The sequence below is a fragment of the Silurus aristotelis genome, assembly GCF_946808225.1.
Source record: "Silurus aristotelis genome assembly, chromosome: 15".
Classification (NCBI taxonomy): Eukaryota; Metazoa; Chordata; class Actinopteri; order Siluriformes; family Siluridae; genus Silurus; species Silurus aristotelis.
In genome coordinates this window covers 5,553,515-5,623,101 of record NC_139588.1, presented here as the reverse complement: position 1 = coordinate 5,623,101, position 69,587 = coordinate 5,553,515, and the positions used below count along the sequence as shown (strand labels likewise).

The 69,587-nt window shown below is 40.0% G+C and overlaps 2 protein-coding genes across 3 annotated transcripts; both read left to right on the top strand.

The window, feature by feature from the left end:
• The first annotated feature begins 9,215 nt into the window (after positions 1 to 9,215).
• emilin1a (elastin microfibril interfacer 1a) lies at positions 9,216 to 31,884 on the top strand. Of its 2 annotated transcripts, XM_083561781.1 has the most exons (8): positions 9,216 to 9,670; positions 20,695 to 20,814; positions 23,839 to 24,026; positions 25,991 to 28,075; positions 28,972 to 29,088; positions 29,180 to 29,197; positions 30,259 to 30,393; positions 30,529 to 31,884. In XM_083561781.1, the coding sequence occupies exons 1-8, from the start codon at positions 9,549 to 9,551 to the stop codon at positions 30,858 to 30,860; spliced, it is 3,117 nt and encodes a 1,038-aa protein (XP_083417907.1). In that variant the 5' UTR covers positions 9,216 to 9,548; the 3' UTR covers positions 30,861 to 31,884. The 2 variants fall into 2 exon arrangements, with proteins under 2 accessions (XP_083417907.1, XP_083417908.1); XM_083561782.1 differs by lacking the exon at positions 20,695 to 20,814.
• Positions 31,885 to 37,248: 5,364 nt separating this feature from the next.
• Positions 37,249 to 58,775, top strand: ankef1a (ankyrin repeat and EF-hand domain containing 1a). The gene is made up of 10 exons (XM_083563425.1): positions 37,249 to 37,369; positions 39,999 to 40,253; positions 41,088 to 41,287; positions 46,996 to 47,145; positions 49,467 to 49,590; positions 51,523 to 52,354; positions 53,478 to 53,704; positions 54,185 to 54,342; positions 56,235 to 56,378; positions 57,068 to 58,775. The coding sequence occupies exons 2-10, from the start codon at positions 40,007 to 40,009 to the stop codon at positions 57,224 to 57,226; spliced, it is 2,241 nt and encodes a 746-aa protein (XP_083419551.1). The 5' UTR covers positions 37,249 to 37,369; positions 39,999 to 40,006; the 3' UTR covers positions 57,227 to 58,775.
• Positions 58,776 to 69,587: the final 10,812 nt, after the last annotated feature.

Below are 69,587 nucleotides of genomic sequence, written 5' to 3'. Positions count from 1 at the left end.
GGTTTGGGGAAGAACCACATAAGGCCAGGTGTCCCAATACCTTTGCCAATGTTGTGTGTATTGGTATGGTTCACCAAATATCTTTCCGTGGTTTTTGTTCTCTTCGATTATATTCGCTTGCTCTTTAATTATTAAAAAATTATCCTGAGCTGCATTTGCTTCCACTTCAATGCATGGCACTACTGACATTAAAAATATCAAAGGATTTAGTATCTTTAAGCAAAGAATTCAATCAGTTTTCCTGACATGTAACCGCAACATTTCCACAATTAAGGCAGCAGAGCAAATATTAGCTCTGTCAACTCATCTGTCTTGCCGGAGAGCGAATTGTTTGAGCTTTTTTAACCAGTGTGGGCTATTGGTTATTGCCCACACAAGCTATTGCCCCAGTTTCTTAAAAGCATTTTAGGTTAAGTTAATTAAGATAGTCAACCTTGTATGAGGCAGAAAACTAAATAAAAAGAAACTCAAGAAATAATAAACCAAAGTCATAAAGTTCACTAATCAATTAAAAAGAATAAGTTTAATACAATGCTCACATATAACAAATTGCCAACCTGAATCTAATGCCAATTTTAATTAAACTGTCAAATTTTTATCTACATACTTAACACAATTCAACTGGTTTGTGATCGGAAAATTATAGAATAAATCAATACAAGACAAGGGAAAACAACATCATAAATAATAATATTTCAATCAAATGTACCTTCTATCAATTTATTCCTTTTTTAGAGAAATAAAGATAGCAATTTGTTTCCTAAAAGAATCTAAATGAAGCCTGACTGAAAAACCCCATCCTACACATTTAGCACTATAGTAAAAATCGAGGATTTGCATTTGGACTAATTGTGGCAGACCATCCCTAGGAGTGTTTGTGTGTCTGTTTGTGAGGGGGGGGGGTTTACAGAGGAAGGCAGCTGTCACTGCATTTGATCGAGCATATTTATGTAAACGTAAGGACCTTGTGTGTGGTCATGCAGACGCAGAGTCTGAAAACGTCGTGTGGGGCGGTGCACTGTAGTTTAATGACCCACGTTAAACCTGACTGAGCTTTATTGCTCTACTACAGCTCCTGTTAAGTCTGGCCTTTTTTTCTCTTAATAGCACCACTGCTGTGATCTCATTAAATTCGATGGAAGTGAAACAGCTTGCCAGTGTTCCGCTGTGACATGCATTCTGTGGGTGTCTGGACGTGCAAAATAATGGTCGCTTAACAGACAAAACATCTTTGCATGCTTTTCAATTGAAAAAGACATGATTAGGTGCATCTCATAGTTAATAGTTGGAGTTTGGGAGTAATGTGGTGCATAGATATATGGTTACTGAAGAGGTCAAAGATCATCTACAGGATGTTAGAGTACAGTGTGTCTCAGGATCTGGGTTTGAAAAAAGGTTTTTCAATGTGTCCTCTGTGTAAAATATAAGATTTAGCTTTGCTTGGTTGAAAACTGGAATTTAAATGTCCTTACTTAAATGAAATGATAAACTCAGGATCATAATGTTTTAGAACCATAGTCAGTGTGGCAATGCTTTATACAAAAATATACGGCAATAGTGATATTTATTGTTGGAATATATTCTAGTACAAAATATATATCCGAGTCTTGAACAGAGCAGACTGAGTCGGTTTGATGTTGTGGTTTGATGTTACAGACAAATATTTGCATGATATTTCCTTTATTAAAAAGATTAAAGAGATTTCACTTCAGCCTGGGACTTGAGGTCAAGTTATACTGGCTAGAAAAGCACCGAAGGAGGATATACACACACACATTCCACACTTTTCTTATCTCTTGTCAGCTCTGCTTAGCTGCTAATCTCAAACAAATCCAACTTGATGTCCATCCAGAAATCACTGACCTGACTTTTTTCCCGGAATTCCAAATGCCTCCTAAATTAACTGCGAGATCCTGGTGAATTTATTTATTTTATTTTATTTTATTTTTGTTAGAAACTATTTCGGTCACACTTTCGCAATCAGAGATGTCAAGTGAGTAGAGACAACTGGCTGAAGCAGACCATGATATGTCAGTTCTGGTGTACTGTAAGATAAATAATGTATATAAATACTCAAACGCCTGCTGTGTCAACAAGTGTTACTCTGCATGAATGTTAAAGTTGCTGTTCGGGACAATAACACTGAGTTCCTTGATTCCACACTCTTTAGTGCCGTGTGAGACACACTGTATATGAGAACTGTATTTAAGGAAGATTACTACATATGCAAGAATAGTCCTGTCCTTCATCAAGAGGGTAAAAGATTTGTTTCAATTCAGTTCATTTCATTTTTATTTGCATAGCTCTTTTAACAATGGACACTGTTTTAAAGCAGCTTTATACATATAAAGTGGAAAGGCTGCAATATCTACAAATGTTCCCCTGTTTTCAATTACCCCTGAGGTGATTCAAGACTCTACTAAACAATTGCATTCTTGTAACCTATTTTGTCACCTATCAGTTGTTTGGTTACAAGCAATATAGCAGTTGTTGAGAAAAAAAAATTAAATAAAAAAAAAAAAAAAAAAATATATATATATATATATATATATATATATATATATATATATATATATATATATATATATATATATATATATATAGAGAGAGAGAGAGAGAGAGAGAGAGAGAGAGAGAAAGACAGACAGACAGACAGACAAAGAGAGATGTGGACACTAAAGTGGACAGTAAATCATATTATTGAAACAATTGTAAATTGGACTATAATTATTGGATATTTGGTATCACCCAGATGAGGGTAGGTTCCTTCTAAGTCTGGTTCCTCTCAAAGTTTCTTCCTTGTACCATCTGGGTGAGTTTTACTTGCCACTGTCACCACCAAAACTTATAGGGACTAGTTATTTAGTTATATTAGTTATTTTGAATTTAATTATAATCTATTTATTTCTGTAAAGCTCTTTTGGGACATTGTCAATTGTTAAAAGCTCTAAAATAGTATTAATAAACTAACAAAAAGAAACAATTATATGTAAAATATAATATAATGCAATGATATGATAATATAATATATACACTAGAGCAGGAAAAATTTACTAAACAGCAGCATTAGGAGGACACACTTCAAAATCTCTGCCAAGCAGTCACTACAAAATCCAAAATGTAAACACTAAAAAATATCCTGATCACCGTAAAGTAGTGTAAACACATCACAAATAAAAAAAAGATCTAACAAAAAATGTGTCATTAATGGCTTATGAAATGCAACACAAGAATTCATGAATGATCAAATCAAGACAACTGCAATCAAAAAGTTCACCACTTTTAGTGTGGGATATTTTCCAGATGGTTAGAATCTTTAAACAAGGAATTTAAGCCCAACAGCTATAGGTCTATATGTGGTGAATATCACCCTGGAAAAAATGTCCTGTCCTGTTCTAAATTCAATGAAGGTTATGTATGTAACCCTAGTTCCCTGAGGGAACAAGACGCTGCATCAGAACGCTTTTGGAATGCGGCTGCGTTGTCCATGCTCTGAAAAAATGTGTGTAATCAGTCCAAAGTTGGAGGCAGGCTGTCACTGGTGGGGTGACATCATGACCAGGAAGTATAAAACGCACATGAAGTGAAGATGAAGGAGTGAAGGAGGTGTGGCATAGAGATGCAGCATCTCGTTCCCTCAGGGAACTACTGTTATATACGTAACCTAATTATGTTTCCCATATAGGAACTCGAGCTGCATCGGAACGCTGTGAAAACAAGAGTCTAATGCCGCAACAGTCCCTGACTAGTGTGAATGAGCACAGCTAGGTCGAAGGACAGAGGTGCCAGGAGTGGTGCAGAGGTCAAGGTTGTAAAACCTGACAAAGGTCAGCGGGGTGGACCAGCCTGCAGGATCGCAGAGGTCATAGAGGGACACATTTCAGAGGACCAAGCCTTAGAGGCTGCCACACTCGAGTGCAGGTTGACCCCGAATAGTGCGGGGAGACCAGAGGACTCGTAGGAGGACGCAATAGTGTTGATAATCCATCTGCTGAGGGTCTGCTCATGAGCAGAAAGCGTAGCAGATAAACAATTGTTCCAACTTTCTTCAAGGACTTGTCTTGTGGACACAGCAGTCCAGCGCTTGGACCGTGGACAGCCTGTTCAATTTCTCGTGGTTTGGAGTCTGCAATGGAGGAGGATTGAATGCCCAGAGCCTAACAGGTCGTGGGACGATGAGGGCACCTTGGGGGTGTAACCCGCTCTAGGGTGCAGGAAGGCAATGGCCATGGCTGGAGTGAACTCCAGAAAGAAGGGGGCCACAGAGAGGGCCTGTAGATTCAATTCAATTCAATTCATTTTTATTTGTATAGCGCTTTTAACAATGAACATTGTCTCAAAGCAGCTTTACACAGATAATGCGGTGATTAAAAATGAATATGTTCTTTATGAGTAAGTTTGTCCCTGATGAGCAAGCCGGTGGCGACTGGCGACTGTGGCAAGGAAAAACTCCCCGAGATGGCATAAGGAAGAAACCTTGAGAGGAACCAGACTCAAGAGGGAACCCATCCTCATCTGGGTTACACCGAATGTCCATTTGTGGCGGGTATACAATGTTGCGGGGTGCAGTGATGATGATCAAAAGCGAAGTGTATTTCTGAGTCAGTGTAGGAGACTGTTGACATCAGTGTAGGAGACTGTTGACATCCAATCCAGGCAGGCCTGGATGAAGTGGGAAGATCCACGGGGGGGAGAGGGGCAGGAACAGTGGTCACTGGAGCCTCAGGAGCATGTTTAACTCGACCGAGAGAGAGAGAGAGAGAGAGAGAGAGAGAGAGAGAGAGAGAGAGAGAGAGAGAGAGAGAGAGAGAGAGAAGAGGTGACAGGAAGAGAAGGATATGGATTATTAAGTGTACCTATTGTTGCATGAGAGTTAAAGTCACTGTGCAGTTTGGACTCCGGCAAGACTCGCTATGGCAGCATAACTAAAAGGGAGAACCAGAAGGCAACACAGACATGAGGGATCTCTGGGATAAGAGACGGCCCACCACACCACCATCAACAAACCTGAGTGAACACGTGAATGTGAGGGGACGACAGCGTACAAATATCCCAGTTCACCAAACACTCTATATCAATGTTCCCTCCAGATCTGAGCCTTTACCTGAGAAAAAATCTACTGATTAAAGGCTTGACTGAATAAATATGTTTTCAACCTCGACTTGAACACTGAGACTGTGTCTGAGTCCCGAACACTGATAGGAAGGCTGTTCCATAACTGCGGGGCTTTATAAGAGAAAGATCTGCCCCCTGCTGTAATCTTCATTATTGGAGGAACCAACAGATAGCCTGCACCTTTTGATCTAAGTAGGCGTGGAGGATCATACTGGTACAGAAGTTCACTCAGATACGGTGGTGCGAGACCATTAAGTGCTTTATATGTCAGTAGTAAAATTTTATAATCAATGCGAGATTTGATTGGGAGCCAGTGTAGACTGATTAATACAGGGGTGATGTGGTCATATTTCCTAGATCTAGTGAGGACTCTTGCTGCTGCATTCTGAACTAACTGAAGCTTATTTATGCACCTACTCGCACACCCAGACAGTAAAGCGTTACAGTAGTCTAATCTAGAAGTAACAAAAGCATGAACTAGTTTTTCTGCATCCTGTAACGACATCATATTTCTAATTTTAGCAATATTTCTAAGGTGAAAGAAGGCGATCCTGGTAAAATTATTCACGTGAGCCTCAAAGGAAAGACTCGAGTCAATAATCACACCAAGGTCTTTGACAGCCGTACACGCTGAAACAGAAACACCATCCAGAGATGTTAGGTAATCGGAAAGTTTGCTTCTAGCTGCATGTGGTCCTAGTAAAAGTACTTCCGTCTTATCTGAGTTTAGCAGAAGAAAGTTATCGAGCATCCACTGTCTAATGTCCTTTACACATTTTTTAACATTGTTAAGCTGATCTCTCTCATCTGGCTTTGCTGAAATATATAGCTGTGTATCATCAGCATAGCAATGGAATCTAATACCATGTTTATGAATAATTTCTCCAAGAGGCAGCATATATAAAGAGAAAAGCAGAGGGCCTAAGACAGATCCTTGAGGAACACCAAACTTTACCTCAGAGAGTGTGGAGAACTCACCATTAACATCAACAAACTGATAGCGATCAGTCAAATAAGACCTGAGCCAAGAGAGAGCCGTTCCCTTTATTCCAACAACGTTCTCAAGTCTAGCAAGTAGTATAGTGTGATCAATGGTGTCAAAAGCTGCACTAAGGTCGAGCAAAACAAGTAAGGAGACAAAACCCTGATCAGAGGCCAATAACAGGTCATTTACCACCTTAACTAGCGCCGTCTCTGTGCTATGATGAGGCCGAAATCCTGACTGATACATTTCAAAAATATTATTCATAAGTAGGTGTGAGCATAACTGCTGTGCTACAACCTTTTCCAAAATTTTGGCTATGAAGGGGAGATTTGATATTGGTCTGTAGTTGGACAGCTGACATGGGTCAAGGTCAGGTTTCTTAATTAGGGGGTGGATAACTGCCAGTTTGAAGGATTTTGGTACAAAACCAGTGCTAATGGAAGAGTTTATTATTTTTAAAACAGGTTCAATTACCTCTGGAATGATCTGTTTAAAGAAACTTGTAGGCAAGGGATCGAGAATGCAGGTTGATGATTTTGATGAGGAAATTAATGAAATTAAGTCATTCTCGTGAATAGGAGTAAAACTATTGAGATCACCTACTCTTCTCAGAAAGCAGGTAGCCAGCAAGAATGCAGTCTTAATGGACAAGTTCCTCCATGAAATCTTGGCCAACGGCTTGAAGGGGGGGCTCAGACAAAGCCTCCAGCACAATGGCTAGGTTCCGCCCAGGCACTCTTGGTCACACCAGAGGCCTGAGCCTCCGGATGCTGCCGAGAAAACATGTCAGGTACGGGTCTCTGCCCAGTGAATGCCCCGACATGGGGGCGTAATACGCCGAAAGTTTTCTAACTGTTCCTGCAGGATACCAGGTCTACCAGGAGCAGACAGACTCATCCCTGTGAACTCTCTCTAGATCCCAAAGATGAACAGGTCCAAACCTCTTCCAGATCTGCTCCAATACATGAGGGTGGAGGGACACAGGTCTGGAACCTTGCTTCGACAGGGTGTCCGCTGCTTTGTTCAACCGGCCTGGGATGTAAGCTGCTCTCAGGATGTAAGGAGCTTCCCCTGGGCCCACAGGAGGATCTGCCAGACCCCTCTGGTGGTTGATATATGAGACCATTGAGGTGTTGTACGAGGTGCTGTCCAGGCTTTGAACCTGAGCGCCGTGCCGAATCTCTGTCATAGGAAGTGCGCGTCGCAGCACTCCATTTCTGAAGCTCCCAATGGGAGGTGCTGGTTTGGGGTTGGGGCCTGACCTGCTGCGGCATGCGCCTTACCCACTATCCATGATGTAGTACGCAGGGGCTTGATTTGTAATGTCGGGTAGGGCCTCTTCAACTCGAGGCATGGCTCCATAACCGTGATCCCTAAGTCCCAAGATGTTGGAATATAACACTGTCTTGGAACTAAAGTGGCGGGCCGAGAAAGGCTTCGCCCAGGACCTGGACACCTCGGTGGGTCAGGCGAAAAAGGTAAACCCCGATGTGGAGGTTGTGATGCCGGAAGCAGCTTATTGGCCAGAAAAGCTTCTCCACGGCACGCTCACTCTATGAGCTTCTTGACTTCGGGCTCGCTAAGCCTCAGCAAAAGCGGGACCAGAACCGCAAGAAGTAACCCTCCTCAAAGGGACCCTCCTCAAAGGGACCCTCCTCAAAGAGTGCCCATTGGGAGCAGAGCGATCCCATAGACATGTGAGCACAGTGCTTAGCGACTCAGCTTGTTTCGCTTCCAGCAAGCCACACAGAGGCTGTGGGTATCCCCCTGTGATATACCGGGGGTAGGGAGGAACACACAGCCGGAAAGTGCACTTAACATTCTTAGATGCCTTCATATTGACAAACGATAGACAAACAATTTGACACAAATACACACAGAGCGCTTCATGAACAAACAGAAGCTGGCGCCGGCTTCACTCCATGTGCTTTCTATAGCTTCCTGTTCGTGACGTCACCCCGCCTTCCATTGGACAGATTACACATGATTCAGAGTGTGGACAATGCGGAAGCGTACCCAAAGCGTTGCAACACAGTTTGAGTTCCTAAAAGGGAACACTGGATTTTTGCAAAAGCCTATACTTTTCTCAAAATCCTCAGTTCATCTCTCAAAAGAAAGTATTTGTGTCAATGAACAGGTTATTCACATCGGAATGAAATTCCCTTCGTAGTTGTTCACAAACAAGATCATCAAAATGTTTATTCATGTTGTCAGTATGATGGGGCACTGTTTCAGGATTTCTTGATATAAATCTTACTTTGGATTACAGTGACTGACAATGCACAAAAAATAACTTCCTTCTGTTTGCCATCCATGAGTTTCAGCAGCACAAATTAATTTACTTAATTGCATATTTGATTAAATAATTTATTTATTTTATATTTATTATCATACTGTGCTATACACGTGGCTGTTCGTTTCTTGGTTGTTCCTCCATTTTTAGAATTTATAATTCTTTGTTTTGCTCTGTCTGTATACACTCTCCAAGATGTTTTGGGGGTTTAAGACTATTCAGGTGAAACTAGAATAATATATATTTTAATCATCATTACATAAACAACTGATAATGTAGAAAACAGCAGACAATTGTACACAATTGATTAAATGAATGTACAGAATTATTCACAATTTTATCATAGAAAAAATAAATGTTCTTATGATGAGCACAAGTGACTAAATTATGTGGAGGCTGAACAAGTAGTTTTGAGAATTTTATTTCCGATTTGACAAATGCTTAAAAACAACTGAGAAAAACTGTATTATAGTTTATTATTATTTCTGACTGACTGACTGACTTATAGTTGGGGCATAGAGTTAAAGAGAGAGGCACAGAAAAAGACAGAAAGAGAGAGAGTTGGGATAAAGATGAAGTTATAGAGGTGGGAGGAGAGAGAGAGAGAGAGAGGGGGGGGAGAGAGAGAGAGAGAGAGAGAGAGAGAGAGAGAGAGAGAGAGAGAGAGAGAGAAAGAAAGAAAGTTGGGAAAGAGATGAAGTTATAGAGGTGGGAGGAGAGAGAGAGAGAGAGAGAGAGAGAGAGAGAGAGAGAGAGAGAGAGAGAGAGAAAGAAAGTTGGGAAAGAAATGAAGTTATAGAGGTGGGACAGAGAGAGAGAGAGAGAGAGAGAGAGAGAGAGAGCAGTTTCTGTGCGCCACTGAACACTCAATATCATTGTATCTGCACATGTCTTAGGACGGAGTGGATAACCATGTGGATGCTGAAGTGATCCTCAGCTTTGGTTCACCAGATTCTTACGGAATGACCTTAAAGCTGTGGTTTTGAGATTTCTTCTCGGGGGGATTAGAGAGAGCCACTCGCGGATCATCCCGTTCCTGCGCGCAAATCGGTCTTTTTTTTTTTTTTTACTTTTTTTTTTACCTTTTTTGAAACCTTCTTTTGTCATATTGAATCGGATGTACCTCTGTTGAAAAGAGATCTTTTACTCCTGTAAATGATGGCGCGCTCTTTTCTTCTGACTTTCTTTGCGCTGCTGCTGCACCAATGCGTGTGTGTAGCGGGATCTCACACAGCACCCACACACACTCAGCACACGGGCGCAGTCAGCAGACACAGGTGAGGACACCTTCAACCCTAGACCCCCAAACCCTGAACCCTGAACCCTGTAAAAAATATAGAGGGAATTCTGGTAAAAAAAAAAAAAAGGGACCCAAAATGATTTGTTTCATGCATGAGTTCATTCTTGAGAATGTACTACGTATGTGACGTCATATTTGTGGGCGTGACTTACTTCATTCCAATACTAGGATCAGAAAAATCAATGAGAAGTATAAATGATCATCTAGGTCTAGTTTATGAACTTTATTTGTTGCTTATGTGGCCATGAGATCTTTTTTCTTCAGTCCCACTACTTGGGGATGTATTCTGCCTACCATCCTAATGCATTACACTAAAACGTATTTTAGAATCAAATTGTGAAATGAAGAACGACAGGGAGGAACATTAGGAACGATACGAAAGAGGGAAGTGAGTGAGAAAGAGAACTTGAATGAGGAGAGGATGAGTGCCAACGTGGAAAAGTATGGCCAGAAGAAAGACAGGGGAGTAGGTCATTCAAGGTTAATACAAGTTTATATACGCCTGTATTGCATTAAAAAAAACTTTTATATTGATGTATATTGCAAAATAAAATTTGTATGAAGGGTTTTGTTTATCCTTTGAAGGATTGTAGGGTAAATGTTAGTTAATGTGAATCTCACACAAGCCCAATTCCAAAAAGTTGTGTAAAATGTAAATATAAACAGATTTGCAAATCTCATAAATCCATATTTTATTCAGAATAGAACATTGAAAACATATTAAACGTTCAAATTGTGGAACTGTAACATTTTAAGGAAAAAATTAGGGAATTTCGAATTTAATGGCTGCAACACGTCTCAAAAAAGTTGGGACGGGGCAACAAAAGTCTGGAAAAAACAAGTGTTATTAAATTAAACCGTTTCGAATTCAATTCACTAAATTTACAAAACATTTGAAGACATGATGCTAATGTAAACATGGCCCTGTCCCAACTTTTTTTGAGACCTGTTGCAGGCATCAAATTCAATATCATATTATATATCTTAAGATTGTATATATTCTTAGTTTAAACATTTGCGCTCTCTCTCTCTCTCTCTCTCTTTCTCTCTCTCTCTCTCTCTCTCTCTCTCTATATATATATATATATATATATATATATATATATATATATATATGTATATATATATATATATATATATATATATATATATATATATATATATATATATATATATATATATATATGTTATGGTAAATGAAATATGTAAAATTTCTGACTCAATGAGTCATGGCAGCAGCTGAAGAGGGATGCGGCTAAAGCTATGGAAAAGGCATATGAGGAGCTGTATGAGATGTTGGACACTAAGGAAGGAGTTAAGGATTTATACTGATTGTCCAGGCAGAGGGACCGACCTGGGAAAGATGTGCTGCAAGTTAGAGCAATAAAGAATGATGATGGAGATGTGAGGGAAGCTGATGAATGTGGGGAAATTTATGAGTGAGAAAGTTGGATGGTGTGGAGATGGTGAAGCAGGAAGTAGATAGGATTAGTAAGAAGAAAGTAAAAGCAGTGATTAAGATAATGAAGAGTGGAAAGTCGGTTGGACGAGATGACATACCGGTAGAAGCGTGGAAGTCAGGTGTGTCAGAGAGTTATGTGAGGGTGGTGCAGGACATGTATGAGGAGAGTGTGACAGCAGTGAAGTGTGCAGTAGGAACAACAGACTGGTTCAAGGTGGAGGTTGGACTGCATCAAGGATCGGCTCTGAGCTCTTTTCTGTTTGCAGTGGTGATGAACAGGTTGACGGACGAGGTCAGACAGGAGTCTCTGTGGACTATGATGTTTGCGGATGATATTGTGATTTGTAGTGAGAGTAAGGAGCAGGTTGAGAAGAGTCTGGAGATGTGGAGGTACGTGCTGGAGAAAAGGAGAATGAAAGTGAGTAGGAGTTTAGGGAAAGTTTATAGGACTGTGGTGAGACCTGCAATGTTGTATGCTTTAGAGACAGTGGCATTAAAAAAAAGACAGGAGGTGGAGCTGGAGGTGGCAGAGCTGAGGATATTAAGATTTTCATTGAGAGTGATGGCGATGGACAGGATTAGAAACAAGTTAATTAGAGGGACAGCGCATGTAGGACGTTTTGGGGACAAAGTGAGAGAGGCCCGATTGAGATGGTTTGGACATGTGCAAAGGAGGAGAACTATTTTAATAAAATAGTTTAAAAACACACCAGAGTGAGTGACTCAAAAATACTCTAATTAAATGAAAATGATTCATTTGTGCTGATCAGTTTTGCAGAATTAGCTCAGGACTGTTGTTCTATGCCCTTCTACTGTTTAAATAAGTAATAAAAACCTTTTTTTGAAATTGTCTGTGAAATAAAATTTCATTCCAAAGTATAGTAATGACAGCAACTTCGGCAAATCTTATTTTCTTAAAATCTGGCGTTTTATTTTGTATATAAAATATATGAGCTACAATGAGCAAAAAAAGGAACATAGATTTTGTTTTTGTACAATCAACATGTTTTCCCTTAGACATTTATATCGTTTATCATGATGGTTGGAAAAAATGATTACAATTCTTCATGTTATTGTCAAGAATTTAACAAACAACATTTGGCAGACACCCTTATTCAGAGTAACTTACACTTATCTCATTTTTTTTAACAATTGAGCAGTTAAGAGTTAAAGTCCTGGCTCAGGGACCCAGCAGTGTCAGCTTGGTGGTGCTGGTATTTGAGTTCAAGACCTTCTGATCAGAAGTCCAATGTCTTAACCACTGTGCTTCCACTTCCCAGTATAAAGACAGAGACTCTATACAGACTCTATACTCTAATTTCTTTTAAAACTATTCTTTATTAACTTTAACTAGTGTGTGAATACTGAAGAATATCTGCACGTTTTGAATTGTTCTGAAAATACCCATCTAATACCAACAACCATGCCATGGTTAAAGGCACAGAGATCACTCTTTTTTCCATTCTGATTTTTGATGCAAACATTAAATTAAACTCCAACCCACATCTGTATCAGTTAATGCATTGTGCTGCTGCCGATTGGCTGGTTGGATAACTGCATGGATGCACAGGTGCACCATTAAAAATCTTAATTCATATGTAATGGTTATGGTAGTGTACTCCGAATTGGAAGGTTCACAAGTTAAAATCCCAGCCCCACCAAGATGCCACTGCTGGGCCCTTGAGCAAGGCCCTTACCCATTACCTGCTCAGTTGTAACTTTCTGTATAAGGGAACCTAACAAAAGTCATAAATGTAAATGTATGTAGCAAGACGTCTGTCTATTTGGTTTGTGACTTGAAAATCCATATCAAGTCCCTAATGTCTGCTCAGAATTCACTAAATGGGTTTAAATAGTCTGGTTAGTGAACAGACTGGTTACTGAATAGTGTTTTTAGCTGTACACTCTGCCCAGCCAAATAAGCTTGACATCTGTAGCAAAAACATAAAAAGTTATCAGAGTTTCCATCAACTTGACAGAGCTGCTTGTAAAACCTGCCCTTTTTTGGCTTTGGTCGCCTCAAAGAGCACAGTGTACAGAGGAATTACTGTCTGAGTCCTTAGCTGCAACCATGGGCTGATCTTTTTATAGAAAGAATGCCACTTCAGACTGTTTGTTGGATAACACTTTTATTTTAACAGATTTGTGAAATATGACATGGCTAACAGTAGAGTTAGCTCCTAACACCGTTGTCTCTCCATCTCTCTTTTGGTATTTTAAGTGCTTAGGACTGGGTTTGGCCTTCCAATGGATGTAAAGTGCCTGTCTAAAACAAGAACTTATGTAAGATAGAGGACAGGAGAGAAGATGTTATCTGTGACTGCCTCACCCCCACAGTCAAAAATGGAGGTGGAAGCTTAATAATTTGGGGTTGTTTTAGAGCTGGGAAGGTTGGAGAATGATTCCAGGTAAAAAGAAAACATGGCTACCATTCATACCATCATACTTCAACACTGTGCAATTACTTCTGTACTCCATCTTATTGGATGACTTCTCCATACAAGATAACGACCCAAACCGTACACACAGAAAAATTAAGGTACAGGAATGTACCTTAAAGACCTACAAAAATGCTTTGTTGCTCCAGCAGTACAGCAATGTACCTCTGAATATTGTTACATTTTTGCACCTTCTTGTTTGTATCTCTAAAAGACCATTGATGCACCCCTAGTGATATACTGTATATTACATATATTATTATTATGATATATTATTATGTTATATGCTATTTTAATATAATATATTAAATTTTTAGGACAAATCAGTTCAGCAGAATGAGTAAAATGCAATGGAAAATTTTCAGGATGTAATTTTAAAGCATACCAGTACACAAAGGTACATCTTTATCACTATGGGTGCATAAATGTTCTTTTAGAGGTACAAACAAAAAAGTACAAAAATGTACCACTGTTCGGAGGTACATTGTTGTACCCTGCCCTGTGTACGTCCAAGCTCTATATGCATTTATATAAACACATAGTAAACATTTGCCTGAAGTGTTATCTATCATGGAATGACCTTCCCAGTCACCTACATCTCATGCCTAAATCCTATTGAGCTGCTTTTGGATGAACCAGATCACAAGGTCAAAAAGAAATCTTTAACTAGTAAAGAACAAGCGAGTTTTAAAAGGAAGTATTTCAGCTGAATGTTTGGAGAAACAAACGGTCACGTAACCAGGAGTGTGTAAAGCTGTTATTCACATGCATGTGTCTCTTTGAAGCCATAAAAGACCTTCTATAGGTACTGTATAGCATGTTTATATTTTGTAAATTTGAATGGTTTTAATTCAACTTCTTTGGCAGAATAACATCTGGTGAGAAGTAAGATTTTCAACTAGGTTGTGCCAGTCATAGTGTTTATTCAATCTTTAGTCTGTAGATGTAGACAGTATTTTGTACCAACTAGCTCTTTGCTACTTAATAGTCCAGTGATTTTCAAATTCTTTTAGGCATACATTACTACTACAGTCTCTAACCCTCTTTAAGACTTTTTAAAGATTTGTTTGATGTTTGCCAGGAGCAAGGTTTATCTGAAACTTCACAGGGAAATGGACTGACAGCACTTAAGATAAGAACACATGGTTTTAAACTTGAACAAATTCATTCCTGACTGTCGTGTAAAACATTGATTTGGTGGTAAAGCTCTGGCAAAGTAAAGCTGATAACAACAACTCAGAAGGGGTCTTTCTCAGAAGGGGTCGTTACTAATAATACAATACTGCGGGGGGTATGTGGCAAGAAGCTTTCCTTGTGAAACTTAAGGAGTGTTCGACATTTAGTTGCAATTGGCCATGGTCAGACTTCAGTTTAACTAGTTCCATGGTCAGAAGCTTTCCCTGTGGTAGCATGTGATTGCTTAACATGCAAAAACGGGAGCGTTTCTACAAACCAGATTCAGACAAAGCATAAAAAAAAAGATGGAATTACGTTTTGGAAGTTTGTCCTTGTGCAACGTTATCAATAATGACCTTCTGGCCCATTTGCCTTCAAGTAAACAATGCTTTCATTTTTCATACCCTGTCCCACATCCCCAAGTGAAATCAGTGGAACCCGTTAGTGGTGGGGACACCCCTCAAAGATATAGAGGCATATCACATCTGCCAACCACACAAAAAACCATGAATAAACTAGACTGCGGAGAACTGTCTCACCGCAGTGTCCCACTGTTCGGAAACAGTTTATAATTAGCTCCATAGCTAATGAATCATCTGTGCCAAAACTGGAAGATTTTACCAAAATATTTTTGGTAAATTTTGCATTTAACAAATGAACACATTACCACTATATTTAATCCTTTTCAGCAGACAGTCAAGACATCCAAAGCTACTTATAAATGTTCACTACATTTTTTATAGAGCACATTTAACAATAGACATTGTCTCAAAGCAGCTTTATACAGATAAATTAGTTATAAATATGTATAAACAAGTGCTTTAAAGTCTTTATGAATAAATATATTCTAAAATACCTAATAAGTGCTCATTTAAGATTTTTTTGGCAGAAGTAAGTTTTTTCGTTATCATTTAAAGGCTGTTAGGTATGCAGCTACTTGGGCATCATGGGGATGTTCATCCCACTAGCAAGCTCCCAGAGCAGAACTTCATTGTACCTTGGAAGATGGTGGGATCAGTCGATTAGTGATAGAGAATAACCTTGATTACTTAGTTAATACCCCTTGCTCCAGGATATGAAAAAAAAAACTTCTAAAGGAAGCTTGCCTTATAAGTAATGATTTTAGGATGCACTTATTTGACACTGATTTATTTCTAAGGAGTAAAAAAAATCTGACCCCAAACCAGTAAAACCCTACACAAAGCCTAAGCTGCTTTTTTACAGACTTAATTTCAAGAGTGATTTTAATAGTGAGGTTTTGTGCATCGATGGCCCTAAAGGGTAGAGGCACTGGTCTGATTTGTTCTTTCAAAGAACCTGTCAGTGTCTTGCCCAGTAGGGTGGGAGAGGCGAAATCAGACATGAGACCATCAAAGAGTTCTTAAGTGTGACCTGTATGCCTTTTGTTGACCTCCAGACCTTTGCTTTTTTCCAAACTACACAAATGAAAAAATAACATTTTTGACAGGCCTTTGAAGACTTTGTATACTTAATCAGCAAGCTCATTGTGGCAAATGAACAGATCACAGAGGTTCCAGCTTTTGAATAGTTGTTGATGTGGTTGAGTTAACCTATGTTTATTCAAATTTTTGCTTTGGTGCACAAGTCTGTCTGCCATCACTTTTTATTTAGCTTGTATTTAGTTCCTAAAATGTGTGTGTGTGTGTGTGTGTGTGTGTGTGTGTGTGTGTGTGTGTGTGTGTGTGTGTGCGTGCCATGCAATGGACTGCTGTACCCCCTGGGGTGATTTCACATGGGGTGCCACAGGCTTGATGAATTTAAAGACTAAGGAATCACTCAGGCAAGCCAATGACTGATGTTGAAAACTCTTACAAAGGGAATCACTCATATTTTATAACACATATAATCATTCAACTGTTACTCTTCATCTAGTGAAGATCTTTTTGGTCTTATTCTAAGAATAAAATACTAAGCAAGAGCAGATTGTGTAAGATTATTATGATTGTTTTAACATTTTCTATTAATTTCTTTTTCTTACTTAGTTAAAAGTCAGAGACATCATTTGATGCCTTGTATTTTTTTTTTAAAGAATTTTAGCTGTAATAACTAGTTTTTAGTTTGCCTATGAAAATGCTCAATAATCAGACTTGTTTTATGTCAACAACAACTAATTTATTTACAACCTAATACCAAATTAAAACACTCTGCTTTATTAAGTCACCACACTCTTTCCAAACATTATCCAGAATGCTTATAAATTTTTGGAACATTGTTCTTTATACAAACTACTTATAGATTTTTACTTGATGGCTCTGTAGTTTGATTTCAGTTTCTCATGGTGAATATATTTCAGTGGTCAGTATTGTAAAAAATACATTGAATAATGTTTAATGTTGCAATAAGTTGTTTGTTGTTGTGCATCCTTACTACTATGTTTTACACGACAGTCTACATTTCAACAAATAATTGGTGGCAATGCTTAAGAATGTGTGATCTGGATTTTATTAGTATTCTTGTTTTTAATTTAAATGCTTCGTGGTATGTTATATGATATAAAATATGAAAACAATTGTTAAATTAAGGTACATTTTATTGTTTAATTGCTCTGTTTTATTTTCACACAAATTTTAAAAAGCTAACTTTTTAAAAGAAATAAAAATAAGCTTATTTTAAGTTAATTAGTCTAAATCGAATGCTTGGAATAAATTTTTTATGCCTTTTTTTTAAGACATTTTGCTCTTTTATAAAGCTCAATTATGTTTTCTTATTTTAAGAAATCTTACCAAGTGTAGCCTTCTAGGCTTCTACAAGGAAAAGCTTGAGGCCTTGGCACAAGATCCTCGTAAGCTCCACAATATATTTTCTTCACTACTCAACCCCTTCTGCCACACCTGCTCCGTCCTCCCTGACTGCTAATGACTTTGCCTCCTTCTATTATAAAAAGATTAAGGAAATCTGCCAGACCTTCACTTTCGCCCTAACTCTGACTAAACAACACATCCAGGAATCCACTACTCCTTTGTTGTCAAGCTTTTCAATCTTAACAGAAGATGAGATACTGCACGTCATCCAATCTTGCAATCCCACCACCTGTCCTCTGGATCCATTCCCTTCAACTATGCTTCAGACCATTACACAAGATCTCCTGCCCTTTATCTCCACATTCATCAATGGGTCCTTAACATCTGGCAATGTGCCTACTACCTTCAAACAAGCAATGGTCATTCCTTTCTTAAAGAAACCTGCTCTAGACCCATCAGACATCAACAACTACAACTGCTTGACAGACATATCTTCATGGATGAGTGCTCATCAAATAAAACTCAACCCCAGCAAAACAGAACTGCTGTCATCCCAGGTGATTCATCTCCAGGTCAAGATCTCTGAATAACTCTTCATGACTCTCTGCTCTCCCCTTCAGCCACTGCTAGTAATCTTAGGTTAACTATGGACAATCAACTGTCCTTCTTCTCACATTTCGCTAATGTTGCTCGTTCCTGTCGATTTCTTCTCTACAACATCCGAAGGATTCAATCATTTCTGTCCACACAGGCTGCCCAGGTGCTTGTTCAGTCTCTTGTCATTTCAAGACTGAACTACTGCAACTCTCTGCTGGCAGGTCTTTCTCTGAACCCTTTAATCCACTGCAAATCATCCAAAACGCAGCTGCACTACTTGTGTTTAATTAATTTAAGTTCTCCCACACCACCCCACTGCTGTGCTCTCTTCACTGGCTTCCAGTAGCTGCATGTATCAGATTCAAAACACTGATGCTTGCCTAAAAGGCCAAAAATGGACCCTCAGAGACCTCATCACACCTCGCACTGCACCACGCTGTCTGAGATCCTCCAGCACTGCTCGACTGGTACCACCTTCTCTCAGAATGAGAGGTAAGTATACTTCAAGGCTCTTCTCTGTTCTGGCACCGAGGTGGTGGAATGAACTTCCCCTAGATGTCCGTACAACAGAGTCTTCAGGTGACGGTTGAAGACCTACCTCTTCCTGAAACACTTAAATAAGCACTTTCCAAGTTTGCTTTGTAGAATTTAAGAGTATATTTATATTAAGTTTGTAATCTAGCGTACCAGTGGAGATTTATTAATAGATAGAGACTCAAAGGACTTTTGTACGTCGCTCTGGACAAAGGCATCTGCTAAATGCAGCAAATGTAAATGTGTAATTATCTTACTGCACTGGCAGATCATTTGACTTGTTTTTAGTCTGTATCTTTTCAAAAATGCATTTATTTATTAGACTTATTTTTTGAGTGTTATAAAAAATAAATGTTTAATGGAGGGTAAATGGGTAGGTAGGTGGTAGATCAGTGGTTAATGTACAGTATTTGGATCAGATGGTCATGAGTTCAAATTCCAGCACAACTAGCAGCCACTTCTGGGTCCTTGATCAAGGCCTTTAACCCTCAACTGCTCAGTTTTAAGTGGCTCTGGTTAAAAGCATCTGCCAAATGCAATAAATGTAAATAGTGATCTAAAAAAGCAGACTAAATAAGTTAAGTTTACCAGGATGGGCGCATTTCTGAACCTGAACACACAATTGTGCTGATTAAGGTATAAAGTTGTTGGCAAGTCTCAAACTATGACAGAGCATAAATGTTTTTGCTTTGTGATTGCCAGAGAGATTTCCTGCTTGGAATAAGAGTGTTTAGTCATTGTTGAAGGGAAAGGGAGGGGGTTGGTGATCAATAATAGAAAACATATTAATAGATTCTGTAGGTCATGCCAAGAACAGATTTGGTGGGCAGAGGCTCAAGTGGAAAAAAGGGAATAGCACCATTACTATTTTTTTGCACCCAAAAGCAGTCATACACACACCCACACACACACACACACACACACACACACACACACACACACACACACACACACACACACACACACACACACACAAGGCACATGTACAGTGAGACACAGATGTTTCGACTTTACTGTTGAAGGCATTGCCAAATCTTTTTCCAGTGCACAGCCCCCAAGGTGTGACATGTTGTGTGGCCTGAGTTGTGGGTTATTTGTGTTAGTGTGTGAAGCCTTTCCTGTTACCATGAACCAGTCTGGTCATTCTTCTCTGTAAATTCTCTTTGGTATTTGTCCCTTCTGTTGTATTTTGCACGAATCACATTTATAGTACACCAATTTCTTAAAATTGGGAAACCATTCTGATGCTAAATGGGAACATAACCCAAAGCTCTTGAGATGTAAGCATGTGATTTTATACATTTGTGATGTTTCAGCATGTTTGATGATGACCGAGCAAAATTTATATATTATGTGGTGACTAACCCTGTGCCTTTTATAAAGAAATCAGCTAGTAAGATTTTTTGTGTACTAAATATTTTGCATTATTTAACAACAATAAACATACTCTTTTGTGTGTGTTTGTGTGTGTGTGTGTGTGTGTGTGTGTGTGTGTGTGTGTGTGTGTGTGTGTGTATACATGAAAGAGAGATTATAGTAAACATTACAGCCTTACCTCATTCTTAATCTGTATATGTTAATATGTAACATTCTTAATGTGTAACATTGTGAATATGTAATAGTTATGCATCACTCAAGCAGATCCTACATGGCCTTTGGCACACCTTGTTGTCTTAATAAATATAATAATTGTTATATATGTTGACTAGAGGCACTTGTCATTGTCCTGAGAGAATAAAGGCTCAAGCCTTTCCCCCAGGGGTGATCAATGCTTATGCCTGCTGGGTGTCTTAAAAACACTTTGAGCTTTTTTGTCAGGCATCTCTAATCAGAGGCGAAAGGAAACTGGATGTTGATTACCCTGAACTTATAGATGGGTGTGTGTGTATTTGTGTGTATATACATACATATATATATATATATATATATATATATATATATATATATATATATATATATATATATATATATATATATATATATATATATATATTCAACAGTAACTTTTTTATTTTGCCATGTCTATTGACAGGAACTGGTGTGCTTATGTGGTAATGAAAACCGTTAGCTGTGTTATGGAGGATGGAGTGGAGACCTTTGTAAAGCCTGAATACCAGCATTGTGGTTGGGGCCAGTGCACTCGTGTTGTGGTGTAAGTATATTGCTCTGTTTGTCAGAAATATAGATCCAGTCTACACGGGCATTAATAGTGTCTGTCAAAAGTTGGGAAACACCTATTTTTTATGGATTTTGAGAGACAAATGTATGTTCTTTTTGTTTCTATGCAACAAACTAGTTCATTTAATAGTATGCAGATTTACTTTGACCAAACAAATATATAAGTGTGCAGATGTTACACTTCATTTTCATTGAAAAATCCTCCCTTAGCATGAATAACAGCTTTTCACACTCTTGGCATTTTGGTTTCTTCAAACTTTTAGCCAAAATACTTTGCTGTGCCTCTTGTAAAACTCGCCAAAGCTGTTCTTCTCTTGTTCAAGATTTATTTCTGACCTTGTGATCCAGTTCATCCCAGAGCAGTTCAATAGATTTAGGTGCAGCGACTGGACAGGCCATTCCATTGTAGATAACAGAGCTTGGACATATGCTTTCGCCCATTGTATGGTCAAGTTGTTTTAAATAAGCTGCAGTTCAGATGAAACTGAAGTATGGAATGATAGCCATATTGGTTCAGTATTCCTTTCACCAGTTAACTTACATCTTTATAATACATAGCTATGTTCTCCAAATGTAAACTGGTTCTAATGAAGTGAAAGTTTCACCCAAAACCTACTGTTATCGCCCAAGGTGACAGTTTGCTAAAATAACTACTAGCAAATTACAAAGTTTGTTGCATAGAAACAACAGGAACATGCATTTGTCTCTAACAATAAAAGACTAGGTGTTTTTAATGTACAGCACAGTACAGTATTTCTCTCTATTGGTCACATAGCACATAAAAACATAGCACATAGCACATAGTCACATTGCCTTGAAAAAAGGTAACATTTTCACTGAAGTCAGCTCTCAATTAATTTTTTTCTATTCATTCTAAATTAGGGACGCTCAAATGTTCAGGCTCAAATTTGACTCATTTCCTGTGCCATAGCACTTGCTTTTTCTTTTCACGACTCGTAAAACTATTGTGAATATTCTAAAGGCAGAGTAGATCCCTCTATCCACCTCTATGTGTTTAAATATGATGTGAAATAAAAAATACATTAAATATTAGAATAATATTCTAATGACAGGGGTCCGAAAACCAGTCAGTATCTGGTGTGGCCACCATTTGCCTCAAGCAACACATCTCCTTTGTATAGAGTTGATCAGGTTGTTGATTGTGGCCTGTGGAATGTTGGTCCAATCCTCTTCAATTGCTGTGTGAAGTTGCTGGATATTGGCAGTAACTGGAACACGCTGTCGTATACGCCGATGAGGACGACGAACATGCAGATGAGCTTCCCTGAGACGGCTTTTGACAGTTTATGCAAACCCATTGTTGTTGTGTTCACAATCACCTGCTTGTGTATATGATCACCATATATGCTATATGTTTGTAAGTGTAAGTATGTAGTATTGGGCCATATGTGGTTCTACCCCATTCACTTGAACTAGATCTGTTCCAGCGTGACAATGCCCTGTGCACAAAGAGATATGCTTTACTTTGGTTGGAGTAGAAGATCTTCTGCTATAGAGTTCAGACCTAAACCCTAATGAACACCTTTGGGATGAAATGGAATGCTGACTACACCCCAGACCTCACCTACATCAGTACCTAGCTTTACTAACGCCCTGGTAGCTGAATAAGCACAAATCGCCACAAGCATATTTTTAAATCTAGTAGAAATCTTCCCAGAAGCATGAAGCTCATATATCACCGAATAGAGACTAAATGTGGAATGGGATGTTACAAAAAACCACAACATACCATTCTTATAGATAGGTGTCCACAAATGTTTGTCCAGATAGTATATTGTACTTTCAACCTGGTTATGATTCACCAGTGCAAAATGCGAATACTTGGAATGTTTTCCCTGGTCTTAAGATTTTGTTCAGGAGTGTATATACTGTATACGTGGAAAACCTACTTACAGTGCTACTTACAGAGTTGTCCTGTAGCCACTCCTTATCTTGGCTGTGTTCAGAGTCATTGTCGAAACCCCAGTCTGAGGTCCAGAGCGCTCTAGAGTAGGTTTTCCTAAGGGATGTCTCTATACATTGCTGCATTTATCTTTCCCTCAATCCTGACTAATCTCCTAGTTCCTGCCTCTGAAAAACATGGATGATGTTGGCCAGGTGATGAGTGGTGCCTGGTTTCTTCCAGACATGATGTTTGGCATTTCATTCCAAAAAGTTAAATCTTTGTTTTTCATGGTTTGAGAGTCCTTCAGGTGCCTTTTTAGCAAACTCCAGTTGGGCCTTTTACTGAGGAGTGGCTTCTGTCTGGCCACTCTATAATGCAGGCCTGATTGGTGGAGTGCTGCAGGGATGATTGTTCTGGAGTGACCATTGGGTTCTTGGTCACCTCCCTGACTAGGGCCCTTCTCCCCCAATCGTTCAGTAACCCTGGTTCTAAACTTCTTCCATTTACAGATGATAGAGGTACTGTGCTCTTTGCGACCTTCAATGCTGCAGAAATTTTTCTGTGCTCTTCCCCAGATCTGTGCCTCGATACAATCCTGTCTCGGAGGTCTACAGAGAATTGCATGTATTTTATGGCTTGTTATGGCTATGTTAACTGTGGGACCATATAAAACACTCCAATCAAGTGGACCTCAATCAAGTTATAGAAACATGTTAAGGATGATCAGTGGAAACAGGATGCACCAAAGCTCAATTTTGAAGTGTCATGGCAAATGCTGTGAATACTTATGTACATGTCATTTTTAGTTTTTTTATTTGTTATAACTTTGCAAAGATTGCAAAAAAACTTCTTTTACATTGTCATTATGGGGTATTGTTTGTAGAATTTTGAGGAAAATAATGAATTTAATCCATTTAAGGATAACGCTTAACAACAAAATGTTGAAAAAGTGAAGCTCTCTGAATACATTCCAGATGCACTGTATGCAAAATATGTACAATATTGCAAAATATGTTGACAACTGTGGTCTTTCAAAGCATTTGTAATTATTTTAGAATATGTTTTTATAATCTATCATTTCTTACTTAATAGATATCGGACATACAGAAGGCCGAAGTACAAAATTTCTTACAAAATGGTGACACAGATGGAATGGAAGTGTTGCAATGGCTACTCAGGGGAAGACTGCAGCAACGGGCCCAATGATGACGCACAGGTCACCAATGGTGCACCTTCAACATCTGGACCTAGTCCTGGGAATGAACAGAAGGGTGGAGAAGGTACAAAAATGACTTTGATAAACATGTTACCATAGCTTTGGAGAAACTCAGTTTTTTATAGTGTACTGTTATAATATATACTGACCAAATTTATAAACGCAACACTTTTGTTTTTGCCCCAATTTTTCATGAGTGGAACTCAACGATCTAAGACTTTCTCTATGCGCACAAAAGGCCTATTTCTCTTAAATATTGTTCACAAATCTGTCTAAATCTGTGTTAGCAAGCACTTTGCCGAGAAAATCCATCCGCCTCACAAGTGTGGCATATCAAGATGCTGATTAGACAGCATGATTATTGCACAGGTGTGCCTTAGGCTGGCCACAATAAAAGGCAACTCTAAAATGTACAGTTTTATCACACAGCACAATGGCACAGATGTTGCAAGTTTTGAGGGAGCATGCAATTTGCATGCTGACTGCAGGAATGTCCACCAGAGCTGTTGCCCATGAATTTAATGTTCATTTTGCCAGGCATTCTTTCCTCCTTCTCTTCAGGCCCCAGACCAGGACTTAACCGACTGTGTTCAGTGGGAGCACTCTACATATATGTCCCCAGAACTGTCTGAGAGCAGAGTGGATTGCGGATGCTATTTCCTTCTCTTATAAACCCCTCTGGTCTTCCTGCTCCTTCTGGGTCAGAGCTCACTTGATTCGGAGTATGGCAGCCTCTAAGGTTTGTCCTCTGGAGTTTCCCTCCAAGACATCTGCAACGCTGTGGGCTGGTCCACCCCGCTGACCTTGTCAGGTTTATTACCTTGACCTCAGTGCCACTCCTGGCCCCTCTGTCCTTCGACTTAGTTGTGCTTATCCACACTAGGCAGAGATTGGTCAGTCCGGCATGATTGAACTCTCATTGCCAAAGCGTTGTTGACGCAGCTCGAGTTTCTGAAGGGAACGTCTCCAGGTTACGCATGTAACCATGGTCCCCTGATGGAATGAGACACTGCGTCTCCATGGCACAATGCCTGCATCCCTGCAGCGCTTCCTTCGCTTTTCAGAAGTTAGTGCAGGTTTCACTTAGTGTGATTTTTGTAGCTTCCTGGTCATGATGTCACCCCGCCGGTGACGGCGCGCTTTCCATTAGACTGATTGCACACGTGATTCTGAATGTGTACAACGCGGAAGTGGTCCCAAAGCATTGGTGACGAGCATCTCGTTCCCCGTCAGGGAACCATGGTTAAAAAAATATATAAATAAATTAATTTTACTTGTCAATTGACCTCATTTCAAAAGCAAGTGAATGAAACCGTTACCACACTAAACTGCATATGTAGCTTAATATGAACAAACATTTGCAGAGACTATTTTATTTACAGTAAACAGAATAATTTCTGCATTCTCTCTTTGCCATGATGAACAATTTTCTCCACCATATGGAATAATCAGGGGGTTAATAGTACAGGTAGTCGTCGACTTACGACCACAATTGGGACCGACAAATCGGTCGTAACACGATTTGGTCGTAAGTAGAGTAGGCTATATGTACAGTACTGTGAAATGATGCCGGAAGCTGGTACGAACTGTTGTATGCCGTGGCTACACTCGTAACACGATTGGGTCAAAAGTAGAGTAGGCTATATGTACAGAACTGTGTAAAAAAACGTACGCCGCGGCTAGCGATTGTGGTCGTAAAGTCGAATGGTCGTAAGTTGCATGGGTTGTAAGTTGACGACTACCTGTAGTACATATTCAACAGAGGTTGATATCTATGGTTTATGCTTTCTTTATCTTTTAGCTCTAATTATATCTTCTAGCACTTGATGACATTTGATATATCAGAGCTGGCATATGTGTGTTAACAGTTTCAAGAATATCAGATGATAGAGGATGAGTAGGAATATGCCCCACAGACATGCTTTTCTATCATATCCATTCTGCTTGAGAATAGAACCATGCCACAGAAGTTGTGAGACAATTGAAATAAAAGCATTCCTATAATTGTTGTGTTTTTTCCTTTCTCAGAAAGAGGAGAGAGTGATAAAATCAGACAACTTGAGAAGAAGATTGAAAGCTTGAATAAAGAACTTCGTGACATGCAGTCCACCTTACAGGGAGTGAAGCAAAAAGTCCACGAGGAGTCTCGTTGGTCACAAGGAGTCCACATTAGTGGTCAGAACCCTGCTGATGCAGCCCAACCTGAAATGAGAGAAACCATTAATAGCATTCAGACTAAGCTGGACCTGCTTGACAACATGACACAAGTACATGACAGGACCCTAATAAGTATTAACAACCATCTGGTCAGTGGCAATGGTGTAGGCAACGAGCTAGACAGAGGAGGTCAGTATAGTACGCTGAAAGATGAGATCCTCCGTGAGCTCGAGCTTCGCATCACACTGTCCTGCTCTGCCTGCCAGAGTGGTGTCGAGAGCATTCGGCAGCAACAGCAGGAGGACAGGGAGAGAATCCGTGCCCTAGAGAAGCATGTAAGTGTCATGGAGCAGCACCACAGGCAGACAGTGGAGGTTTTGCAGAGAGATCTGACTCACTCAAAGAGCTGCTGTGATTCCATCGTGGACATCGAGAGGCGGATCGGAGCACTTGAGAAGAAAGTCAGTTCCGGCGTGGAATTGTATGATGATCTATATGAGCGCATTGAAAAAGAGTTGAAAGGGATCGCAAGGAATCCAGGACAAGGAAATATATCAGAAGAAAAGCTAAACAGCCACCTAAGACACTTGGAGCGTCGGCTCAACGGAACAGTGAGGAAAGCTGTGCAAAAATGCTCTCACACCGAGACCACTACGAAGCATTTTGTCGAAAGAGAACTCAGCAAGATACGGGAGTCTGTCCACGATCAAAAACAATTTCAAAATCAAACAATTTCTAAGATCGAACTCAGCATGAGAGAAATAAAGAATTCCGTTACTGACCACACAGATCGCGTGAACGAGTTGGAAAACAAGACGTCGGTTTTGGACAGCAGGTTGACGTCAGCGGTCGCGTTGTGTGCAGATATGTGTTCGGCACAAAACCAAGCAAATAAGACCGTGGAGTTTGTGAAAGCATTGGAATGGAGAGTCATTGCCAACACGGAAGACATCCATAGGTTTGACACTAAGATGAAAGATCTTTCCGTGTCTGGTGACTCCATGATGAACCGCATTTCAGACCTAAGCCACAATGTTGAGGAGATCACAGCTCTCATGGGTGACAATGGTGAGAATTTGAATAGGCTTGTCACAGAAGTTGAGATCTTAAGTATTAACTGTTCTGCTTTCGGTGACATTGAAAAAGAAATTGGCAACTTGAGAAACACAACCATCAGCACCTTTGAGCTCTATCAAAATGAACTCACTAACTTGCACAGAAAGGTGATCTCTGATGAAAGTGTATGCTCACAGGTCTGCTCCAATTTGCAGGAGGAAGTGGGCAAACTTAAAGAGGAAGTGGAGAAGTGCAAGGACCTATACCAGATTAGTATGACTGAACACAAGGAACACATCCATGGTCAGATTAATATAACTAGCACATTTAAAAAGGATCTTCAGTCCATTCAAGGTGAGCTTTCAGGAATCAAACTGATCTTGAGCTCTGTTAATGACACCCTGCAGGGATTAGGGCACACCGTTCACAGCCATGGCAACATAATAGCTGACCTGGGTATTTCCAAGAACAAAATTGTTTTGCAAATTAGCAAGATCCAAGAAGGTCTGGATGAGCACATTGACGGCAGCCAGGAACAGTTCAAGAACATTAGTCATGATATTCAGAAATTTACTAGCAGTCTTTTGGTGGAAATAGGAGAGTGTAAACAGGGCGGTCAGGACCTTGAGGAAAGGCTTTTGACAATGGAGAATGTTTGTGGCAGACTGGAGTCACGTTCTGAGAATCTGGAACAGATCTTGACAACAATAAGTGGACAGGTTTCCGGACTTTGGACATTTGTTAATGGACTCAATGCGACCCTCATTACTCAGAGGGAAGCCATGCACAACATTGAGAGTGTTCACTTAGAGGATATCCATCGCAAGATGAACAGTCTCAACGCCACACTACTGGACTTCCTGAATGATTTCCAGACCTTTACTGAGCAGAATTTTACTGGTATGTAGCCAAATACAATGTTAATAAACAAGATGTTCTGTTTTAAAAAAAACTCTAATAACTGGAAATCTAATAATAGCTGTATAAATGGGGCCAGTATGCAAGAATATTTTGCTCAATTACTGTAAATCCATTTTTTAATTAGCTGTACTTTATACGTAATACCTTTTTTTGTATTCCACTACTTTTCAACTTGAACAGTGTTAAATGAGAAGCTGTGACCCCACAGTTCTGGTATCTTAATAAATGTATGATACACAGGAGAATGGATCACTGAACTGCATCCATTATACACATACAGTTCTCAAGCATTATGTCTTGAACTTTTGATTAATTATTCCATACAAAGCAAGAATTTTTGTACGTTCACTCAAATACAAAAATGGCTTACTTCACATTTCACAAAAAAAATGCACACTTTGTGTTACGCAATGAAGACTAGTACATCTAAGAAAAACTTTTTTAGAAAAACAATTTATTATGAATTATGAATTGATGAATGAAAAATATATAGGAATCTTAAGAACTATTTTCTTTCTATGTTTGCATTACCAAAATGAATTCTGCTATCTTTGAACCAATATATCCATGAACCTGATTTAAAACAGTATAATTTCGTTTAGCTAATGAAGTATTATCGTTATGTGACAAGATTTTTTACTTTACGATACAATGGTCTAGACATAAACACAACCAGGACCAGGATTAAAAAGTTACTGAAAAAGAACAACTAAGCAAGTCACTTGAGATTGAGCATAACATCCAACCATATTGACATAACAGTATTCCAAATGAATGAATCAGACCCTAGACAAACAAAAATCCTGTACATTCTCAAATCAAGCTAATTCTGACAATATTGGATTGCATTTTTTTCCCACTTTTTTTTATTATAGGACCTCCAGGACCACAAGGAGAGAAAGGTCATCAAGGTTTACCAGGTCTAATAGGTCCACCGGGCAGAGAAGGTCCTCCAGGTATACCAGGGAACGAAGGACCAATTGGTCTACCAGGTACAAAAAGGAGAACTCTCTCTGCCTGTTTTATTTGCTACAGATTTTATTTACTATTTAAATCATCAAATGTCTTTGTTTTGCTTTGCAGGTCCAAGAGGTGAAGAAGGTTAGTTTTTTTTTTTTTAACCCATTATCCTGCTCAGACAACTCACAGAGGTGAAGTTCTTACAGAAAACCTAGAAAGGACAAAGAAAATGCTTTTTATATGACACAAGTAAAGCTTTGTTCATACATAGTGACGAAGCGACAAGAGATCAATCATTTTTAAATGTGACCACTGGTTGGAAATGCAGACGTGTGTAGTGACATGAAAAAGTTGATGCAAATTACGGAGAGTAACTTGGTGCATCGACTACCAGTGGAGATAAACATTTAAATCACATTGATCTGTCTCCTGGTTTGAAAATTGCAAAACAATTGAAAAAAAGTAGGGATGTTTCCTGGTGACTTCATAGTACAGAGTGACAATGTGTAACCTTAACTTACTAACATAGTAAAAGCAGGAATCAGTGCTCAGTTCAAAAAGCCTTATCTCTGATGGTATGGGAGTGCAATAGTGCCTGTGGAATGGACATCAATGCTGAATGATATATACAGGTTTTAGAGCAACAAATGCTAACATCCAGAAAACAAAACAATGCTAACTGTATACTGCATCTATGACAATAGCATGACTTATAGGAGAAGACGCTGGGAGCTGAACTGACCAGCCTGCAGTCTTGACCTTCCAACTTTTGAAACCTTTGCCGCATCTTGTAACGAAAAAACTCAACAAAGGACACCTAGAACTGTTGAGCAGCTAGAATCCTGTATCAGGCACATGTGGGACAACATCCCTGTCCCATAACTTCTCCTCACTTTCCAGATGTATAGGGACAAATGCTTCACAGCGGTTAACGTGGCCCTGTCCCACATTTTTAAGACCTTTTGCAGCCATCAAATTCAAAATGACCCTATTTTATCCTTAAAATTGTATATATTCTCAGTATATTCTTCATTCTGTTTTATTGTGAATATAACACAGATTTATGACATTGCAAATCATTGCATTTTGTTTTTATTTACATTTTACACAGTGTCCCAATGTTTTTGGAATTGGGGTTGTACTAGGGATGCTGGCATGACACGATACATTTATAATGTGTGCACGTAATTTTGACTCGACAGGTCCTCCAGGAGATGATGCAAAAGTACCACGGCTGTCTTTTTCAGCAGCTCTTACACAACCACAGGTCGGTGCAGGCACCATTGTCTTTAACAAGGTCTTTGTCAATGAAGGGATGTCTTACAGTCCACAAACAGGTATGTGGGCATCACTGGCAGTTCTCTAGCATATATTACCTTCTGTTTTTCAATAGACATTTTTTATGATAACTGTAACTGAATAAAATATAAAATAATGTCTTCCTTAAAGATAGATGTGCTCATTTCTTACAGGTATATTCACAGCCCCGGTGAGTGGCCGTTATTTCTTTAGTGCAGTCCTAACTGGGCAGAAAAACGCAAAGATAGAGGCGGTGTTGTCGAAGTCGAACTACGGTATCGCGCGTGGAGACTCGACCGGGTACCAGCCCGAGGGTTTGGAGAAGCCTATGTCTGAAACACGAAGAACTCCAGGATCTCTGGTCATTTTCAACATCATACTTCCTCTAAAGGTGGGAGACACTGTGTGCATCGACCTGGTCACAGGGACTCTCGCTGATTCCGTCGAACCTCTTACCATGTTCAGCGGGATGCTGCTGTATGAGAATATAGATGCTGTGTTATAAGAGTGAGAAAGGATTGGTTGAAATATTGGATTTTGGATTCTAATATTTATTTTTCAACAATTTTGTACTGTCTTAGTGACTTTTAGTGAAATTTTTAACTACAAAGCTCTTTTTTTTTTACTACAAAGATTTTTTCTTTAAAACCATCCAAAATATGTTGTTAGATCTAAGTTTTTTTTTATGTTTGTGTCTTAAAATTATTTAGCAAAGAATCGAGCAAGAGAAAGAGAGATCAAGTCAGTCAAGTGTGTTTGTAGAAGTGACCAAATTTGCTTGTATGTGCTTAAGGTTCCATTCATTTTTTCCCCCTCAAATGGCCATAATAACGCAGCCCTTATTTTGCCATAAAAACTCCATATTTGGGAGGGAAAGAGTTCACTCTTGTGTTAATGTAATTCACTGGGCAATAACAAGCCAGCAAGGACAGCAAAAAATAGTATCGCATGCTCTAAAAGAAACAGTTCAAATTTGAAATAACAGAAGCTATGAGAAAGCCTGCTTTTGTAAACCATAAAAATGTCAGTATGCTGCTGTTGGTTTTGTCATGTTTTTTTTTTTTTACTGTTTCCTCAACCTTGAACTTACAATGCAGGCAAGATAAATAGCTCACGTACTGTACAGCAGGCTAAAGCTTTGAAGTTCAATGTTTTTTTTTATAAGTGCATTAGAGGAGCATAAGGAACATCTTTATGGTCTGAGACCTGTGAGAAAATTATGAGAACATACACTCATTCCTTTTAGCTAATTATCCTGAGAAAGAGAGAGAGAGAGAGAGAGAGAGAGAGAGAGAGAGAGAGAGAAATGAGAAAAAGGAGCCAGACCCTTTAATTCACTCACTCATTCACTCGCTTTTTCATGAAGCATAATTTTTCAGAAAGATTGCTGGTTCCTGGGCTTGGAACTTGTAATAAATGTGACATTTGTTTTATATTTTAAAAGCTCAATGTTTCTATACGGTATTGCTGTGTATCAAATACAGTCTAAGAAACTAATTTGTTACCAGATTTCAGTTGAATATTTTATATATATATATATATATATATATATATATATATATATATATATATATATATATATAAACTATTGTTTAGCTTTGCTTTTGTTGTGAATTTGAAGTTTTTAACATTTTGAAAAAAGGACACTTTTATAGGCATTTGTGTTATTTGTGCGTGTTTTTAAATAAAAACAAAGATTTACATACCCGTCTCTCTCTCTCTCTCTCTCTCTCTCTCTCTCTCTCTCTCTCTCTCTCTCTCTCTCTCTCTTTATATATTTTACATATAGTTTCATGAACATGCGAATAATGCAGCGCACATTTCTGTTTCACACTTTTTATTAAAAATATAAATAAATATTAAAGAGGCAAATGTAAAACATTTAACACAGCACACATTTCTTCATAACGTCCTTTTTTTTTTACTTAACTATAAATAAAATCAACTCTATAGAAACCTTTTTTTTTTTTATTACTAAACATTTGTTTTCATGATGCACTAAGTCTCAAATCAAGCACCGAAATCTGACATGATGCACATATACGGCAATTAAAACCGTCCGTGTGGAAACACAGCAAAAGTTCTGTGTGGTGTCTTGATGATTTACGTAATTTAAAACAATCCTTTAAAACATTTTTATTATTTTTACAAGCTGCCTTGTTATATGAAAATGTAAATAGGCTTGTGTAAGCAAACTGTTTATTGCAAAGAAAGAGAAGTAACAAGAACCTGGTATTTTCATAGTTTTTTTCTCATGTGTCATGTTTTCTCATGTTTCTTTGGAAAACATCTATGAAACATGTCCAGAATTTATGCTCTATGTTGAGTTTGGTTTCACAAATAATAAATATACATTTCTATAAAGTATCCATATTTGTTCATGCCAATGTTAATTAGAGTATTAAAAACTTAAAAAGTATTAATTTAAGGTACATTTATATATATATGGTTTTTAGGAACCCCAGGGGTCAATGAAACGGTTCCATTGACACCATAATCAAAACTATTCTACTTTTTTTGTTGTGTTTGAACAGGCATTTCAATTGAACGGTTTCAATAATCTATATCTCAATATTCAGAAACAAGGAATTAAAGTCAACTTGGTCTCATTGTGTTTTGTCTATGGAAAATGTGCTCTTAAGCAATTTTTCTTGTAAGAGAGGCAACAAAAAATTATAAAGAACCCCCGATCTAGACAGTACAAACATCATGGGTTTAGAGCTGAGGACCTCTTGTGTCCAAAGCTGGACTTTGCAGCAAGAGGTAAAGGTTTTAACAATCTTTTAGTCAGTTCATGATCTGAAAACATCCTCCCCTTATATCACGTTAGTGATCAGCACATTGTGTGTGAATGTGGAGAAGGATGTTTTAGAAACTTCCGTCGCAACTCACATACTCTGTTCCTACTGCATTGCATATGTATTAGCTTGCTAATAACCTTGGTTGTTTTTTCTGAATTAGAAATGCAATCAATTGAATTTCATGCTATTTGTGTAGCATTTTTAACAATGGACATGCAGCTTTACAGAAGTAAATAGATTACAAATATAACTTTTACTTTTATAAATCAGTCCGTATAGGTTTATCCCTAATGACTGAGCCAGTGGTGACAGTGGCAAGGAAAAAAATACCAGAGATGGTATAAAAAAGAAACCTTAAGAGGAACCAGACTCTAAAGGGATCACATCCTCATCTGGGTGACACATAATGTCCAATCGTTGTAGTTTATCATTGTTGAGGTTATCAGATGTTTACTGCTGGACACTTGGATGCAAAAACTGTTCATGGCAACTGTAGCTCTAAGCCACTGTAGCAAACCTTTTATATGAATGTACAGTCCAAATGCATTTTCATGGTACTTGAGTTTAACATAGTAACTTCAAGGGAAACTGACAAGGACAAAATAGACTATTGGAGGCTCAAAATGAACTGGACTTTCTTGGGAGTTTGCTTGTAGATAGACAGCAATGAGATATCAGTGTACTTCTGTTTATTCTGTTGTAATTCTGTAAGATTCTCACAACCTCAGGGATGATATATCATCTTACATGGTAATATCAGCTTTAGTCCAGTAAAGAGCTTGTGGAAATGTGCTGGAATTCAACCTGAGAGAGGCAGTTGAAGACATGGATATTCTTATAGCATGATCTTACACTACATCTGATTCGACTAGTATGCAAAAAAAGAAGCATCTTTGATTTAGAGAAGACTATGTATCATAACATTGGCTAGTTTGTTATACATTCATAAAAATGTTGGGTTATCTGTACATTTTCTTGCTCATTTTCTGTTTATAAGAGAAAACAACATTTTTAATCAGTGAAAAAATGGAGTGTAGTAAAATGTTTATCATACAGTCAATAAGACCCAAAAAGTGTTACTTCATAATAGTAAACCTCTGACATGTCCAAAAGTAATCATACTCCAACCACACAAATATCAGGGTAACACAATATAACAAGGTAAAATTGAAGGCTACTTCCATATTCTCCAGAGAAACATTTGGTCTAATAGATGAATGTAATGTATTTACATGAATCAGGAAAAATTTCCTAATTCGAATTTAAATAATTTATACATTGTCTCGAAGCAGCTTTTCAGAGATAAAGTGGTAAGAAATACTAAAAATGTTTGTTCCACATAAGTGTAAGTTACTATGGTATTTTTGACTATTATGTATTTTACACTTATCACATCAGTATTAACATATCATATTAGTGTATATATAAGCACAACAATTAACTGAATGTGCATGCCTGTTTTGTAATACTGGTAGATAGTTCATTTTAAATTACCGTAATTACCGGACTATAAAGCGCACCCATATACAAGCTGAATTTGACAAAGATTTTTATTTTGAATATAAATAAGCCGCGCACCTGTCTATAAGCAGCAGGTGTCTACATTGAAACTAATGGACTTTACACAGGCTTTAACGAAAGACAGTGTCTGTTACACGGTGTAACGGGTGAAATATGTTGCGCTTCCTTTAGGAGCATAGCGGTATTTTTGGAATAGCCTGGCGCCGCATTTTTCCGCTATTACTGCATGTGTGGAGACCGAGGAATATGTCCTTATTATTTTCTGATGCTCATTTCTAAGTTTCTTTGACTAACCCGTAACGCTGTTGCCAAGAATAATAAAAAAGCACGAGTTTTGGAAACCTGTCTGTGCTTATATGATTTCTGTTGAAACTGGAGTTAGCGAGCTCTTCCTTCACCCAGACTCAACGCTTTACAACGGCTTGTATTTAAACAGTAGCCTACCAGGAAAGTCATTGTTCACTGTCGTCCTCCTTCCTTTCACAACTATTTCTCTCGGGAGTTTATCTTTTGGCATCGTCGTGCGTTTAAGAAAATATTTTTCTCCCGATGCCGTGCAGCTCAGAACACAGATGAGGTGCATTTTTTTGGTTCCGTTCGGAAATGTCATTGGTCTAATGTTATGGGGTTCAGTTTTTTGGCTTGAAGTTTGTAAAACCGGGAAAAACCCAGGAAAAATTCATAAATAAGCCGCTTCGTTGTTTAAGCCGCTGGGTTCAAAACGTGGGAAAAAATAAATTATAGTCCGAAAAATACGGTATATTGCTTCTTATCTTATCTTATCTTCTTGTCTCAACACACTTATGGGGCTTTCCCTAACAATATCGAGGTGTCGCAGTTCGTGTGTGCAGAGTTTTCCATTGGTCCAGGTCAAGATCTAAGGAGGATATTTGAACTGGTTGAGTTTATTTCAAAAGAAAAATGTAACCAAGACAGCCCACCACTATAAGGTAACAAAAGTGGAAAGAAACCCAGGTGGTCAGTTTGATTAAAAGATAAGAGTTCCTAATGATAAATGAGTTTGGCATAATATAACATCAGTTATTTTGTGGAATTACTTAGCTTTATTACTTTGTAATAAAATCTTTGCTTTTGCATCACAACCCTGGATAATGCACTTTTTATCTGGGACTTTACTTTGGGGCTTTTTTTAAGGGCTTTTTTTTCTGGAATCTTAAACACTTAGCTAAGTTTTGTGGGGTTCACAATGAAAAAAAAAAACACACTTCGGGGCATTGTTAAGATGTTTAGATGTTACTTACCCTTGAAAAGATTATAGGTGTTTTGTACCTCGGGACATTGTTCTCTTGTTTTGTACCTTGGAACATTGTTCAGATGTTATGTACTTTAGTACAATGTTCAGATGTTTTGTACCTTGGTACAATATTGAGGTGTTCAGATGTTTTATACTTAGAGACATTGTTTAGATGTTTTGTACCTTGGTACAATGTTCAGATGTTCAGATGTTATGTACCCTTGAAAAATTGTTTATGTGTTGTGTACCTTGGGACATTGTTTAGATGTTATGTACCTTAGTACAGTGTTCAGATGTTTTGTACCTTGGAACATTGTTCAGATGTTATGTACCTTAGTACAGTGTTCAGATGTTTTGTACCTTGGGACATTGTTAAGATGTTTTGTACCTTGGTACAATCTTGAGGTTTTCAGATGTTTTATACATTGAGACATTGTTTTTGACATCTTCTTGAAAAATTAGCTTTACCTTGGGGCTTTTTTTCTGGAATCTTAAACAATTAGCTAAGTTTTGTGGGGTTCATTATGAAAAAACACACTTCGGGGCATTGTTAAGATGTTTAGATGTTACTTACCCTTGAAAATATTTTCAGGTGTTTTGTACCTCGGGACATTGTTCTCGTTTTGTACCTTGGTACAATGTTCAGATGTTCTATACTGTGCATTTAAACATTGTTTAGATATTTTATACTTTGGGGCATTGTTCAGATGTATATATGTTTTGTACATTGGTAAAATGTTCAGATGTTCAGATGTTTTGTACCTCAGGACATTGAGCAGATGGTTTGTTTTAGGGTTTTTTTCCTGTGTGTGTAGAACTTTCTTATTTCTTATATGTCCCATCTCTAGTCCTCCTTACTAATGTTATTTCAGATGTCATTTTAGAACTATTATAAGAGGCTTTAACCATGACAAAGTTATTGCAGAGAGAAAGAGTGTATATTATGTGTTTATTTTTTCTGTTAATAAATAATTAAAATGGTAAAAATATAGTCTGTTAGCTTGTTAATCGTTACATCTGTACCCTAACACTGATCTAGCTTTTCCTTTGAGTTAATTAGCAGAATAATAAGGACTGTACTTTATCTGTGCATTACCTAAATTAATTTCCCAACTAAGAACGTGTCAGTCAAACAGAGTCAACTATTAAAAAGAGTTTCTCTTTTTTCTCTTCCACTGACTCGTTACATTTTTTCACTCTGTAGCTTTAACTAAAAAAGGAGGCCGACGGTGATAGTAGACACCGGAGAAAAAGCTTAACTTCTCCGTTAGGTCAGACTTAAGAAGCACTCATGTGTTCTTGTTGCTATGGAGACCGGCTGGCCCTGAGGGAAACAGTAAGTTAGGAAAGTATCTGAGGAGCACTCAGGGTTCCTCAGAGCTCTCCTTATTGAGGATCTGCACTACACCCACTGCTCCTTTTCAGCTCCACCTAAAGGTAGGTTATATAATATTTATAGATAAAAAGACGTCAGTAGATGTAGGAGCAATGTCCTTTTTTTCTATTTTACTGTAAATGTGTAAGTCTGAAGAAACTTGTTTCACATTGTTTTTCCATGTTGTAAATATGTCCATTTCATTATTCATTTTGGTTAGAATTATTACTAAATATTTTTATTTCATGACCTCTGACTACTTTGACACCGCAATGAACTGCTGCTGTAGTCAGTCTACAGGGTCAAAAAAAGAATACTGAACATTTCTATTTTTATATACACATTATAGAGTCTTGTGTCCAATCACTGTGTATTACAGTGTTAGTATATGTTGTTATGTAATTGTGTAGATCTGACATTTATAATTGAGAGATTAGGATATATTTTGCTGCTTGATCATCCAGCAGGAGTCATGTACATATTAAATCTCTCTCTCACACACACACACACACACACACACACACACACACACACACACACACACACACACACACACAAAGAGAGAGAGAGAGAGAGTTGCAGTAGTCCAGTCTCGAAGTGAGGACAGAAAAGGTTGAATACTTGGATGTTGTAGAGAAGAAATCGCAAGAACGAGCCACATTAAAAACATGTGATAAGAAGGACAGTTGATTGTTCATAGTTACCCCAAGGTTGCGAGCAGTGGCTGAAGGGGAGAGCAGAGTGTCCTGAAAAGTTACTCAGAGCTCTTGACCTGGAGATGAATCACCTGGGATGACCAGCAGTTTTGTTTTGCTGATGTTGAGTTTTAATTGATGAGCACTCATCCATGAAGATATGTCTGTCAAGCATGCCGAGGTCAGAGCGGAAGCCATGGTATCTGAGGGAGGGAAAGAAAAGATGAGTTGAGTGGCATTAACATAGCGGTGGTAAGAAATCCCATGTGAGGATATGACTTCACCAATAAAGTGGGTATAGAGAGAGTAAAGGAGGGGACCAAGGACTTGTGCCGCTTTAAAGCCAGACTGGTTTGTATCATGGAGGTTGTTTTATGAGAGATAGACAGACAGTTAGTTAAAAACAAAAATCTAGAAAATCCAGAGGTTTAGACAAAAAGGAGAGAAGTGATACAGGTCTGTGGTTGTTGATGTCTGATGGATCCAAAGCAAGTTTCCAAGATGGGAATGACCCTTGTTTGCTCGAAGGTAGTTGGCACATGGCCAGATGTTAAGGACCCGTTGATGATTGTGGAGATGAAGAGCAGGAGGTCTTGTGAGATGGTCTAAAGCATAGTTGAAGTGATTGGATCCAGAGGGCAGGTGGTGGGATTGCAAGATTGGATGATTTGCAGTATCTCATCTTCTGTTATGGTTGAGAAGCTTGACAACAAAGGAGTGGGGGATTCCTTGGTGAGGAAGTAAAGGTCTGGGAGATATCCTTAAACTTCTTATCATAGAAGAAGGCAAGGTCATCAGCAGTCAGGGAGAATGGAGCATGTGGGCGGGGGGGGGGGGGGGTGCTTGGGGATGTAGTAGTGAAGAGCAGATGTTGTGGCGCTTACAAGGGTCATGTGCAGAGGATTTGAGCATTTCCTTGTAGAAGGCAGTCATAGCAGAATTCACATCCAAAGAAAATTTGGTCAGGAGCGCACGGTAAGATGCGAGGTCTGCATTATTTTATTTTTTTCACTTCCTCTCTGCTGATCGGTGTTCTCGACGATTGCTGCGCAAAACCTCTGACAGCTAGGGTGCGGGACAAGAAGTCTTCTTTGGTTTTGTGGTCAGGGGGCAAAGGAGGTCCATGGTTGAGGAAAGGGAGGAGAGGAAGGAGTCAGTGGCAAAGTCCAAGGATAGAGGGGAAAAGGAGTAAGGGTCGGGAAGAGATAAATTGTTACAGGAAGCTACAGAGGAGAGAGAGATGGAGTGGAGGTTAGGACGAGAAACGCACACACAGATTAGTTAGAGAGAGAGAAAGAGAGAAAGAGAGAGAGAGAGAGAGAGAGAGAGAGAGAGAGAGAGAGAGAGAGAGAGAGAGAGAGAGAGAGGGATTTGTGTAGAAATAAGGTAGACTTAAGGTAGTAAAACTGCATTAAATAAAGCCTGCGGAAAAGTTTATAAAGGCTGTTTGTGTGTGTACGTTTCATGGGCACATGTGTGTGCATTTTCATGTGTGTGTGTGTGTGTGTGTGTGTGTGTGTGTGTGTGTGTGTGTGTGTGTGTGTGTGTGGCAATTGTTGATTTCGTGTTTTGTTTCATGTGTGTGTGTGTGTGTGTGTGTGCATGTGTGTAAGAATTTCATGTATGTGTGCATTTTCAGGTATATGTGTGTGTATGGCAATGTTTGATAGAGAGCATGTTTGTTTCATGTAAAGTATATATACAATTTATTTATTTATTTTTTTTTATTTCTGTTATTGCACGTGTTGTTTAAGACACTTTGGTATTGTTATTATTGTTATATATATATATATATATATATATATATATATATATATATATATATATATATATATATATATATATATATATATATATATTTGGTGTGTGTGTGTGTGTGTGTGTGTGTGTGTGTGTGTGTGTGTGTGTGTGTGTGTGTGTGTGTGTGTGTGTGTTAAACAAAGTGTGTTAGCATTATTGTGTCTATGTGTGTGTATTTTTATTGTATTATTTGCAGGTTGCTGCATGAGTTCGGAAGCCACATCCCGCCTGCAGGAGCTGCAGATTTACAGATTGCTGCAGTGTGTGCGTGCACAAGACACCGTACAGGTCAAGAAGCTGTTGCAGGTTGGCGTTCACAACCTCGTCAACATCACTGAGCCGTGCAAGGGCAAAGGTGTCCTGCATGTGGCTGCGGTGGCAAATGACATTGACATGATCGAATTGTTAATGCTTCATGGAGCCAGTCCAGATGTCCAAGATAAGCGGGGGTGCGAATCTCAAGAGAATCAAAACAAAAAGAAAGAATCTTAGCTTTGTTTGAAATGACTTAATCCAAGAGGCAATGTACATTTTCAAGACATTTCCTAGACAAGTTTTTACATAAATGGTTTTGCTTTGTTGTTATTGATTGTTGGGCTGTACATGCTATTTGAGTAATACATATACCACTTACTATAGTATTTGACTAAGCCTATATCATGAGAAAAAAAAAAACCCATCAGGTCTCTTGGTAAAAGGTAGTCAACTGGCTGAACTTAGTAACCAGGCCTTGGCCAAGGAGGTGACCAATAACCAATGGCAAATCTAGTAGAACTTTAGATCACCACCTGCAGAGATGCTAGAAGGACTAAAGTTTTAGATAATACCATTTCACCAAGACTTTTATGATAAAGTAGCTAGGTAGAAGACACTTGTCTGTAAAAGGCATAGGGCAGGAACTTAATGGATATTAAAAGCATAAGTGTATATGTGTATATTTATCTTCTTCTTTCAACTTCTCCCATTATGGGTCACCACAGCGGATTATCCGTCTCCATACTACTCTGTCCTCTACATCTGCCTCTTTCAAATCTGCATCCCTCATCACATCCATAAACCTCCTTATTGGCCTTCTTCGTATATATATATATATATATATATATATATATATATATATATATATATATATATATATATATATATATATATATATACACACACTGTATATACTTATAAAAGTTCAGACATTAATTTATATCATGTAAGTTAACAATCTGTAAAATAACTCTGGAGATTAAAATCTTTGCTTGTAATATGATCAGCCTCTGTCTGCCTTTCTATGTAGGTGTGCTTTTCTATTGCCTCTGTCCCACCAAAAGGCACAGACGCTGTCTGCAGGTGGCGCTGAACAACAAGGCAGACGTGAACAACGTGACCCATGCGGGCATGCCTCTATTCCTACAGGCCTGTGAGAACGCCCAGGAATGTGAGGACATGTGCCTTAGACTGCTGGAGAGAGGGGCCGACCCTAATTCTGCCAATCAGGTAGGATGTCCTAAGGAGTGTGTTTTGTGTGTGTGTCTGTGCCAAGTGTGAGTAAGCAGAACAGCAAAGGGAAGGATGTGTGTTTGTTTGAGACTCTGTGAACCAGCAGACACCTTTTACAATGCAGTTTATGGATATGTGTAAATCATGTTCTGTCCAATGCAGCATTTCAGTTGAAGGATAACAGATCAATCAGTACTAACAAATAACAGCCAAATGGGCTTATATTAAGTAATATAATTCAGACTCTGTCAAGCAAACATTATCCAGATATGAAAACAACCAAATTATTCTAACAATTATAAAAAATATCTCTTCCAAAAACATATTTGGAAAAAATTATAAAAAAAAGAAAAAAAGTATAAACTTGTCAGTCTCAGATTTAGTCTGTAGGTACCTTGTTTCTATTAACCATTTTCTATCCACTTTGCATTTCAATATGAGGCTTCACATAAAGTGCTGTGAAATAATATTTTCCCCTTTTCTGATTTGTTATATAATATATATAAAATATTAGATCAGATTAGATTAGATTCAACTTTATTGCCATTGTACAGAGAGCAAGCACATGGCCAATAAAAGGCAGTTAGCATCTACCCAGAAGTGCAAATAGCTATGTACTGTATGTAAATAAACAAAGCTAATATATTCAAATATATCTATATATGATCTAATACCTCTCCTTGAACTGCCACCTTAACGTGGTGGAGGGGTTTGAGTACCCGAATGACCCTAGGAGCTATGTTGTCCGGGGCTATATGCCCCTGGTAGGGTCTCCCAAGGCAAACAGGTCCTGGGCGACGGGTCAGACTAAGAGCGGTTCAAAACCCCTTATGAGAGATACTACATCAGGGACCGTGACGTCGCCTGGTATGGCGCAGCCGGGGCCCCACCCTGGAGCCAGGCCCGGGGTTGGGGCTCGTATGCGAGCGCCTGGTGGCCGGGCCTTCCCCCACAGGGTCCGGCCGGGCTCAGCCCGAAGGAGCGACGTGGGGCCGCCTTCCAGTGGGCTCACCACCTGCAGGAGGGACCGTAAGGGGCCGGTGCTAAGAGGATCGGGCAGCAGTCGAAGGCGGAGGCCTCGACAACCCGATCCCTGGACACGGAAGCTAGCTCTAGGGACGTGGAATGTCACCTCGCTGGCGGGGAAGGAGCCTGAGATTGTGCGTGAGGTTGAGAGGTTCCGACTAGAGATAGTCGGGATCACCTCTACGCACGGCCTGGGCTCTGGAACCACACTCCTCGAGAGAGGATGGACTCTTTACAACTCTGGAGCTGCACATGGTGAAAGGCGTCGGGCTGGTGTGGGTTTGCTTATAGCCCCCCAGCTCAGCCGCCATGTGTTGGAGTTTACCCCGGTGAACGAGAGGGTCGTTTCCCTGCGACTACGGGTCGGGGATAGGTCTCTCACTGTCGTGTGTGCCTACGGGCCAAACGGCAGTATAGAGTACCCGGCCTTCTTGGGGTCTCTGGGAGGGGTGCTGGACAGTGCTCCGACTGGGGACTCCGTCGTTCTACTGGGAGACTTCAATGCACACGTGGGCAGCGACAGTGACACCTGGAGGGGCGTGATTGGGAGGAACGGCCCCCCTGATCTGAACCCGAGCGGTGTTCAGTTATTGGACTTCTGTGCTAGTTACAGTTTGTCCATAACGAACACCATGTTCAAGCATAAGGGTGTCCATCAGTACACGTGGCACCAGGACACCCTAGGCCGTAGGTCGATGATCGACTTTGTGGTCGTTTTATCTGACCTGCGGCCGTATGTCTTGGACACTCGGGTAAAAATAGGGGCGGAGCTGTCAACTGATCACCACCTGGTGGTGAGTTGGATCCGATGGCGGGGGAGGAAGCTGGACAGACTCGGCAGACCCAAGCGTACTGTGAGGGTCTGCTGGGAACGTTTGGCCGAGCCTCCTGTCAGAGAGATCTTCAACTCCCACCTCCGGCGGAGCTTTGACCAGATCCCGAGAGAGGCCGGAGATATTGAGTCCGAGTGGACCATGTTCTCCACCTCCATTGTCGAAGCGGCCGCTCGGAGCTGTGGCAGTAAGGTCTCCGGTGCCTGTCGAGGCGGCAATCCCCGAACCCAGTGGTGGAAACCAGAAGTAAGGGATGCCGTCAAGCTGAAGAAGGAGTCCTACCGGGCCTGGTTGGCTTGTGGGACTCCTGAGGCAGCTGACGGGTACCGGCAGGCCAAGCGAACTGCAGCCCGGGTGGTTATCGAGGCAAAAACTCGGGCCTGGGAGGAGTTCGGTGAGGCCATGGAGAAGGACTATCGGCTGGCCTCGAAGAGATTCTGGCAAACCGTCTGGCGCCTCAGGAGGGGAAAGCAGTGCCCCACCAATGCTGTTTACAGTAGAGGTGGGGAGCTGTTGACCTCAACTGGGGATGTCGTTGGACGGTGGAAGGAATACTTCGAGGATCTCCTCAATCCCGCCGTCACGTCTTCCATTGAGGAAGCAGAGGCTGAGGGCTCAGAGGCGGACTCGTCCATCACCCAAGCTGAAGTCACCGAGGTAGTAAAGAAACTCCTCGGTGGCAAGGCACCGGGGGTGGATGAGATCCGCCCTGAGTACCTCAAGTCTCTGGATGTTGTGGGGCTGTCTTGGCTGACACGCCTCTGCAGCATCGCGTGGCGGTCGGGGACAGTGCCTCTGGAATGGCAGACCGGGGTGGTGGTCCCTCTTTTTAAGAAGGGGGACCGGAGGGTGTGTTCCAACTATAGGGGGATCACACTTCTCAGCCTACCTGGGAAAGTCTATGCCAGGGTACTGGAGAGGAGAATACGGCCGATAGTAGAACCTCGGATTTAGGAGGAACAATGTGGTTTTCGTCCAGGCCATGGAACACTGGACCAGCTCTATACCCTCTACAGGGTGCTGGAGGGTTCATGGGAGTTTGCCCAACCAGTCCACATGTGCTTTGTGGATTTGGAAAAGGCATTCGACTGTGTCCCTCGCGGCGGCCTGTGGAGGGTGCTCCGGGAGTATGGGATCGGGGGCCCTTTTCTAAGGGCTGTCCGGTCCCTGTATGACCGAAGCAAGAGCTTGGTTCGCATTGCCGGCAGTAAGTCAGACTTGTTCCCGGTGCATGTTGGACTCCGGCAGGGCTGCCCTTTGTCACCGGTTCTGTTCATAATTTTTATGGACAGAATTTCTAGGCGCAGCCAGGGGTCGGAGGGTGTCCGGTTTGGTGACGACACGATTTCGTCTTTGCTCTTTGCAGATGATGTTGTCGTGTTGGCTTCATCAGACCAGGGCCTTCAGCATGCACTGGGACGGTTTGCAGCCGAGTGTGAAGCGGCTGGGATGAGAATCAGCACCTCCAAATCCGAGGCCATGGTCCTCAGTCGGAAAAGGGTGGCTTGCCCACTTCAGGTTGATGGGGAGTTCCTGCCGCAAGTGGAGGAGTTTAAGTATCTTGGGGTTTTGTTCACGAGTGAGGGAAGGGTGGAACGGGAGATTGACAGACCTATCGGTGCAGCTTCTGCAGTAATGCGGTCGATGTACCGGTCTGTCGTGGTGAAGAAGGAGCTGAGCCGCAAGGCGAAACTCTCGATTTACCGGTCAATCTACGTTCCTACTCTCACCTATGGTCATGAGCTCTGGGTCATGACCGAAAGGACAAGATCCCGGATACAGGCGGCCGAAATGTGCTTTCTCCGCAGGGTGGCTGGGCGATCCCTTAGAGATAGGGTGAGAAGCTCAGTCACTCGGGAGGAGCTCAGAGTAGATCCGCTGCTCCTCCACATCGAGAGGGGTCAGCTGAGGTGGCTCGGGCATCTGTTCCGGATGCCTCCTGGACGCCTTCCTGGGAAGGTGTTCCGGGCGCGTGCCACTGGGAGGAGACCCCGGGGAAGACCTAGGACACGCTGGAGAGACTATGTCTCCCGGCTGGCCTGGGAACTCCTTGGTGTCCCCCCGGAAGAGCTGGAAGAAGTGTCTAGGGAGAGGGAAGTCTAAGCATCTTTGCTTAGATGGTACATGTATTTGGTATTCTGGTCTTTCGTGTGTAGGGAAAACCAGAGATGTCTCTTGACACGCAAACAGAGCTCTGTGAGATTTGCTGGAGTCGTCATTTTCCAGGCCTCGGCCCTTGCCTTGAGAGGGTGTCTACTTCCTGGTTTAAGTGGCCTGGGATATACAGTGCCTTCAATAAGAGCAACTTCCCTTGGGCCCACAGGAAGATCTGCCATGCCAGCTTGTACAGGAGGCAAGATCGCAGACCTCCCTGGTGGTTTATATATGATACCACCGAAGTGTTGTCAGTATGGCCTCCGAGGTCTGGGAGAAAATGTCTTGAAGCACGGTCAGCATCTCGTGGCAGTTAATGCGCCACATTCGATGGGACCTCCCCCAGTAACCTGGAGAGGAGTGGCCACTCATCGAACGCTTCCCACCCCATGAGAGGTGCGTCTGTCATAAGCGTTTTGCAACATTTAGGAACTCCCAGCACGGGGCCCTAGGTCAAGAACCCGGGATCTCTCCACACATCTAAGGCTCATAAGGCTTGCTGCGTGACCTTGATCGTACAGAGTGGATTGCCCCTCCGGGAATGCCACCACTGAAGAGGTCTCATGTGCAGAAGGCTAAGATGGAGAAAGCAAACTATTTTTTGGCGTTCAGCCTTAAAACTGGTTCCTTCATATGGGTAAGAACGACATTTTGATGCCTGACTGCCGGGTAGTGGTAGGGGCTGCGCCCGCTGAGAGAGAAGGCAAGAGAAGGGAACGGAGAATCGCAGCAAGGTAACAGGCTTGATTAAAAAAAAATAAATAAAAAAGACTGGCGTTTAAACAAAAAAAAGAAAAAAGACACTGGTGTACAAATGCATAAGCAGTCGCTAAAAACCACAACAGTGTCTAACAATGTCATGAGTGAGCTAACTGCACAACCTGATGCTCACGAGTCGCGAAAGAACAGATCCAGTGCGACTGTCCCAAAGTTAAAAAAACAAACAGTTTTCTTTGTTGTCTTTAATATGAAATGCTCCCATGCCTTGGATGACTTGGGACGCACACTTGTTCCTGTTGCCAGTTGACCCTGTACTGTCTGCCTTTTTTGCGGGTGGCTGTGTTATCTTACCATCATGCTAACCCGTAACTTCAACAGCCAAACTATTCGATAATGCATTCCTTGACAACACATTTTATTGTTGATTATTTGCGATTTTATCGATTAGTTGTTGCAGCTCTATACTTAGTTTCTCCAAAAAACAGTTAACAATAAACAGAAAATTGTGAAGCGGAGCTTCATGTATTTCATCCAAAACCTACTGTAATTAAAGTGAGAGTATGAGAAAGATTAATACAGATAAATGATCTAGTTTGTTGCATATGAACAAAAGGAACAATAATGTGTCTCCCAATAAAAGACCATGTGTTTTTAAACTTGTGGCAATATACCTTGCACCCGACCCAGAGTTCCTGTAATATGGCTCTAGTTTGCCCCTGACTCCACTATGAAGCAAAATACATAGTCCTCCTTTTTCTGTTAACAGTTAACAAATCCAAGTAACACAAAGTAAACATCTTGTGTAGATACAGTACCAGATCATTGTCTGATGTTCCCCAGTGCTGTGGAATTCTTCTGACAGAAAGTATCTGTTGAAATCCTGTCAGCCTCAACATGATAGGAGGAGACATGAGACAACTGTACTGTGATAGCAGTTGTGTAAGTCGAGTCTTTTCGTGTTTGCACTCGCAGGTGACAGGTCGCACTTCTCTAATGGAGGCGGTGAGAGCAGGAGCAGTGCAGCTGGTGAGAGCCATCCTTAAAAGAGGGGCAAATGTCAACACACTGGACATCAATCGGTTCAACGCGGTTCACTTCGCTGCCGAAGGAGGCTATTTGGAAGTGACTAAAAAAATATTACTCAGAATTCAGACTCATATTTAAACCCTTGTTTAGGGGTGTTCCAAACTAAAGATTTACAAATTCAAATTGTCGACATAAACATTCACAAAACAATTTCTTATAACATTTTAAAGCTACGATGTACAGAACATCACACAAAGATATAGAAGAAAAACATTTTGCATCAATAAACATAAAAAATAACAAATAAATACCTGCAGAAAGGCCACACTGCAGACAGGATTTCTGCATTACACATGTTGGCGCAACATAGACAAAACAATCAAATAATTAAATTAGAACAGAATAGACCTTTACAGAGTCTCACAGACAGTGTTATATACAGTGAGGAAAATAAGTATTTGAACACCCTGCTATTTTGCAAGTTCTCCCACTTAGAAATCATGGAGGGGTCTGATATTGTCATCGTAGGTGCATGTCCACTGTGAGAGACATAATCTAAAAAAAAAAAATCCAGAAATCACAATATATGATTTTTAAACTATTTATTTGTATGATACAGCTGCAAATAAGTATTTGAACACCTGTCTATCAGCTTGAATTCTGGCCCTCAAAGACCTGTTAGTCTGCCTTTAAAATGTCCACCTCCACTACATTTATTATCTCAAATTAGATGCATCTGTTTGAGGTCGTTAGCTGCATAAAGACACCTGTCCACCCCATACAATCAGTAAGAATCCAACTACTAACATGGCCAAGACCAAAGAGCTGTCCAAAGACACTATAAACAAAATTGTACACCTCCACAAGGCTGGAAAGGGCTACGGGGAAATTGCCAAGCAGCTTGGTGAAAAAAGGTCCACTGTTGGAGCAATCATTAGAAAATGGAAGAAGCTAAACATGACTGTCAATCTCATTCGGACTGGGGCTCCATGCAAGATCTCACCTCGTGGGGTCTCAATTATCCTAAGGAAGGTGAGAAATCAGCCCAGAACTACACGGAAGAAGCTGGTCAATGACCTGAAAAGAGCTGGGACCACCGTTTCCAAGGTTACTGTTGGTAATACACTAAGACGTCATGGCTTGAAATCATGCATGGCACGGAAGGTTCCCCTGCTTAAACCAGCACATGTCCAGGCACGTCTTAAGTTTGCCAATGACCATTTGTATGATCCAGAGGAGTCATGGGAGAAAGTCATGTTGTCAGATGAGACCAAAATAGAACTTTTTGGTCATAATTCCACTAAACGTGTTTAAAGGAAGAAGAATGATGAGTACCATCCCAAGAACACCATCCCTACTGTAAAGCATAGGGGTGGTAGCATCATGCTTTGGGGGTGTTTTCTGCACATGGGACAGGGCGACTGCACTGTATTAAGGAGAGGATGACCGGGGCCATGTATTGCGAGATTTTGGGGAACAACCTCCTTCCGTCAGTTAGAGCATTGAAGATGGGTTGAGGCTGGGTCTTCCAACATGACAATGACCCGAAGCACACAGCCAGGATAACCAAGGAGTGGCTCTGTAAGAAGCATATCAAGGTTCTGGCGTGGCCTAGCCAGTCTTCAGACCTGAACCCAATAGAGAATCTTTGGAGGGAGCTCAAACTCCATGTTTCTCAGTGACAGGCCAGACACCTGACTGATCTAGAGAAGATCTGTGTGGAGGAGTGGGCCAAAATCCCTCCTGCAGTGTGTGCAAACCTGGTGAAAAACTACAGGAAACGTTTGACCTCTGAAATTGCAAACAAAGGCTACTGTACCAAATATTAACATTGACTTTCTCAGGTGTTCAAATACTTATTTGCAGCTGTATCATACAAATAAATAGTTAAAAAATCATACATTGTGATTTCTGGATTTTTTTTTTTAGATTATGTCTCTCACAGTGGACATGCACCTACGATGACAATTTCAGACCCCTCCATGATTTCTAAGTGGGAGAACTTGCAAAATAGCAGGGTGTTCAAATACTTATTTTCCTCACTGTATTTTAATCCCTGCCGCCAATATGCTCCTGTGTCAAGCACAGATAATGGAAAGTAAATCTATATCTGAATTTATTTGGAGGAAACTGGTAGTTCTATGGGAAATCAGACATTGAGCACCCCCGTATAACCAAAAATGCCATGATCCTTGTTTCATACTGTAACACCTCAGCAAAGATTTGATTGTGAAGTTGGTAGTCGAATCAAACTCCTTCTATCGAAGCATTGAATCATTGACTATTTTGGGGCGCCCCTACTCTAGTCATGTCAGGCTGATTTTTACTGACTTTCATCTGTGGTTCATGCTCACTTATACTGTATCCTATTAGCAATTTTGTCGGTAAAGAGAACCGTCACCTGCTTTCCTCTTCAGATTCTTCAGGTGCTGTCTGCATACGTAGCAGACATGGGAGTAATGACGGCAGAAGGAAACACGGCTCTGCACTATGCTGCCCGAGGCGGCTTCTCTGAATGCTGCAGATTTTTGGCACTAAGAGGTAATAATTACAAGAAACAGTCCTTAATATTTAACTTTCTTTTGGTCGCATAAATGTGTCCTGAAAGTCAGGTCAACAGAAACAATTGCATGTTCAGTTTTAATTAATATCAGTTCAATTTAACAGCCCGAATGGCGTTTTAAAGCTATACACAAGCCAAGGTTTCTCAGAGAAGGCAATAACTACAACTTGTAGGATAAACAAAACAGCTAGACATAATAGGCCATGCAAATTGCTCGGAAATGTCACAGGCAAAATGTTGTAATTCACTGGACATCTGGGTTATTTAAAGAATGTGTGCAAACTGCTGAGTCTTAGCCAGAAGTCTGGAAAATGGGTCCATGGGTAAGATTTGCTTTCATGGGCATGCAATGTGAAAACAGCCTGAGAATCAAGGAAGTGGTACTGTAGGTCAAGAGATGTGTTACTCAGATGAGCTCCAGGGTCAAAATAGGATGTCCGAAAACAATTTTTTATGTTGAATAAATTGCTTGATCCAAACATCTTTGGCCAGTCTTTTTTAGAGCCATTTATCCACATCAGATGTGTCCAATCTTTTCAACCAAAGGCCAGTGTGGGTGCAGGTTAAGACACCCTTGTGGTGATCTTCATCATTAAGCATGGTGTTCCACAGAAACAGAGGGAGTTTAGGTCATACTAAAAGAGGGAACTCTATATAAGAGTGACCTAGGGCAGTCTTGATGTTCTAGACCTTCATGGGGAAAATGTCACACCACTATTCCTTTTCTAATATCTTGATCAATTATCTCAACTTGTACAGAACGTTTAACTTTTTGATGATCTCTACCATACTTGTGATGTAAAATGGGGTTGCCTGTCTGACATTGTCTTCAGTGAGCAAATAAAAAATCCCAGAAAACCTATTAAAAAAGGATTTCATCATTTACAATAAAAAACATAAGCAAAGATGGAATAAGTTGAGGGAAAGAAATTGTGCAAAAGCTGTAATGTAGTTGTCAAGTGACTAAAGATAAAAGGTTAAAATATATATATTAAAATATGTGTGTTAGGGCAAACTAATTGGACTAACAATTAAGCTTATCGATGTGGGTCGTTTATTCATAATTAATGCCGGAACATACTGTGCAATATTTAATAATACTTTGTAATTTTTGCTTGTAAGATTGTACAAACACAATCCCTAGATCACACTGTAGGATCTTAGTTGTCAGTATGGCAGTCAAAAAATTATTGTTTTATGTCATAAATCCACGACATGTTCAAAACCTCGTTCTCTCCCTAACGATAGCTAGCAGCAAACAAAAGCAATCTGTAGCGTCGATTTGGTTGATTACATGCCTTGATAATTAAAAACGTCATACAAACCCTCTTTTTTCTGCCATAACATAATGAGTTTCTCTTCTTGCTGTACTGTCCACCTGACTCGTTTCCAAAATTTTCCTGAGGTGGTTTGAAGTTCGGGGCTCCTATTGGTTTTTGATTTTACGGTTGTCATAGGAGAAAAGTCACACTTAAATCTTCTGACACTGCTGGAATTCCATCGGGGAAAAAAAAATTATCGCACTGGCCATTAATACATAGATTTTAGGCAAGGATTATGGGAATCTTTATAGATAAAAAAATTGGTTTTGGGCAAACAAATCATGGCCAAAATCATACAGTGTGCACCTGGCTTTAGTCACACAAGTCAAAAAAACAGAATTTGTAATAGGTGCACTTTGTGTGTCAGATCTACATTATAGTGGTCCAATGTTATATGTGTGTGTGTGTGTGTGTGTGTGTGTGTGTGTGTGTGTGTGTGTGTGTGTGTGTGTGTGTGTGTGTGTGTGTGTGTGTAAGACAGAGAGCAGCGCATTACAATGCGTTATTACTATATCCTGCCTAGAACCTAGTTTGGAACATCTGCACTGGCTGTATGTTTTCTCCAGCTGAGTGTTCTTCTAATTTCAGGATGCAATCCCAAGCTGAAAAACACTGAGGGCCTGCTACCCTGTCACATCGCACAGAACTTGGATCACAAGGCTTCAGTGAAAGAGCTGAAGAAGGCTGAGCGTTTGAATAGGAAGCTGTTAAAGAGCTACAATAACGATTCCTGGCCACTGACCCTTTACGACTGGTCTCGTGAAAATGAAGATGAACTCCGAAAGGCTTTCGATTTTGCTTCTCACGGAATTACAAGCTTGGAGGTGGTTTCTTTCGAGAATTTTGTCTCTGTTCTTCGAGACTTCCAGACGCCGATAGGTAACGAGCACGTCCGGAAAATTCTGCTTGCTCATGATAAGCGTAGGCAAGGTTTAATTAACGTCAATGACTTTTTCAGAGGTGTCAGATATCTGCCCAGGGCTCTTGTTATGACCTCTAGTGAACTAAAGAAGGCAAAGAAAAGGCCTGGTACGTCAGGTAAGGGTAAGAAGAAAAGCAAATTGAACCTTGCTTTGCCAATTTGCATCCTCCCACCTGAAAGTGTTCACCGCCGAGATGACCTGGGTCCACCGCATTTTATGATCGAGAAGTACCAGTTTGTTACAGACACAAACCGATTTGATCAGGACCATCCACCTCGGCACCCGATAGAAGATGACTCCGCCTGGTATATAGACAAACCCGAAAAGACATTCATAAACATAAACTACTGTGTTAAGACTGGAGACATTGAGTCCCTGAAAATGGCCTTTAGTCAGAAGGTCTCTGTTGAGGTGAAAGATCACTTTTACAAGACACCACTAATGACTGCTTGTGCAAGTGGGAATTATGAAGTGGCCAGATATCTACTTAATCTTGGGTAAGTTTATTCATAATATTTGTATGATGATATTTATGCACACATATCTTATACATCAAACAACTAGAGATCTTTTACACTATATAAAATTCAATAAATTTATGTTTCTATCTATCTATCTATCTATCTATCTATCTATCTATCTATCTATCTATCTATCTATCTATCTATCTATCTATCTATCTATCTATCTATCTATCTATCTATCTGGCTAGCTATCAAGCTATCTAGCTACTGTTTAATGATGTAATAAGGATTCAAATTATGCTAAAACTGTTTAAATGCTGTTACCATTTACAGCAAGTTTTGGACCATGTGCTCCTAGCCTACACTACACTATATGAAAAAAGGTGTTGGGACACATTTTTAGCTATATGACATACCTCACATTTCAGCCATATGTGGTTCTTCCCCGAACTGCTACCATAAACTTGAAGACTTTTGATTATGTCTTTGGATGCGTTAACATGAAATTTTGAACTAGCAGAAGCAAACCTATTCCAGCATGACAATGCCCCTGTGCACAAAGCCAGCTCCATGTAGATGTGCTTTACATGGGTATTGAACACCTTTGGGACGAATTGCTCATCAGGAACAAACGTATGCTTATAAAGAACATATTTATCACCACATTATCTGTGTAAAGCTGCTTTGAGACAATGTTCATTGTTAAAAGCGCAATACAAATAAAAATGAATTGAATTGAATTCAGCCTCCCCACCCCCCCCCCCCCCCGAGGCCTGCCCCTCTCTCTCTCTCTCTCTCTCTCTCTCTCTCTCTCTATCTATCTATCTATCTATCTATCTATCTATCTATCTATCTATCTATCTATCTATCTATCTATCTATCTATCTATCTAATGATGTACTATATGTTTCCATTATGTTAAGACCATGTGAATGCTGTTACCATTTGCTGGTTTCACCATTACACATATGAAACACGCCAGTCCACTATTGACTACACATTCACGTTCAGATAAAAAGAAAAATGAATGAATTACATAATTACAAAAAGTCAAATACAAATTTGCACACACTCATTGATTTTGACAGCCCTAATAAATATACTGTACATTATTCTCATTTAAATAGCAAATAATTCAGTGTACTTTTATGTGCAGGGCCGATGTAAATGCATGTGATCAGTTCCGCTGGACTCCATTACATCACGCCTGCCATGCTGGACACCTTGACATTATTAAACTGTTAGTGGAGGCAGGGGCTTCAGTAAACATGCCCACTTTTAATGGAGCCACACCCTTAATGAGGGCCATTGAGAGTTCCAGGCCCTGTTGTGTGGACTACCTTATCAAGGCTGGAGCAACAGTTACAGCAGAAAACATTTCAGGTATAGAAGCAGGCTTCATCACAATAAGTCATCTGTAAAGCCAAAAAATAGTAACATATTTCCTGGCCACAGAAATAAAATTTCCTCTTACTATTACTTAAGGTATTTATTGACAGAGACTTCTAAGCAGTTTGCAAGTTGCTCTGGATAGAGGCATCAACCAAATGCCATTATTGTAAATGTAAAAGTTATTAACTAATTTATTATTTTATTTTATCACCACAGCTTTAAATAACTGCATCACTACGTTACCCCACTAACATCTCTCTAACTGTACTGTATTAACGCAGCAGGGAACATTTCTCAAACTATATATTTGCAAAGCTTAGCTCACTTTTCTGCTATCAGATCAGTGCCATCTTATTAGAGCAATGGAAATGACTTGAATTTTCTGAATTGTTCTGTTTAAAAACATTGATTCATTTTGGATCCATCGCTCACTTTGACTGGAGTCAACTCCATTAAATCATTGAATTGCAGAGCAAAGCTGCTTGGACATTGCCCGTGTGTATGCAGACTGTCGGATTGTAAAGTTGATCCAGGACAAGGCTAATAGCTTTCGGAAGCCAAGGGAGCACAAGAAAGCCAAACCTCAGGCCAAACCGAGACCAGCCACCAGCACTTCCATTAACGAGAAGGTACTATATATATATATATATATATATATATATATATATATATATATATATATATATATATATATATATATATATATATATATATATATATATATATAGTACAGACCAAAAGTTTGGACACACCTTCTCATTCAAAGAGTTTTCTTTATTTTCATGACTATGAAAATTGTAGATTCACACTGAAGGCATCAAAACTATGAATTAACACATGTGGAATTATATATGGAATTATAAACATAACAAAAAAGTGTGAAACAACTGAAAAATGTCATATTCTAGGTTCTTCAAAGTAGCCACCTTTTGCTTTGATTACTGCTTTGCACACTCTTGGCATTCTCTTGATGAGCTTCAAGAGGTAGTCACCTGAAATGGTCTTCCAACAGTCTTGAAGGAGTTCCCCGAGAGATGCTTGGCACATGTTGGCCCTTTTGCCTTCACTCTGCGGTCCAGCTCACCCCTAAACCATCTCGATTGGGTTCAGGTCCGGTGACTGTGGAGGCCAGGTCATCTGGTGCAGCACCCCATCACTCTCCTTCTTGGTCAAATAGCCCTTAATTCCTTCAGTGTGACTCTACAATTTTCATAGTCATGAAAATAAAGAAAACTCTTTCAATGAGAAGGTGTGTCCAAACTTTTGGTTTGTACTGTATATATATATATATGTACTGTATATATCTTGCATATAGTCCATCTATGAAGTAAACCCAATGTAGGTGTATCTAATAAAGTGGCCAGCAATGGCCTATTATATGTCATTTTTTATCTATAGTATAGTGTATTTTGTTTGACAACATATAACAATCTGGATAATTATGTAATACACCACTTGTAACTGATCTGAACCCGATAGCAGAAAGACAGGAACACCCCTTGCCTGAGTGTAAGTAAATGAGAGTAGATGTCTCAGATTACGTCCGCTTCAATACGCTAATGTTACAGCTGCCAGAGAGAGTGTGTATGCTTTGTCTATGGTGTCTGTCAGTCACTACGTTAATTACTCTTACGGATAGTACTTACAAAAACATTCATGTAATGCATATTGCTTCTCTATTATCATTGATGTTTAGTAGAGGTTTCTCACAATTCCACATCCATCATCAATGACCACATCAAACACCGCTCATAGCTAAAGCTTATAGAAACAAGATGCAAATGGTTTCAGACAGAAAGCTATACAATGCTGAAACCATTTGTGCATTTTGCATTTCAAACCTTGGCCTTTAGTGATGTCCTACATAAATCAGTCTATCAGTATGACACCATGGCTATAGAAACCATAAATATTAGACAGAGATGCAGTAGAACAGAGCGCTGCATCACAGACAGGAATCTCATACAGTGAGACTGAATGACATTACTAAAGCAAGAAAGACAATCAACACAAATCAACTAGAGCTGTTTCAATCCATCCATAGCTGCACCAACTGAATACATCATCTTTAGCAGAAGCAGCAATATTAACCTCAGGAAATGACAGCAGGTTTACCATGGATTTTTTTTTGTCTGTGCATTATGGTTTTCCTGGGGATTTAGAATAAAGGCAAATTGAATGTTTTGACAAAATCTACAGGAAAATTTTTTTTTAAGTATAAATGGTTCATTAAAAAGCTTAACAACCATTTTGAACTGTTTTAGCCGACCTTTCCTCATGATGTTCAGCTTTTCTCCGAAAGTCCATCTTTTATTGTGTAATCAAAAAACAGATACTTGAGAGAACTAACAGCTGCTCATAAACGTGAGATACTCACTCTCAGAAACCTCACAACCGAAAGGTTTTAAATGTAACTTTTAACAGAAAGCATCTGAAACAATCATCAAATTTGATCATCTTTTTCGGTCTTGTATTAGGTTTTGTGACCTAATTCCATCTTTGTCCTGCGCCTTTTTGGCAGGGCTCTGTTCTCACACCACAGGCCCCAGAGGACTTTGCAGCCTCGACAGATAAAACAGAAACACAGGACAACAGCGTGATCTTTCACAGCACCCAGATCACCAGTGGAGCGCTGAAAAAAGACATCAGCTTTGTGCCAAAAACGGTACTTTTTTTCGCTATTGGACATAATGCACACGCATCGATTATATAACCTGTATTTTCTCACTGTGTTCGTTTGGGGTTATTAAGAATGTTTAAACACAGGGCATCCCTTGTATAAACATACTGAGAATAATTATTGTTTATTCCTCATAGTCCTCATATATGCATGTTGCATTTTTAAATATAATACATAATCCTCAGTGGTGTATTGTATTTGACTAAATGTATGTAATGACTGTATGTAAGTAATTTTTTGGCTATTTTCTAGTTTTACTGAGTATCAAAGATATACGCAACTATATTTTCATTGACAACGACCATTTAGCATTTAGTCAGCTCTAAATATTTGGTTTTACTTCCTATCTAAAATGATTTAGTTTTATTTGTCTATTGAATACTAATGGTTCTTCTACCTTTTTGAAAGAGTGCTTTACTACTGTTGTGTGGATGGTAAAAGCAGTGTTGAGGTGTACAATTTTAATCAACTGTTATTGGCTTTTAACTAATGTGTCTTGGTGATGAGGACTAGTGCATCTTCAAGCCTACGTTCAATACGAGTCAAATACTGTTGCTCTGGACACAAGCGTCTGTTAAATGCCATAAATGTTAATGTAAATCTATAATTTTACTCAAGTCGGATTTACAGGTACTCTTTATACATCTATTAATACATTGGATTTGTATGTTAAGGTGTGGGGCAAACAACTGACTACCAACCAGCAGATGGAGAGAAAGGAAAAAAGGAGACAGCATTTCACGTATGGAGATTTTGATGACTTCTGGATGCCTTTCGGAAAGAATGTTGAGAAGAAAGCACTAGAGCGATCACGAATCTTGGAGCAAAACTGACGACGGGTGAATGGTCTGACAGTATGTTCCTGAATGTCCTGTAAGCTATAAAATCTAAGGAATTATTTGTCATTTTATTTACATTTATAAAAAGTGTTTATTATATTCATGCAGCATGTATGTGTAGAGCACATCAGATTGCGAAATGCAGGACTCCTGTATATCGTTGGCTCAACATTTCATAGTTTGTGAGTAAATAGTAATCAATAATGCATGCATCATCTCGACTTTCTCATGAAGTCGAATAGCAGTGTAGGTGGAGAAAGAGATGGGGGTAGAGATCTGCGTACATGTATTTGTGTATGAGCATGTGTGCTTGTGTGTGTGTGTGTGTGTGTGTGTGTGTGTGTGTGTGTGTGTGTGTGTGTGTGTGTGTGTGTGTGCTGTCTGCTCACAGGGCTGGGCCACTCTATGCAGACACTTCTCCACACCTCCTCCTTTATCTTGTTTATCTCAGCATCCTATCTGCATGCTTTTCAGACCTCCAGGCTTTATGACACCTTCCTCAATCCTCAGAAGACAGTGCATGCGCGTGTTTTGGGACCAAGAAGGGGTCGGAAAGCTGAAAGAGCAGCACCGCCAATGCGTTTTTTTTTTAAATCATTGAAAGTGTCAGCTAAGCATATCTGTTTGCTTGTTCTCAAAGTGCTAGATTATTTTACTCGATGTACTCCTGCATGTAGCAGGCTTGGTTATAGCTTGGCAGGTCACACCAGGGGGAAATGCGCCATACTGCAGCACTGGCTCCTGCAGCACAAGTGTCTCTATATTCCCCGCAGTTCCTGTGAGTGACCAGCAGAGGGTGAAGCAGGGGCTCTATGTTTACATACAGAGAGCTGGCTGGGATGCTCTTAGAGTTTCATAGCAAAATGGCAGCCAGAATAAACACGGCTGTTTTATGTCTGATGAAATCGTACATCATGGTTCAGCATTTGAATATGAACTCATTTTTTTTAACTTAAAATATGTATAAATGTATAAACGTTATTATATTAACCTCCAGTATTTTTGGAAGATGTTCCACTAGATTTTGCAGTGTGTTTTTCACTAGATTTCAGAGCTTTAGGTACTGATGTAGGTGAGGTGAGGAATCATGGGGTGCAGTCAGTGTTCCAGTTCATCTCAAAAGTTGTTCATTAGGGTTTATGTCAGAGCTTCATAGCTAAAAAATATTCCACTCCAACCCATGTAAACCATACATGAAAGCAACGAAAGGTGCCTTATTTTTGTCACATGTACATTACAGCACAGTGAAATTTTTTCTCGCCAAATCCCAGTGACGTTGCAGTGAAGCTGGGGTCAGGCATGATATAGCTCTTCTCAAGTACAAAGGTTTGAGGGCCCCAAGAGTGGCAGCTTGGAAATACTGGGCTGAGGATTAAACCCCAACCTTCCAATCATAACCCAGAGCCTTAACTACTAAGCTACCACATCCCCACTTTCATTGAGCTGGCTTACCTACCTATCTCCCTACCTTTATGAAACTGGCTTTGTTTAGAGGGGCATTGTCATGCTGAAACAGCTTTGGGTTTCAAAGGTCTGACAGTATGTTCCTGAATGTCCTGTAAGCTATAAAATCTAAGGAATTATTTGTCATTTTATTTACATTTATAAAAAGTGTTTATTATATTCATGCAGCATGTATGTGTAGAGCACATCAGATTGCGAAATGCAGGACTCCTGTATATCGTTGGCTCAACATTTCATAGTTTGTGAGTAAATAGTAATCAATAATGCATGCATCATCTCGACTTTCTCATGAAGTCGAATAGCAGTGTAGGTGGAGAAAGAGATGGGGGTAGAGATCAGTTTGGGGAAGAACTACATATGGCTGGAAAAGTCAGGTGTCCCAATACTTTTTCATATAGTGTATATATGTAGATGAGAAAAAACACATTAATATTACACAGAACATATTTGGCCCATTTTCGATAATAGCGTATGTAATAAATAGCACATAACAGACTGTACAGTTATATAATAATTATCAACGCATGGATGGTGTGATGTGGAACGACCCAAAAACAGTGTTTCAGTTCGCACACAGAAGTGTATTATTTTTGCATCACTGCATGGTCTGGAGTGTGTTATATAAGTGGTTTTATTTTTATTTATTAATTAAAGACAGGTTATGCTGGTTCCTGTTTTCTTATAGCCATTATTACTCTGTCGTAACAGTTACTCTCTTTCGCTTACTCTGAACAATAAATATTTTTCAAGGCATTTACATTTTTTGTTATTGTGCAGAGCAAATCAAATGAAATTTCACATACACACACATGTATCAGAATCAGAATCCTCTTGATTGCCAAGTATCACAAGATTGCATCTACAAAGAATTTGTCATGATGTGCTGGTGCGATACAAATATGAAAACTATTAAAAAAGAAACAACAAGAACAATGAAATAGTAAAATTATAAATAAAGATTTGTATTAAATGATAAATACAGTTTATTTAAAATATAAAATTTCCTGAATAAATTCAATGGTGCAGGGCTGCAGTATAGTGGTGGTCCTTGTTGATTGTGTTAATGTAACACATATGCAACAGTGTGGGATTCACATTACTGTAATGTTAGTGTTAATGGAAGCAGGTCAGAGATTATGGTGGGTCCTTGGTATTATTGATGAGGTCGGTTGGGGATGGGAAGAATATTATGTTCTAAATATTATGTTCTATAAAAAGTGCATAAGGTATAAGTTAGTTAAGTATAGACACAGTGTGCAAATATAGACTCACATTATGCAAAGAACTGAGGTAAAAACGTCGATTCACCAAGTGGTATAGAGATCATGTAGTGATTACACATTAAGCTAAAAAGCAAAAACAGAATGAAAACAGCATCAATGTATAAAATACAGCTCTTTTTTTCATTAGGGTGTAAATGGACAGTTAATTGTCTGAGTTCAAGATTGGGGGTTATAATGGTTGGCCCCCTATGTGGCAAAACCTCTGAAATCATATATCATTGTGCTATTATGTATGGAATAACACAGGATGAACTGTATGGTTAAACGGAAATAGCACAAAGCCGAGTGTTAGCACCATGAAGTGGATTATTTTCATATAACACAAGACTGGAGTGCGTTTAAATTTCGAGGGTGTTAATCCGCTTATACAACAGCGATTCTTCAAAGGTCGCAATGTTCAATCAATTAATGATGGACACATTTTTGGGCCTAATGTTGTGAACAATTTAGTTCGCACTTCCTTTCTCTCCCTCCATTTAAAAACAAAGCTTTTTATAGAGAAAACATGAAGTATAAACCCCTCTGTCCTGAAGATTTTTATGTGCTGGGAACCTTAGTGTGACTGTTACAAAGCAAATTAACAAAATACCTGTCCTGAAATTGCACAGAAGGCAAATCTTATGGTGGAAACAGTGAACGGCTCTCTTACGATGTTCAGGCGTACTGACAAACCTTACTATGCTGTATCTTTACATGGAATTACTTAATTGCTGGGATGAGTGTATAAATGTAGCAGAGGAATATGTCAAAAAAATTAATTCAGTTTCATTCCTTAAAATTAGTTATTTTATTTTATAAACTCAAAATGTTATTTGAGCGCCCCTTGTATTATATTAATGTCTCCTGATTCTCTCTTATTGTGTGTTAATTATTAGATTATATGATGTTCATTGTCTGACCAATCACATTTGAGAATTCAGCCACAGTGTGCTATAAATATTAATATCAAACCCCATATATAACAAGATTGCATAAGTCGAACCTTCTTCTTCTTCTTTCGGCTGCTCCCATTAGGGGTCGCCACAGCGGATCATCCGTCTCCATACCACCCTGTCCTCTACATCTGCCTCTTTCACACCAACTACCTGCATGTCTTCCCTCACCACATCCATGAACCTCCTCCTTGGCCTTCCTCTTTTCCTCCTACCTGGTGGCTCCATCCTCACCATTTTTCTACCAATATAATTCATGTCCCTTCTCTGCACATGTCCAAACCATCTCAATCTCGCCTCCCTCACCTTGTCACCAAAACATCCTACATGTGCTGTCCCTCTAATAAACTCATTTCTAATCTTGTCCATCCTCGTCACTCCCAACGAAAACCTTAGCATCTTCAGCTCTGCTACCTCCAGCTCCACCTCCTGTCTTTTACTCAATGCCACTGTCTCTAATCCATACAACATCGCAGGTCTCACCACAGTCCTATAAACTTTCCCTTAAATTCTTGCAGATACCCTACTATCACAAATCACTCCTGTCACTCTTCTCCACCCACTGCACCCTGCCTGCACTCTTTTCTTTACTTCTCTAACACACTCTCCATTACTTTGCACTGTTGACCCCAGGTACCTGAACTCCTCCACCTTCTCCACCTCTTCTCCCTGCAACCGCATCACTCCACTGCCCTCCCTCTCATTCACACACATGTACTCTGTCTTACTCCTACTGACTTTCATTCCCCTTCTCTCAAGCGCATATCTCCACCTCTCCAGGCTCTTCTCAACCTGCTCTCTACTCTCACCACAAATCACAATATCATCTGCAAACATCATAGTCCAGGGAGACTCCTGTCTGACCTCGTCCGTCAACCTGTCCATCACCACTGCAAACAGGAAAGGGCTCAGGGCCGATCCTTGATGCAGTCCAACCTTCACCCTGAACCAGTCTGTCGTACCTACTGCACACTTCACTGCCGTCACACTGTCCTCATACATGTCCTGCACCACCCTCACATACTTCTCTGACACACCAGACTTCCTCATACAATACCACAACTCCTCTCTCAGCACCCTGTCGTACGCTTTCTCTAAATCCACAAATCCACAATGCAGCTCCTTCTGTCCTTCTCTATACTTCTCCATCAACATCCTCAAAGCAAATAAGGCATCTGTGGCGCTCTTCCTTGGCATGAAACCATACTGTTGCTCACAGATGGTCACCTCTTCTCTCAGCCTGGCTTCCACTACTCTTTCCCATAACTTCATGGTGTGACTGATCAACTTAATTCCCCTGTAGTTACTGCAGGTCTGTACATCTCCCTTATGCTTAAAGATCGGTACCAGCACACTCCTTCTCCATTCCTCAGGCATCCTCTCCCCTTCCAGAATCCTGTTAAACAATCTGGTTAAAAACTCCACTGCCATCTCTCCTAAACATCTCCACGCTTCTACCGGTATGTCATCTGGTCCAACCGACTTTTCATTCTTCATCCTCTTAATCGCTGCTCTCACTTCCTCCTTACTAATCCTATCTACATCCTGCTTCACCAACTCCATATCCTCCAACCTTCTCTCTCTCTGATTTTCCTCATTCATCAGCTGCTCAAAATACTCCCTCCATCTTCTCAACACACTCTCCTCACTAGTCAACACATTTCCCTCTCCATCCTTTATTGCTCTAACTTGCAGTACATCCTTCCCAGCTCGGTCCCTCTGCCTGGCCAATCGGTATAAATCCTTTTCTCCTTCCTTAGTGTCCAACCTCTTATACAGCTCCTCATATGCCTTTTCCTTGGCTTTCGCCACATCCCTTTTTACCTGCTGCCGCATCTCCTTGTACTCCTGCTTACTTTTCTCATCACTCTGTCGATCCCACTTCTGTTTTGCCAACCTCTTTCCACTTCCTCATTCCACCACCACGTCTCCTTGTCTTGCTTTCTATTTCCAGATGTCACACCAAGTACTTTTCTAGCTGCCTCCCACATCACTCCTGCAGTAGTTGCCCAATCATCCAGCACCTCTTCACCACCACCAAGCCCCTGTCTGACCTCTTCCCTGAACCTCACACTACACTCTTCCTCTTTCAGTTTCCACCATCTTATTCTTCTTTCAATCCTTACTTTCCTCCTCTTCTTCTTCGCCTCCAAAACCATCCTACAGACCACCATCCGATGCTGTCTAGCTACACTGTCCCCCGCCAACACCTTCCAGTCTTCAATCTCCTTCAGGTTGCATCTCCTACACAGAACATAATCCACCTGTGTGCACCTTCCTCCACTCTTATACGTCACCCTATGATCCTCCTTCTTCTTAAAATACGTGTTCACCACTGCCATTTCCATCCTTTTAGCAAAATCTACCACCATCTGCCCTTCCACATTCCTCTCCTTAAAACCATACCTACCCATCACCTCCTCATCACCTCTGTTCCCTTCACCTACATGCCCATTAAAGTCTGCCCCAATCACCAATCGTTCTTTCCTAGGTACACCATCTACCACTTCATCTAATTCACTCCAGAATCTTTTCTTCTCCTCCATCTCACAGCCAACTTGTGGAGCATAGGCACTGATGAAATTTATCATCATCCCTTCAACTTCCACCTTCACGATCATCACCCTATCAGAAACTCTCTTCACCTCCACTACACTCTTTCTATACTCTTCCTTCAGAATCACCCCTACACCATTTCTCTTTCCATCCACATCATGATAAAACAGTTTAAACCCACCTCCAATGTTCCTGGCCTTACTCCCTTTCCACTTGGTCTCCTGAACACACAGCATATCTACCTTTCTCCTCTCCATCATATCAGCTACCTCTCTCCCTTTACCCGTCATAGTACCAACATTTAAAGTACCAACCCGAACCTCTACTCTCCTACACTGCTCCTTTTCCTGCCGTCTCTGTAGATGTCTTCCTCCTCTCCTTCTCCTCCTTCGGCCAACAGTAGCCCAATTTCCACCGGTACCCTGTCGGCTAACGATACCTGTGGCGGTTGTTGTTAACCCGGGCCTCGACCGATCCGGTATGAAATTCTCATTTGTGATCCGCATATTTGATTCGGCACATGTTTTACGCTGGATGCCCTTCCTAACGCAACCCTCCCCATTACGACTCTTAGTGCCGCTTGGGACCGGCACTAAGAGTCAATTCATTTTTTTTCAATTCATTTTTATTTGTATAGCGCTTTTAACAATGAACATTGTCTCAAAGCAGCTTTACACAGATAATGCGGTGATTAAAAATAAATATGTTCTTTATAAGTAAGTTTGTCTCTGATGAGCAAGCCGGTGGCGACTGGCGACTGTGGCAAGGAAAAACTCCCCGAGATGGCATAAGGAAGAAACCTTGAGAGGAACCAGACTCAAGAGGGAACCCATTCTCATCTGGGTTACACCGAATGTCCATTTGTGGCGGGTATACAATGTTGCGGGGTGCAGTGATGATGATCAAAAGCGAAGTGTATTTCTGAGTCAGTGTAGGAGACTGTTGACATCAACTACAGTCCAATCCAGGCAGGCCTGGATGAAGTGGGAAGATCCACGGGGGGGAGAGGGGCAGGAACAGTGGTCACTGGAGCCTCAGGAGCATGTTTAACTCGACCGAGAGAGAGAGAGAGAGAGAGAGAGAGAGAGAGAGAGAGAGAGAGAGAGAGAGAGAGAGAAGAGGGTGACAGGAAGAGAAGGATATGGATTATTAAGTGTACCTATTGTTGCATGAGAGTTAAAGTCACTGTGCAGTTTGGACTCCGGCAAGACTCGCTATGGCAGCATAACTAAAAGGGAGAACCAGAAGGCAACACAGACATGAGGGATCTCTGGGATAAGAGACGGCCCTCCACACCACCATCAACAAACCTGAGTGAACACGTGAATGTGAGGGGACGATAGCGTACAAATATCCCAGTTCACCAAACACTCTATATCAATGTTCCCTCCAGATCTGAGCCTTTACCTGAGAAAAAATCTACTGATTAAAGGCTTGACTGAATAAATATGTTTTCAACCTCGACTTGAACACTGAGACTGTGTCTGAGTCCCGAACACTGGTTGGAAGGCTGTTCCATAACTGCGGGGCTTTATAAGAGAAAGATCTGCCCCGTGCTGTAATCTTCATTATTGGAGGAACCAACAGATAGCCAGCACCTTTTGATCTAAGTAGGCGTGGAGGATCATACTGGTACAGAAGTTCACTCAGATACGGTGGTGCGAGACCATTAAGTGCTTTATATGTCAGTAGTAGAATTTTATAATCAATGCGAGATTTGATTGGGAGCCAGTGTAGACTGATTAATATAGGGGTGATGTGGTCATATTTCCTAGATCTAGTGAGGACTCTTGCTGCTGCATTCTGAACTAACTGAAGCTTATTTATGCACCTACTCGCACACCCAGACAGTAAAGCGTTACAAAAGCATGAACTAGTTTTTCTGCATCCTGTAACGACATCATATTTCTAATTTTAGCAATATTTCTAAGGTGAAAGAAGGCGATCCTGGTAATATTATTCACGTGAGCCTCAAAGGAAAGACTCGAGTCAATAATCACACCAAGGTCTTTGACAGCCGTACACGCTGAAACAGAAACACCATCCAGAGATGTTAGGTAATCGGAAAGTTTGCTTCTAGCTGCATGTGGTCCTAGTAAAAGTACTTCCGTCTTATCTGAGTTTAGCAGAAGAAAGTTATCGAGCATCCACTGTCTAATGTCCTTTACACATTTTTCAACATTGTTAAGCTGATCTCTCTCATCTGGCTTTGCTGAAATATATAGCTGTGTATCATCAGCATAGCAATGGAATCTAATACCATGTTTATGAATAATTTCTCCAAGAGGCAGCATATATAAAGAGAAAAGCAGAGGGCCTAAGACAGATCCTTGAGGAACACCAAACTTTACCTCAGAGAGTGTGGAGAACTCACCATTAACATCAACAAACTGATAGCGATCAGTCAAATAAGATCTGAGCCAAGAGAGAGCCGTTCCCTTTATTCCAACAACGTTCTAAAGTCTAGCAAGTAGTATAGTGTGATCAATGGTGTCAAAAGCTGCACTAAGGTCGAGCAAAACAAGTAAGGAGACAAAACCCTGATCAGAGGCCAATAACAGGTCATTTACCACCTTAACTAGCGCCGTCTCTGTGCTATGATGAGGCCGAAATCCTGACTGATACATTTCAAAAATATTATTCATAAGTAGGTGTGAGCATAACTGCTGTGCTACAACCTTTTCGAAAATTTTGGCTATGAAGGGGAGATTTGATATTGGTCTGTAGTTGGACAGCTGACATGAGTCAAGGTCAGGTTTCTTAATTAGGGGGTGGATAACTGCCAGTTTGAAGGATTTTGGTACAAAACCAGTGCTAATGGAAGAGTTTATTATTTTTAAAACGTGCAGCCAGTGCAAGCCAGTGCACAAAGAGTGCACTGGCTTGTGCCCCCCTAATGGCTGGATTGCATAAGTCGAACCAATCTGATTTAAAAATATAAATTTAGATATTAAGTAGCCATATTATTCCATTATCTTGTGTTTATTACTGTTTTCTAATATATGTTTTGTACATGCTTGTGATAAAGATTTGAACCAGAAGCGACAAACAAAATGCGAGCCATAACGCAAAAAACCTTCTGACGAATCAGATTGGAGAATTCGGCTGCTTTGTGCATTGTGGTTTCAATTCACTTTCTACTGCATTCCCTCCCTGTCTTAACATAAATATAATTTGAAAGTTCATACCATAAAAAAGAGTATATCAATTCCTAAATCGCAAATAGACCAGGAGGGTCTGAAAAGTTAGCAGATGATAAATGGAGGTAATGAAATTACCGAGCAGACCCTAGATTAAACTCATCTGCTGATACGTTATTACTGCCAAATTAGTGTTAAGAGTCAAGGGTCCTCGAGGTCTACTGGGTGTAGTTACATAACCGAGCAAGCAAACCAATGGCTATTACACTTTTTTATTCAGGAGGTGTACACCGCATCTCCATACACACAGGCCGATTTGCATTTACTGTATAGTAAAAGGTTTATTATTTGGTCTGGATGTGTATGAGAGAGATTGTGGAATGTGGCTGGAATACAAGGAATGACAAGAGGCCAAAAGGAGAGAAAAAAAGGACAGCCCAGTGTCATGGTGAGCCCATGGTGACACTCATCTGTGTGAATGGGTGTAATAAGACACAGAGCGCCGGATAGGGTGAGTCAAAGATAGAAAGAGAAGGGAAAAAAGAGATTGGGGACAGAAAAAAAGGAGGAGGGGTGATTTTTTTTTTTTTTTTTAAGAAATCAATGCAGTGCTGCTTTAGTGTAAACACCAGCTGTGCTCAGGGATAAAACAGCAGCTGTGTCTTTAAAGCTGTAAAGCTGCATTTCGAGATATGCATTGTTTCTATGATCAGAAGAATGATATGGTATGGCCATGTTCTTCATATTCAGTCAGTGTTTCGTTGATAAAATCGTTGATTGTGCACTTTGCTTTCTGATGCGTATTTCCTTGCTGTGCTGCAGTGCCTCAGCCACACACACACACACACACACACACACACACACACACACACACACACACACACACACACACACACACACACACTTAGTGCAAGCTTATTCAGCAGTCCTGCTCCCACTGGCACCCAGAGAAGACAGAGTGCTCTGACCAGACTGTTCCTTCCTCCATCCCTCTCTCTCGTTCTGGCTCGTACCAAGCCCCACTGTTATATGAACAGTTAGACAGCATGGCATCAGGCTCATTACCTCACCCTGACTGACCTGAGATCTGTAGTGCAATCAAAACTGAACAGAATGAGAGCAACAGTAAATACTACAATACTACCAGAACATGCGTGCACTACTGTATTCTCAGCCTGCTTTTTGTCACTGATATAAATTATTCATCCTGTGTATATATTTGCCAGGCACCAGGGGGGTGGTTTGTGGTTCACAGACCTTACCTGAACTTTCAGCAGCATGGCTTCTTTGCATAGTAAAAAGGCCTTTTGCAGAGCAAAAACCATAAAAAGCATTAGGTTTTTTATGGAACAAAGAGCCTTGGACATGAGGTTGTGGTGTCAGTTACAAATAGTAAATAAAAGGTTGTAGAGACAAATCGCTCCTCAAAGAAACAATAGACCATAAATTTAAAATGGTTTGTATAGCATAATGGGATAAAGCACATATGGCTATCGAAGAGATCTATACCTATATCTCGCAAGGAAAAACGTGTGCATTAAGGGTTTGCCTTGACTATAATCTCACTAAAGTCCTAAAAAGGTTTATTTTTTGTTGAATTTTTACGAATATTCACTTTATGAACTTTCGCAGATGCGAACACACCTGTGCTCAAAGTAAACTTTGAGTCGAAAAATTTTAAAACGGAGGAGACTACTAGCTAACCGTCAAACATAATGAGTCTACATGATGCGCACTGCACTTGGGCGAATGAATTTTTTAAGTTAATTTTTTCTTTTATTTTTTTCTTTTATTTTTTTTTACTTAATACGAAATATTGTATACAGTATTCTGATTATTTTGATTTGTTTTAAAATATTGATTTATTTATTTGATAGTATTTATAGCTCTTACACTATTAGGAGATATGCATAGTCAATAACGAACACAGGAACAAATTACTAAACAAATTCATGCTACGAATGGTCATTCGGAATGTAACTCGTTCGTAAGGTAGACATATAATGTTCAGTTGTGCTAATGGTCTTAATGGATTCATTTTCATTTTGCAATATTATACAAATACAACAGCCTCTAAAAGCTGATTATAGTGTGACATTGGTAGCATTTTCATTTCGCAATTTAATTAAAACTAAGCCTCCTGTACTACATTTTGCACATTGTATGCAAGGCAAAAGCACACATGCACTGCACAGTGAATGACTGGAAGGAAGTTTCTAACGAGTCCAAATTGTAAAAAAATTCTCAAACATAAGAACTTCAGAACAGGAGAGAAGATGTTAGCAGACTGCCTCACCCCCACAGTCAAACATGAAGGTGGAAGCTTAATGGTTTGGGGTTGTTTTGGAGCAGGGAAGGTTGGAGACTTAGTCCAGGTAAAAGGAATACTGAACCAACATGGCTCCCATTAGATACTTCAACACCATGCATTTCCACCTGGACTGCGGCTCAATGGAACTGACTTTACCATACAAAACAATGACCCAAAGCATACATTCAAGCTCTGTGTTATTTAGAGCACAAACAGTCAGCTGGAGTGTTATATATCATGTAATGGCCTGCTCAGTCACTGCACCTAAATCCTAATGAACTGCTCTGGGATGAACTTGATCACAGGATCATAAAGAAATCTCCAACAAGTGAAGAACATCTTTGCAAATTTTTTCAAGAGGCACAGTGAAGTATTTCAGCTGAATGCTTGGAGAAACTAACTGACCGGTTGCAGAGAGTGTGTAAAGCTGTTATTTGTCCTAATGGAGGATTTTTCAAAGAAAATAAAGCGAAACATTTGTACATTTATATATTTGTTTTCTCCAAAGTAAATCTTCATAGCGTTAAATTACTGGGTTTGTCGCATAGAAACACAAGAAACATACATGTGTCTCTTAAAAATAATAAAAGACTATATGTTTCTATATTTTGACAGTCCTGTATATATAATTATATGCTACATTTAAAAATCCTTGCAACCATGTTGCAA

Excerpts from the sequence above, each read along its gene's own strand:
- emilin1a (XM_083561781.1), top strand. The coding sequence starts at position 9,549 with ATGATGGCGCGCTCTTTTCTTCTGACTTTCTTTGCGCTGCTGCTGCAC. Across the intron at positions 9,671-20,694 it reads GGCGCAGTCAGCAGACACAG|GAACTGGTGTGCTTATGTGG; the intron begins GTGAGGACACCT and ends GTCTATTGACAG. Across the intron at positions 28,076-28,971 it reads TACTGAGCAGAATTTTACTG|GACCTCCAGGACCACAAGGA; the intron begins GTATGTAGCCAA and ends TTTTTATTATAG.
- ankef1a (XM_083563425.1), top strand. The coding sequence starts at position 40,007 with ATGAGTTCGGAAGCCACATCCCGCCTGCAGGAGCTGCAGATTTACAGA. Across the intron at positions 41,288-46,995 it reads ACCCTAATTCTGCCAATCAG|GTGACAGGTCGCACTTCTCT; the intron begins GTAGGATGTCCT and ends TTGCACTCGCAG. Across the intron at positions 54,343-56,234 it reads GCACTTCCATTAACGAGAAG|GGCTCTGTTCTCACACCACA; the intron begins GTACTATATATA and ends CCTTTTTGGCAG.